Source organism: Rattus rattus, chromosome 2, assembly GCF_011064425.1.
Source record: "Rattus rattus isolate New Zealand chromosome 2, Rrattus_CSIRO_v1, whole genome shotgun sequence".
Lineage (NCBI taxonomy): Eukaryota > Metazoa > Chordata > Mammalia > Rodentia > Muridae > Rattus > Rattus rattus.
The window spans coordinates 6,767,192-6,837,427 of NC_046155.1; the positions used below are offsets into that span (position 1 = coordinate 6,767,192).

The following is a 70,236-nucleotide window of genomic DNA, read 5'->3' on the forward strand; positions in this document are numbered from 1 at the left end:
ATCAGGATATCTAATGTTTTGTCATTTCTCCTCTGCACAGGACTACTTAACAAACTGCAACCAATGGCATCAACCACCAATCTACCAACCTGTGCCTCCTGCATCAAGGCCATAACATTTATATATCTATAAATAAAACTATTATTCATCTGAAGTAATTGTCTTCTCAGAGGTTTACACCAAATTTGAAGAACGTATTCTACCTCTTTGGGTGGTCCCAGGAAATTTTCTTCTCTGTTGCTTTCTGTCTCATGTCTCCTGTCCTCTGCAACATTTTTGTCAGATAACCTCTTCGTTCTGCAATGTGGGTTGGTTTTCATTTTTCTCCAACCACAATGAGTGCCAGAAGTAAAAGTATCTTTTATTCACATGATATAATTGTCATCTTCAAGGCTTACTGCTTCCATCTGCTAATCTAGGCCTAGTCCTGGAGGTTTCCAGTCTCCATACAATCTAATCTAGGCCTAGAATGTTTTCAGCCTTGAGACTTGCTGCTGAGTAAACTTACTCCTTCTAGGTCTTTCTGAACTCTGGCTGACTGTTCAACTTAGTTGTTCTGGCCCAAACTCCTCTCTAAGCTCTCTATTTGGCTTCTCTCTACTTCTTGTATATTACTCTGCTTGGCCTCATACTAATTTTATAATCTGTTCTAATCTTCTGGTTCCTTCTCATTCCTTGACCCATTTGTCTTCACCTGTGTTTAGCTTGTTCACGTTCTGCAACCTTTCAACTGTCCTTACAACTTGACTCTTACACTTTGTCTCTTACAAACATCCTGATAAAACTGCCCTCTCCCTTTCTGCACTGAGATCTTTTCTCTTTGTTCTTGTGAGAACTGAGCATCTATTCTGTCAAATCTTTCTTTGACTCATTACTTTGTCTGCCACTCAATTCGATATCACTTTCAAGCATGAGTGCTTCCTTCTACATATTAACTTTACCCTCATTGTTTGGATTAAAGGTATGTATTAAAAGCGTCTCTGTATTCCATTAAAAGGGAATTAAAGGTATGGATTAAGACTGAGCCGCACCACAACTAGAAACAAGTTTTCCAGTAAGCAGTACAGTCTCAAAGTTGACAGTGTGATCAAATATCCTGCAACATCTTCAGACCCAGCAAGAACCTGGAAAGGGCCTCTGTCACCACTGAAACTTAAAGAAGGCCTTAGATTGTAGTGGATATATTGGAGAAGGCCTAAAGTTGCAGTTAGAAGTTTTAAAATAAATTGTGCCCAGTGAGGACCAAAGAAAGACCTAAGATCTTCACTAGATTTTGAGAAGACCTTTGACTTAAGTGAAAACCTAGAGAAGGACTTGGGCCCCAATGATTATCTGCAGAAAAATTTAGGCGAAATTCTCTAAACATAGTAAAAAACTGTTGATGACTTTGTAGAACCTGTGAGGACTTTGGGCTATTTGGGGGCAATAATGATTCTTGGGTACTGACTTATCCTACAGTGATTAAACTAGACGCCAGTGAGTACTTGCAGAAGGCCATGGACACCAGGAATAATCATGGCAAGTCTCAGGCTCAGAGAGAATCTGGAAAAGTCCTCAGTCATCAATGAGACTTTGGAGAAAGGCCTTAGATTGGCATTGAGTACCTGGAGAAGGCCTCAAGGCACAAAAGGGTTAGAATGTTTTGTGCTCTACAGAGGACCAAGGTAAGGCTGAAAGTCTTCACAAGACTGTTGTAAAGACCCTTGACTTAAATGAGAATCTGGAGAAGGCTATAAGTTCTGTTTAGAAAGGTTAGAAAGCTTTGTGCTCCAGTGAGACCCTGAGAAAGACCTCGGGTCCTAGGGATAATATACAAAAGGCCTAAGATCTCAGCAAGGACCTGAAGGTTTCCCTTCTGCCCAAATGGGAACCTGATGAAAGTTGTAAGAGACAGAACATAAGGAAGGCATTCAGAACTAATGAAGGCCTGATGGAGGCCTTAGAGAACCTGTGAGACTAGGGCAATTTTTTAGGCCCAGTGAGACCCTGGATAATGCTTTAGGATCCATTGAGAAATGAAGACCCAAGGAGAACATGGAGAAGGCCTTAGACATCAGTGACTACCTAGGAAGACTTTTGCCATGTGTGAACCTGCTGAAGGCCTTTCATACCAGGAAACATCTAGGAGAACCTCAAATCTGAGTGAACATGTAAAGAACTTAAAACCAAATGATAATCTGGGAAAGGCCTTATTGGGCTCCAGAGAGAGCCTAATAAGAATATATAGAAAATTTGATGAGAATATATAGAAAATCTGATGCCTACTGTAGTTCCTGGATAATGCTTTCATACCAAGGAAAAATTTTAGGTGCTGGACCATTGTGAGAATCTCTGGTAGGCCTAATGCCTTGTTGTGACTTGCAAAGGCCTTAGATCCAAGTCATAAGGCAGAGAAGGTCTTTAGTCACAGAGAGAACTTGTTGAGGCTTAAGTCCAGGTGAGAAACAGGCCTTAAGGTCCAAGAAAAACTTGGGTAAAAATTTAAGACCCAGAGAGAATATGGGCAATTCTTTAGAGTTCTTAAAAAACCTGGGAAGACTTTTGCCTATAATAATATCCCAAGAAACTCCTTACACACCACAAGAATCTGGAAACATCTTTATCTCCATTTATACCCTGGAAAGGGATTAGACTCAAGTGATAGCATGTGGTAGCCCTTGGATCCCAATGAGAACCTGAGGAATCCCTTAGTCTTCACTGAAACTTTGGGTAAGGCCTTAGGTCACTGTCAGAACCTTGAGAATCCATAAGTTCCAATGAGAATGTGGTAGTTTCTTGGCTCCAGATTCTGGGCTCCAGTAACTACCTAGGAAAGATGTAAACTCTGAGGAGACTTTGCAGAAGGTCTTAGATACCAGTCAGAGCCTAAAGAAGGTTCTTGGTCCCAGTGAGAATATTCAGAAAGTTTTAGGTCACAGTGAGAACTAGGAAAAATTCTTCAGATACATTGCAAACCCAGAGATGACTTTATAGAACCTGTAAGGTGTTGGGAATATTTTTAGGCCACAGTACATCCTTTGGTCATTTCTTAATATACAGAGAGAACATAGACAAGACTTTAAGACCCTGCAACAGACTCAGAAGCTCCTAGGCCCCAGTGACAACACAAAGAATGCCCTAGATACCAGAAACAATCCAGAAAACCTTAAGACCCATTGAGTATCTGGGAAAGTCTCAATGAGACTTTGAAGAAGGCCTTAGATTACAGTGAGTACCTGGAGTACCTTAAGTTCCAGTAAAACATATTAGAATGTTTTTGGCTCCAGTGAGAACCTGGGAAAGGCCTGAGTTCTCAAATAGACTTTGGGGAAGTCCTTTGAATACCATGAAATCATAGAGGAGGTTTTAAGTCCCATTGAGATCCTGCAGAAAGTTTTAGGCCACGGCAAGAATATGTGGAAGGTCTCCAGACTCTGTCAAAACCTATCAAAGACCTTATTGAATTTTTGAGAACTTGTACAAATTTTGGGCCTAGTGAGAGCTGGTTAATGCCTTAGACTCTCATGAGAATCTGGATAAGGATTTGAGACAGAGTCATAACATGGAGAAAGTCTTGGTCCTGAGTTAATACTGGATGGTTTTAGGTCCCAGTGACTTCCTGGAAAGGCATTAGGATACACTCATAACTTCTGAAAGCCATAGGCTCCTGTGAGTACATTGTAAAACTTTAAGACCCAATGAAAATATGTTAAAAGTCTGTTACCATTGAGTAGCTGAGGAATCCCATGAGCTCTAGTGGAAACCTGTAAAAAGAAATTTAGGCCACAGTGAGAACCTGTTCAAGGCCTAAGGTTTCAATGAATCTTTGGATAAGTCATTAGACCCAAATAAGAACCTGCAAACAGTCTTTAGTCCAATTGAGAAGCTACAGATTCAGTAAGAACCTGGAGAACTCCTTAGACTCTGGTAAGAACCTGGGCAAGGTTTTAAGACCCAGTAAGAACATGGAGAAGGCCGCAGAGACCCAGTGAGGACCTGACTAAAGGCCTTTACACAAACAAGCATCTGGGAAGGTCTTAAGATTTAATGATGTTAGAAGGCCTTTGCCCCAGTGATAACCATGAAAGACCTTAGACTTTAGTGAGAACCTTAGGAAGACCTTATTCCTCAATGTTTCAGACTTTGAATAAGGTATTAGATCTCAGTTTGAAACTGGGGAAAGACAAGTGAAAACCTACAGAAATGTTTAGGCTCCAGAGGGGAACCTTAGGAAATCCTAAGGCGTCTATGAAACTTTGGAGAAGGTTTGAGAATAGACCTCAGCCAAAGTGAGTACCAGTAGAATGTTTTAGACAACAATGAGAGCACACACAAGGCCTTCAGACTCAGTGAAAAAACTGTAACAGGCTTTATAAACCCAGTGAGAACTTGGAAATTTTTTTGTTCCCCAGTGAGTCCTTGGATAATGCCTTAGGCTTCACTGAGAACCTCAGCAAGGCTTTAAGACCCATTGAAAATATAGATAAGTCCTTAGTCCAAAATTTTAATGTGGGAGGGCCTTAGGTCAGGGTGAATACATCTAGCTGTAGTGTGACTGTGGGAAATTCTAAGGCCGCACTGACTGTGGAGTAGTGCTTAGATCTCATTGAGAAAATTGAGAAGGCCTTAATCCCCAATGAGAGTGTGGTAAAAGTTTTAGGCCAGAGTGAGAACACAGGGAGGCCTTCAGACCCAGAGAAACCCCCTCATATGTCTTATAGAACCTATATGAACTTAGGAAGTTTTAGACACCCTGAAACCCTGGGCAAGGATTTAACATCAGGGAGAACATGGGAAATGCCTTAGACCTCAGTGACAGCTTTGGAATTCCTTAGGCCCCAGTGAGTGCTATAGAAAACTTTAGATCCCTGTGAGAATTTTGTAAGGTCTTAGTCCCCCATGGCAACCTGGAGGAGGCCTTAGGCCCCAGTTATTACCTTGGAAAGGCCTTAGGTCCCACTAAGAATGTGCATAATGCCTCAGTCCACAATGAGAATTTGGGGATGCCTTAGATTGCAGTTACAACGTGCAGAAGACCTTAAACTCCAGGGACAACATGTAGGAGGTTTTGGATTATGGTGAGAACATGGGGGGAAGGCTTTTTCACACATACTGTAAACACGGCCAAGGCACAATAGAACCGGTAAGAATTTGTGAACAATTTTAGGTAGCTTGAGACACCAAGTAATTCCTTAGACTTCAGTGAGAATCTGGTCAGGGTTTTAAGAGCCCCTGAGAGCATGGAGAATGTCTTAGACACCAGTTCAACCTGGAAATGCTTAGGCCCCAGAGATAACTGAAACAATTGCCTTAGGTCACAATGAGACTTTGGAGAAGACCTTAGAAACTAGAGGAAGGCCATAAGCAAGAGTGGGAAGTTGGAGAATATTTTAGGCTCTAGTAAGAAACTGATAAGGTCTCAGACATCAGACATTGGAGAAGTGCTTAAACTCCAGTGAGAAACAATAGAAGATTTGAGGCCACAGCAAGAATGTGGGAAAGACCTCTGGACACAGCCATAAACTGATGAAGGCTTTATAGAACCTGTAAGAACATGGGAAAATTGTGATGGCCATAGGAACCTGACTATTACCTTAGGCTCCACTGAGAACCTAGTCAATGCTTTTTTTTTTTTTTTTTTTTTGGTTTTTTTTTTCGGAGCTGGGGACCGAACCCAGGGCCTTGCGCTTCCTAGGCAAGCGCCCTACCCCTGGGCTAAATCCCCAACCCCTAGTCAATGCTTTAAAAACATGTGAGAACATAGAGAATGCTGTGTGTGGCAGAACCTTCTCCTAATGAGTGAAGATTTTAGGGGACCAATCACTGGGTGAGGAGTAAGTGGGACTTCCAGGTCAGAGAGGGGAAGAGAGGAAGCAGGAAAAGGTGACTTGCTTTTGGACAGGGAGAGCTTGGAGAACAATATGTAGTAAACAAGAGGCCCCTGGTTTAGATAGCAGATCTGCCAGGATTCACTACCAGAGGATTTAACTTAAAATGGCTTACGGATTAGGATGATAGTTGGTACGCCTAGTGATTGAGTTACCTGTTGATTCTAAACTAAGTTTGTGTGGTGGTTTCCTTTACACAGCAACTCAGCTGAGTTCCAGAGAAAGGTTTGGTGGCAGGGCACCACAGCCAGTCACGGAAATTTGGATTTCAGAGCTCCAGGTCAGAGAGTCTCCACAGGATAAGAACAGGCTAGGCCTACCAGCCTGCCCGCTGGCAGTAGCTTGGTGGCATTTTTAATAGTTAACACAACAGCTGTAGATCACAGTGACAAAGTGAGAAAGCCTAAGGCCCCAGTGAGAACCTGAGGAAGACATAGATACCAGCAAGAATCTGGGAAGGCCTTAGGCCCCAATGACAACCTGGGAAGGCCTTAAACCCCAGTGATATACTGGAAAATACTTCAGTCCCCAGTGAGAACCTTGAGGAGGTCTTAGGCCTCTGAGAGAACCTGTAGAAGGTTTCAGGTTCCAGTGAAAACCTGGGGAAGGCCTAAGGGTTCAATGAGATTTTCAAAATTACTTAGATCTCAGAATCTAGAGAAAGCCTTTAGGCCTGAGAACCTGTGAATGGTTTTAGGACATAGTGAAAATATGCCAAAGGCTCCAGGCTCCAGGTTCCAGTGAGAACCTATGGAAGGATTAATGCTTCAACGACACATTTTGGAGACTTTAAAACACAATGAGAACCTGGAAAAGGCTCTAAGGTACAATTAAAACAAGGTGAAGGCCTTACACACCAGTGACAACCTAGGAAAGCCTTAGACCACAGTAAAAACCTACAAAAGGACTTCAACAAGTGTGAGCCTCTAGGAAGGCCTTAGGTTCCAGTAACAAGCTTTGAAGGCCTCAGTACCCAGTGATAACCCCACAAAGGCCTTAAATCACAGTGAGAAGCTGGAACAGATTTAAGACCTATTGAAAACATGGAAAAGACCTTTAGGCATATTTAGATCCTAAGAATGCCATAAACGTCACTGAGAATCTATCGGTTTTAGATCACAGTGAGAACTTAATGAAGGCCCCAGATCTCAATGAGAATCCAGGGAAGGCCTTATTCCACAGTGAAGAATTGGAGAACTTAAAAGCCCCAGTAGAAACCTGTAGAAGATAAGGGGCTACAGTGAGATCCTGGGGAAGTCCTAAGTCCTTAATGAAACTCTGGAGAAGGGCTTCCATCCCAGTAAGAATTTGAACATTGCTCCAGTAAGAATTGTAAAAACTGATAGGCCACAGTAAGTATAAAGAAAAGGCCTTCAGACTCAGTGAAACCTGTTGAAGGATTTAGAGACACTGAGAACTTGAGAAAATTTTAGTTCCCCAACCCCATGAGATTAAGGATAATGCATTAGACTCCAGTAAGAACCTGGGAAAGGCTTTAAGACCCAGTGAGACTGTCAATGAAATTAAACAGCCATGAGACCATGAGAAATCCTTAGGCCCCAGTGAGAACCTGTAGAATGTTTTAACACCAAAGAGAATTTATAGAATGCCTTAGGCCTCAATGTGTCTTTGGGGAAGACCTTAGAACCTCTGAGAGCCTGGAGAAGGCCTTAAGTCCTACTGAAAAACTTTCTACAGAGAAGGTTTTAGGTCATAGTGAGAACATGTGAAAGACCTTCAAAAGTAGTGAAACATATTCAGGGCCTTAGATTAGAGAACCTGTGAAAACTTGGGGAAAATGTTAGGTCTCAGAAAATCCCTGGCCTTAGCCTACAATGAGAACCTGGGCAAGACTTTAAGAAACAGTGAGAACAGTACAGCCTTAGACTCCCCACCCCAAATCCCACTAATAACCTGAGAAGCCTTAGGCTCTACTGAGAACCTGGAGAATATTTTAGGTCCAAGTGAGTACCAGGGGAAAGACTTAAGCAGCATTGAGAGTTAGGGAAGGTCTTAGAGTGCAATGAGAACCTGCAAAGGCCTTAAACCCCAGTCAGAATGTACAGAATGTTTAATGCTCCAGAGAACCTTAAGAAGGCTAAGGCTTCAGTGAGAGTTTGAAGGCCTGAAGAAGGCCTTAAGTTCCAACGAGAACTTATAGACTGTTTTAGTCAATAGTAAGAACATGGAGAAAAGTCTTTAGACCCAGAAGGGGTGAAAATCTGTTGAGGACCTTAGAGAACCTGTGAGAGCTTTGGAAATTTTTTAGGTCCAATGATATCCTGGGAATTACATTAAGCTGCAGTTAGAATTTAAATAAGGCCATAAGACCCAGTGAGAATATGGTAGTTGTAAGCCCCATTGAGAACATATAGAATCTTTTAAGCAGCAGTGAGAACATGGGAGAGACCATCGAACACATTGGAACCTCTCAAAGACTTTAAAGAACCTTCGAAAACTGCCAAAGGCCTTGGTAATCCTGTTGGAAATTGGGAAAATTTGGGCATCAGTTAAGTCATATGTAAAGAAAACCTAAGACTCCAGGGAAACCCTGGACAAGTCTATACCACCCAATGAGAATATGGGGAAGGCCTTAGACCACAGTGACAATGTGGGCAAGAATTAAAAACCTGGAAAGGAGTTATGCCCCAGTGATAACCAGCAGAAGTCTTTCTGCCCCCAGAAAGTATCGGAGAAGCTTTAGTAACCAGAGAGAACATGGGAAAGAAATTAGGCTTCATTGAGTCCATGAGGCTGAGAAGCACATAAAGAAATATTCAACATCCTTAGTCATCAGGGAAATGCAAATCAAAACAACCCTGAGATTCTATCTCATACCAGTCAGAATGGCTAAGATCAAAAACTCAGGTGACAGCAAATGCTGGCGAGGACATGGAGAAAGAGGAACACTCCTCCATTGTTGATGGGATTACAAGCTGGTACAACCACTCAGTCTGGCAGTTCCTCAGAAAATCGCACATAGTACTACCTGAGGACACAGCTATACTGCTCCTGGGCATATATCCAAATGATTTTCTAATATATAACAAGGATACATGCTCCACCATGTTCATAGCAGCCTTATTTATTATAGCCGGAAGCTGGAAAGAACCCAGATGTCCTTCAACAGAGGAATTAATACAGGAAATGTGGTACATTTTCACAATGGAGTATTACTCAGCTATTAAAAACAATGACTTCATGAAATTCTTCGGCAAATGGATGGAACTAGAAAACATCATCCTAAGTGAGGTAACCCAATCACAAAAGAACACACATATGTACTCACTGATAAATGGATATTAGCCCAAAAGCTCGGAATACCCAAGATACAATTTACAGACCACATGAAGCTCAAGAAGAAAAACAAAAGTGTGGATGCTTCAGTACTTCTTAGAAGGAAGAACAAAATACTCAGTGGAGGAAATATGGAGACAAGGTGACCAAAGGAAAGGCCATCCAGAGACTGCCACACATAGGGATCCATCCCACATGCAGTCACCAAACCCAGTCACTAATGGGGATGCCAAGAGGTGCATGCTGACAGGAGCCTGATATAGCTGTCTCCTGAGAGGCTTTCCCAGAGCCTGACAAATGGTTGGCTCAAAGCCAACCTTTGGACTGAGAACAGGGTCCCCAATGGAGGAGTTAAAGGGACTGAGGTAACTGAGGGGGATTTGCAACCCCATAGGAAGAATGACAATAACCAACCAGACACCCCAGAGCTCCCAGGGACTAAACCACCAACCAAAGAGTACACATGGAGCGACCCATGGCTCCAACCCAATATGTAGCAGATGATGGGCATTGTCAGGCATCAATGAGAGGAGAGGCCCTTGGTCCTGTGAAGGGGAATGCCAGGGTGGAGAAACAGAGGGAGTTTGTGAATGGGTGGGGGAACACCTTCATGGAGGCAGAAGGTGGGGTGATGGGGTTGGGGGTTTCCAGAGGGGAAGACAGGAAAGGGGAGAACATCTGAAATGTAAATAAAGAAAATACCCAATTAAAAAAAATAAAGTAAAAGAATTGTTACATCAAGAAACAGCTAGTTTCACAGAATTAGCCAGAACCGAAGGAGAAAGAAATAGAGAAGTCAGATATAATAGGCCAACTGTAAGGAGTCACACACAAATGAAATCTATATAGTCATTGTCCAGGGCTAAGGTTAGGAGAAATGGGAACAACCGTTTTTCACAAAGAGCTTCTATGGGCTACTGAAATGTCTCCATCCCAGCCTACTGCAGGCAGTCTCTTATTTCAGATGGCAGGTCCCCTGGAGGGATGTGACTCCGGGTCCCAGACACCATCCTTTTTAACAAGGAGCTGCCACAGGCTTCTGAGATGTCTCCATCCCGGCCTACTGCTGGTAGTCCTTGTCATGGTATGCTGTCTCCAGCAGAAGGACTTCCAGAATCTGTGAGAATGTGGGCCCAAGTGAAACATGGAATAATCCTTTAGGTGCTAGTGAGAACCTAGGCAAGTGAGAACATGGAAAAGGCCATAGGCCTCAGTAGAAAGTTGAGGGCCAAGTGAGAACATGGGGGAGGCCTTAATACCCAGTTATAAGAACTGTGTAGGTCCTTATAGACCTGTGTTGTCTAAGGACTTAGGAAAATCCATAAAGATCCTGGATAAGCTCTTACAGTACAATGAGAATCTGGGCATGCTTTAAATCTCAGTAAGAATTGAGGGAACACCTGAGATGCCAATAACTTGGGAAGGCTGTAGGCCCCAGTGATAACCTAGGGAAGGCGTTAGTTTCCAGGAATAACCTGGGGAAGGCATTAAGCCCCAGTTACAACCTGGTAAGGCTTAAGCCTCCAGTGAATTCCTGTAGTAGATTTTCTGTTCCAGGGGAAGCAGAAGGGTTCATTGAGGCTTTGGATAAGGCTTTTGATCAAAAACTGGAGAAAGCCTTAAGTTCTGATGACAGCCTATAGGGAGTTTTGACCCTAGTGAGAATCTGTAGAAGGTCTTGGGATAAAACTAGACTTCAGGGAAGTTCTCTTAAGATCATGGTAAAAACAGAACAAGGCCTTAAGCCCCAGTGAGAACCTGTGGAAAGTGTTAGGCTAGGCCTCAACGAGACTTGAAAAAGTCCTTAGATCCAATGAGAATTGGGAGAAGGTACTAGATCCCAGTAAAAACTTTTAGAATGTTTTAGGTACCAGTGAGACCCTGGGCATTACCTTTGTTCCCAGCAAGAAATTTGGGCAAAGCTTTAAGTCCCATTGAAACATGAGAAAGGACTTAGACCCCAGTGACAACCTAGGAAATTTAGACACAATTAGAACTAATAGAAGATAGAAGCCTTAGCCCTAAGTAAAACATTGAGGAAGGCATTAGAGTGTAGAGGGAACCTGAGGAAAGCCTTATGCCCAAGTAAGAACATGTAGAAAGTTTTGGTCACACTGAGGGCATAGGGGAAGACCTTCAGACATAGTATTGAAAGTTTTATGAAACCAGTGAGAACTCTGGGTAATGATTTATGCCTCTGTGAGAGCCTGGGGAAGGCTTTGAGACACATTGAGAATATGAGGAGGGACTTACAACCTGGGAAGGTCTTGGGCCTCACTGAGAACCTGTGGCCTTAGACACAACTGAGAATCTGTGAAAGCCTCAGACCCAGTTATAACCTGGGAAAGGCCTTAGGACCCAGTGAGAAGCAGAAAACTTTAGAGACCCAGTAAGAACTTGGAAAATGCCTTAGGCTCCATTCAGATCCTCAGGAATGCTTTAAGCTTCCTTGAGAATCTGCGCAAAGATTAAAGACCCAGTGAGAAAATGGGAAAGACATTATATTACAGTTAAAACCTGGAAAGACCTTAAACCCCTGTAGAAACTGTGGAAGGTTTAAGGCACCAATAAATACCTGGGTGAGAACTAAGGCCTCAGTGATACTTTAGAGAAGACCTTAAATCCTGTGAGAACCTGGGGAACGCCTTAAGGTCATAAGGAAGGTTTTCAGACCCAGTGATAACCTTTCAAAAGCTTTGAAGATCCCAAAAGACCTATGGAAAACATTTAGTCCACAGTGAGACAATAGGTAAAGCCTTTGTGTCCAGTGAGTATGTTGGAAAAGCATTAGTGAGGCCCATGTGACAACCTGTGAAGGCCTTCGGCCTCAGTGAACCCACAAAAGGCCTCAGACACCAATGCCCTATCCTGTACTGACACTCTGGGAGGGCCTTAGGCTCCACTGACAACCTATAGAAAGCCATAAGTCCCAGTGAGAACCTGGAGAAAGATTTAAGATAGATTAACAACACGAAAAAGAGCTTAGACCCTCTTAAGACCCTGAATTATTCCTTAAGTTAGAGTGAGAACCTGTAAAATGTTTTAGACCACAGTAAGAACATGAGGAAGGACTACAGATCCAATGAAAACCAGGTGAAGACCTTTAGACCTGGTGAGAAGATGGAAAATTCTGTAGTGTCCACAGAGAAACTTGGTAATGCCTTTGTCTCTAGTGAGAACCTGTTCAATCCTTGAAAACCAGAGAACGTGGGGGTGAACTTGGATAGCCTACAGCCTGGGAAGGCCTTGGGCCTCAGTGAGAGCCTGTAGAAGATTTTAGAACACAATAGAAAATGAAAAATTCTTCAGCTATAAGGGAAGCCTGTTGAAGTCCTTCCAGACCTTGTGATGACATGGGGCAAGTTTTAGGCCCTACTGAGACTCTTGGTAATGCATTGAGCTCCACAGGAAGCACTTGGGCAAGGCTTTAAGACATGGTCAGAACATGGGAAGGCCTTGGGCCTGAGTTACAGCCTAGAACAACCTTATACCACAGTGAGAACCTGTAGATGGTTTTAAGCCCCAAAGCAAAAGGGGAAGGCCTAAAGTCTCAATGAGACTTTAAAGAAGGCCTTAGATCCCAGTGAGAACCTGGAGAAGGCCTAAAGTCTCAATGAGACTTTATAGGCCTCAGATCCCAGTGAGAAGGCCTTAAGCCTCAGTGATACTCTTTAGATTTTAGGCTACAGTGAGAACATATGGAAGGCCTTAAGCTTCAGTGAGACCCTCTAGATTTTATTCCACCACAGTGAAAACATATGGAAGACCTTCAGAGTCAGTGTAAAATCTATCAACAGTCTTATAGAATCAATGAGAACTTGGGGAAAAATTAGACACCCCTCCCCCGCCCCTGTGAGAACCTAGGCAATACCTTAGTCTCCATTGAGATTCTGAGCTAAGTATTTGGAACCATTTAGAATACGGGGAAAAACTTATCCACAGTGACCACTTGGCAAGATCATAGGCCCTAACATAACCTGTCTTAGAAGTTAGTAAGAATCTAAAAATTCCTCAGGCCCCAGTAACAACCTGAGAAGGCCTTGGGCCCGAGTGAGAACCTGCAAAATGTTAAAACCCACTGACAACATGGGAAAGACCTTAGGCCCCATTGAAACCCTCAGGAATCCTTTAAGCTCCTATGAGAATCTGTAGAATATTTTAGGTCACCATGAGGACCTGGAAAATGCTTTATGCCTCAATGAAACTTTGAGGTAGGCCTTGGATTGTAGTAAGAACATGGGGAAGGCCTTAAGTTCCAGTGAGAATGTGCAGAAAGTTTTACTCTACTATGAAAACTTGAAGGAATTCAGGCCCATTGAAAACTTTTCAAAGGATTATTAAAACCTGTGAGATGTTGGAAACATTCTTGGGCACCAGTAAGACTCTGGGTAACAACTTAGGCTCCAGTGAAAATGTAAGCAAAGCCTTAAGATCCAATGAGAATCTGGGGAGGCCTTAGGTGCCAATGATAACCTTCAGAAAGCTTTAAACACTGGTGAGAATCTTAGAAAGAACTTTATTGAGGTTTGGTCTTTTGCTGTGTATTTTAATGCTAAGTATGGGCCTCCAAGACCCTGGCTGCTCCCAGGTTATTTTTGATTGCTAAATAAAAATACTGACAGCCAATAGCTGGGTAGAAGAGACATAGGCTGAGTTTAGTTTTCCTGGGCTTGGGTTTGGGACAAAGGTTAGAAGTCAAGAAAACATGACTCTGAGGGCTGCCCAATTGGCTAAGAGCAACACAGATGAAACATAGTAATACTTCAGGGTTATTGATAGGAAATAGATTTGAATAGCATAGAGGATAGATATTTGCCCAGCTCTTGTACTGATCAAGGCTTATTATAAATATAAAGGTATGTGTGTCTTTTATCCGGGAACTAAATGGTTAAAGGTGGGGTAGAAACCCCCAGGCTGGAATTAAATTTTCTACAAAAAAAAAAAAAAAAAACAAAAACAAAAAAAAAACCTTAGTCCCCTTGCATTCCTGAAGAATGGTTTAGGCCTCAGTGAGACCCTTGGCAAAGCTTTAAGACTCAATAAGAACGCAGGGAAGGTCTTAGACCTCAGTGAGAGCCTGTAGTATGTTTAGGGCTCCAGTGAGAACCTGGAGAAGGTCTTTTTTTTTTGGTTTTTTTTTTTTTTTTTTTTCCTCGAGCTGGGGACCGAACCCAGGGCCTTGCGCTTCCTAGGCAAGTGCTCTACCACTGAGCTAAATCCCCAACCCCCTGGAGAAGGTCTTAAGTTGCAGTCAGAACCTACAGGAGGTTTTATGATCCAATAATGATGTATGGCAGGTTTTAGGCCTCAATGATACTTTAGAGTAAGCCTTAGATCAAATGAGAATCTAGAGAAGGCCTCAAACCCCAGTGACAATCTGTAGATGGTTTTAGACTACAGGGAGACCATGTGGAAAGTTCTTCAGACCCACTAAAAACCTGTCAAGGCCTTATAGGTCTTCTGAGAAGTCAGAAAATATTTTGGACCTATTGAGACCCTGCGTAATGCCTTGGGCTCCAATTAGAATCTGAGCAAGACCTTAGGACATAGTGAGAAAATGGGGAAGGCTTTCAAGCCCAGTGACAACCTTGGAAGCCCTTAGACCCAGTGAGAACCTGTAGAAGATTTTAGGCACTGAAAAGAACATGGAGACGGCTTTATTCTTCAATAAGACTTTGGGGAAAGGCCTTAAATTGCAGTGAGAATTTTGGGAAGGCCTAAGGGGGTCAATGTAACTTCAGAGAAAGACTCAGATTCCAATAAGAACCCAGAAAATGTCTTAACCCCAGTGAAAACCTCTAAAAGGTTTTAGACCACAGTGAGAACATGAGGAAGCCTTTCCGACTTAGTGAAAATATGTTAAAGTCCTTATAGTACCTGTAAGAACTTGAGAAAATTTAGGCGCCAGAATGATCCTGAGTAATATATTAGACTCTTTTGTAAACCTGGACAAGGCTTTACAACCCGTTGAGAACCTAGAGAAAATCTTTGACAACAGGCAATCTGGGAAGGCCTTTGGCCACGTGATAACCAGCAGAAGACCCTTTACAACAGCGGCAATCCGAGAAGACCTCAGGCCCCATTGATAACTTGGATAAGCTTTAAGATCTAGTGAGACCATGGGAAGGGCCTTAGGTCCCACTGAGACTCTGAGCAATGCCTTAGGCTCTAATGAGAACCAGGGCAAAGACTTAAGAGCCAGTGAGAACATGGGAAAGCCCTGGGATAGCCTTATTCTTTAGTGAGAGCCTGTAGAAGGTTTTAAGCTCCAGAAAATTGTTAGGGAAGGCCTTAGACCTAAGGGAGACTTTGAGAATAGCTTTAGATACCTGTGAGAACCTAGAGAAGACCTTAAGTCCCAGTAAGAACCTATAGAAGATTTTATGCCACAGTGAGCGTATGAGGAAGGTCTTCAGACCCATTGTGTCTTAGTCAGTGTTCTGTTGCTTTGGAAAGACATCGTGACCATGTCAACTCGTATAATACAAAGCATGTTACTTTCAATTTCAGAGATTTAGCCCATTATCCTCACAGTGGGGAGCGTGGTGGCACACAAGTAGACATGGTGGTTGAGAGTTCTCTTAGCATCTGTGAGCCGAAGGAGGAGAGGACCACTGAGCCTAGCTTGGACTTTTGAAAATCTTCAAGCCTACCCTTAGTAACACATTCTCCAACACTGCACACCTCCACACCTATTCTAACAAGCCCGTACCCCTAATCCTTTCAATAGTGATACTCCATGGTGACTAAGCATTCAAGATGTATGAGCCTCTGGAGGCCGTTCTTACTCAAACACCATAAAGTGAAAACCCATTGAAAGCTTTAAAGACCCTGTAAGAACTAGAAACAGTAACTTTTATTCTTACTGCCTCCATCTGCTAACGTTGGCCTTGTCCTGGAAGTTTTTAGCCTCCATACAATCTAGTTTAGGCATAGAACGTTTTTCTCCCCTCTGAGACTTGCTGCTGAGTGAATGGCTGGTGAAGTGAGCTGTTCTGACTCTCCACACTAACTGATTCAATCTAGCCCCTTTATCCCAGCCTCTCCTGGGTTGCTCTGCTTGTCCTCATACTGACTTTAGCAATATGTTCTCGTCTTCTGGCTCCTTCTCATTCTCCTGCTCGCCTGTCTTCACCTGTACCTAGCTTGTTCTCTCTCTAAAACATGTGTCTGTACAACTGTCCCAGTGCAACTGCCTCCTTCCTTTCTTGTTCTCTGTGCTGCTCTCTCTTTAAATTGTGTCCCTTTTCTCTCTCGTGAGAATTGGGCAGATCCTATTCTGTCAAATCTTTCACTTTGTCTGCCACTCAACTAGATATCACTTTCAAATTGGATGCTTCCTTGTACAAACTAACTTTACCTTCATTGTCTGGTGTTAACGGTGCATACTAAGGGGGGGCGTGTATCCAGCCAGGGGCATTAAAGGCCTATGCTAAGGGCTGGGCCACAGGACAACTAGAAACAGGTTTTTTTCAGTAAATAACACAAATCTCTTGGTTCACAGTGTGGTCAAATACCCTGCAAAAAGAGAAAAATTTTAGGCAACAAGGGAACAAGTGAGACAATACCCTAGGTACCAGTGAGAACATGAACAAGGCTTTTAAAACCAGTGTGTAGGCTTAGATATTTTCCAAACCTACCTTTGTAAGGGTTCTTAAACACTTTAATCTCCCTTCTAGCCCACCACCTACCAGAGGTTATTAAGACACAGGGAAAGTGGACCTGTTTAGAAATAGTTCTTTTGGGCAATTCCAATCTTTGTTGTTAGGATATCAGCAGTTCAGACTACTAGCAAAGCGCCAAACACAAATCAGCAGCTTCGGTCCAGTCCACTCAGTGGACACCACACATGAATCAGCAATGGGAGTTCAATCCAGAAGAAACTGTGAGACTCCATCAACCAGAAAAAACTGGAAGGCTTTGCCAGTTAGTCTGAGTCTGTGGAAGCATCCTGAAGCTGCCAGAATATCATGAGAAGTTCTTTGGCGAGTTTACTCTCTACAAAGTCACAACAAGCAAAAATTGGCAAAACAATGCAAGGTGAGCCAATGCATGCACACTGTCAGCAAAGACTAGCGAAGCGGTGCACGGCAAACAAAAGCACGGAGCCTTATCCCCACATCTGTGGTCATATTTATATCCTTTCTTTCTAAACGTCACTCATCTTTTCATGTGTCTGCCTCAGCAAAACATTCTCACCTATGCCTGCTTTAGTGAAATATTCTTTCACCTGTTTCCCCCCCTGCAAAACCTCATTATGAGCCAAGTCTCCAAAGAAACCAGAAATTTTCAATTTACCAATGAGAACGTAGGGCAGATCTTAGGAACTAGTGACAGCCTGGGAAATCCTTAGGCCCCAATGAGAACCTGTTTAAAGTTTTAGAACCCAGTGAGACCCTGAAAAAGTCCTTAGGACTCAGTGAGACTTTGGGAAACTACTCGGGTCGCAGTAGGAACCTGGAGAAGCTCTTAAGCATCAGTGAGAACCTGGTTACAGAGTGAGGACATTTGAAAAGCCTAGAGACCCAGTGAAAATGGTCAAAGGCCTGGGAAAATTTGGGAAAATTTTTAGATATTAGTGAGACCCTGGTCACACAGTAGGCCTATTGAGATCCTGGGTAAGCCTTAGGCTTCAATGAGAATCTGGACAAGACTTTAAGACCCAGTGAGAACATGGGGAAGGCCTTACACCCCAGTGACAACCTGGGAAGATCTTAGGTCCAAGTGTGAATCTGTAGGTTTTAGGCCTCAGTGAGAACTTGAAAAAGACTTTATGCCTCATTGAGTACTTAAAACCCAGTGCAAACCTGGGAAAGGTCTTAGACTCTAGTGATAAACTAGAGAAAGCCCTAGACCCCAGAAAGTACCAGGAGAAGGCCTTCAGTCCCAGTGAAATTATGCAGAAGACCTTAGGTCCAGAGAGAAGTCTTAGGACTCAGTGAAGACCCGGTGAAAGTGTTAGGCCCCAGTGTGAATGTAGTATAGCCATTAGGCCATAGTGAAAATCTGGGGCTATCCTTAGACCACAGTAAGTACCAGCAGAAAGTCTTGGGTCCCAGTCAGAAACTGAGAAGACCTTAGGACCCACTGAGAATATGGGAACGATCTTAAGTACAATGATTCCTGGCATAAGATCTTAATCTTCTATGATACCTTGGATAATTCCTCAGTATCTATGAGATCCTGGAGAAATTTGCAGCCCCCATTATAAACCTTGAAGGGTTGGAGACACTAAGAAAGCCTGGGTCCCAGAAAGACACTGGGAAGACCTTAAGCCACAGAGAGGCCCCAAGGAAAACCTTGACCTCAGTGAGACTCTGGTAACATACTTGGACCCTAGAGAGATTCTGGAGATGTCTTATGAACCAGACAAACCCTTTAAAAGGCTTTCTGTTCCAGAAAGACCCTAGTGAATGCCTTAGGTCCCCAGAAAGACCACAGAAAGATCTTGAGTCCAGTGAGACCCTGAGAAATCCTTATTCTTGACTGAAACCCTGGGAAGCTCTTAAGCTCAAATCAAACCACAAGTAAGACCTTAGGTCCAAATAATATCATAAAGAAATCATAAAGCAAGTTTAGATCCTGGAGACAGCTGAGACAGCTTTAGAACCCACTGTGACTCCAAGAAAGACCTGGGATCCCAGTGAGAATCTGAGGAAGACTCAGGCCCCAGTCAGTCCCTGAAGAAACCCTCAAGGGTGAATGATAACCTAGAGAAGGCCTTAGAAAACTTAGTCTTAAACTAGTGAAAACTTTACAACCCAGTGAGAACCTGGGGAAAGCCTTAATAAGACCCAGTGAGAATCTGGGAAGGCATTAAGACTCAGTGAGGGCATTGCTTATTCTGATAGAGTTTCAGACCAGAGAGAACCTAGAAATGTCTTAGGCCCTAGGGGAAGGCCTTAGATCCAGTAAGGACCTGGAGAAGACTTCAGGCCTAATTAGAACCTGGCAAGCTGGAGAGATAGCTCAGCGGTTAAGAGCACTGACTGCAGCACTGACTGCTCTTCCAGAGGTCCTGAGTTCAAATCCCAGCAACTACATGGTGGTTCACAACCGTCTATAGTGAGATTTGATGCCCTCTTGTGGTGTGTACTCATGTATAACAAATAAATAAATCTTAAAAAAGAAAAGAAAAGAAAGGAGAAGAAAAGAAAAGAAAACAAAAGAGAACCTGGCAAAAGCATTAAGCCCCAGTGAGAACTTGGAGGAAAGCCTACTACCCCAGTATGATAAGGCCTTAGGCCTCAGTCAGAACCTGAGAACATCTGGGATAACCAAAGAGAATATGGAAAAGGCCTTAGAAGGATTGATACCTGTTGTAAGACCCTAGTCCTCAGTGATAGATAAATCCAAGGTCTCACAGAAGTACTCAGCCTTCATTATGACTCTTGTAGGACTGTGGGATCCTGGAAGAACTTAGGTAAGGCCTGTGCCCCAGTGAGACACTGGGAAGGCCTTTTGCCATAGAAACCTAAAGGAAACCTTTGGACTTAGTGGGACCCTGCTAAGACCCCATTTAAACCTTGGTGATATCTATTGGCCACAATGAGACCCTGAGGAAAACCTTTGACTACAGTAAGGCTTTAAGAAAAGCCATTGACTTTTAAGTAAGTTTCTGGGGAAATCTTAGGCCTCATGAGACCTGGCTAAGGCCTGGGCCCAGTGAGTTTCTGTGGGAGGTGTTAGGTTGAAACTGTGAAGATGTCCATTCAGTCACTGGAAAGAACTTAGGGCCTGGTAAGTCCATCTGTAGGTTTTAAGCCTATGTGAGACCCTTAGGAAAGTTTAGGCCCTTAAAAAAATACTTAGATCTGGGTGTAACGAGATGTTTCAGCTTGTAATGGTATCGCTACTAAGCCTAATGACCTGTGCCTGCCTCTAGGACTCATTTAGTGGAAAGAGGGACTCATGCCTTGTGGATTGTCATTTGACTTCCACATTTAAAAGGAAACAAACTAATCAATTAATTAAAATACAGATATAGGGCTGGAGAGATGGCTCAGCAGTTAAAAGCACCCGACTGCTCTTCCAGAGGTCCTGAGTTCAATTCCCAGCAACCACATGGTGGCTCACAGCCATCTGTAATGGGATCTGATGCCCTCTTCTGGTGTATCTGAAGACAGCTACAGTGTACTTATATATAATAAATGAATAAATCTTAAAAAAAAAATACAGATATAAAAGAAAAAGAACAGAGACTTCAGGCAAGTCCGCTTTCCTTAGGCCATGGGAACCTTAGACTATCAAGTCTAGTAAGACAATGGTGAAGGCTTCTAGCCCATGGATACTCTAGAGAAAGCCTTCTCCCCTGATGAGACACTTGTAAAGTGTTTGGATATTGCTGAGATCCTGGAAAATTCCCATGCTTCATTGAGGCCTCAGAAAAGGTTGGGAAGCTACAGAAGACCCCGAGAAATATGGGAACATCTCTAGGACAGTGTAGAAGGGCCTCAGACCTCAGAAACTCTTGGCAAATCCCTGAGCCCCACCAAGACCTGAGGAGAGCCTGGAACCATTTTAAAATTTAAGCAGGGTCTTCAATTGCGTATGATCCTGAGGAAGACTAGCCTTTCCTGAGACCCAAGGGAAGTCCTTAACCCCACTGACGTGCCAAGGCTTTAGGTCCTTCAGGGTTCTGGGGAAGTCTGTGAATCACAAGATGCTAATGAGAGTTTAGAGAGAGCCATGAACCTTGCTGAGTGCCTGGAGAAGGCATGGGCATCATTAAGAATCTGGGACCCTGGGCTGGAGAGATGGCTCAGTGGTTAAGAGCACCCGACTGCTCTTCCAGAGGTCATGAGTTCAATTCCCAGCAACCACATGGTGGCTCACAACCATCTGTAAAGAGATCCGATGCCCTCTTCTGGTGTATCTGAGGACAGCTACAGTGTACTTATATATAATAAATGAATAAATCTTAAAAAAAAAAATAATCTGGGACCCTGGGACAGAGAGTAAAACCCTCTAAAAACCTAGAGAACACAGAGCACTGTGCAGAGAGCCCTTCTTGAAGCAGCACACTACACTGAGATCTCTGTTCTCTATTCCTTTGAGACTTTGGGAGAAACTGTGGACCACACAACAACCAGATGGGAGGTCTTAGGGTTCACTGAGTCCCTGGTGCGATGGCTTGAGTGCACAGATTTGTGTGTTTAAACACTTGGTCTCCAGCATGTGGTGGTGTTCTGGGAGATTGTGAAACCTTTTATACATGGGGTCTAGATGACTGATACACAAGAGTGAGTGTTAGGGTTACAAGCCAACCAGCCCTGCTTCTGGTCTGACTCTGCTTCCTGGCCAGCACCTCTGCAAGCTCCTGCTGCCACAGACAGACCAACTACAGCCACCATGACTTCTGCTCCAGGATGGGTCATGAGCCGAAATAAAACCTCTCCTTCCCAAAGTTGCTTCTTTGGGATTTGTTCACAGGGATATGAAAGGCACTAACTCAGGCAGAAAGAGTTAAGTCCTTTTAAGATCTTGGGAAGTCATTGAGGCCCACCGAGGCCCTATGGAGGGCCCTAAGCTCCCTTGAGGCCTTGGGAATGCCATGACTTTGGATGAGAGCCAGGGAGGCAGTGTGAGCCCCGCTGAGTTCCCAAGCAGACTGGGTTTCACTAACATCTGGAGAAAACCTTAGTCCCTTTAGTACTCTGGGGGAAACTGTAAGAATTTGAGAGAGTGGTGATATGGCAGGACCATGATGCCTACTGAGACTCTGAGGAAGATTGTAAGCTCCAAAAATGCCTAGAGAAGGTCTTAACCCCACTGAGAAACTAGAGCTCTCTCTGGGTGCCCTTGCCTTTAAGGGTACTCAAAAACCGCAAAGACACTCTGGGGAAGGCATCTGTTCAGCTGAGTCTCTAGGGAGAGACAGAGCCACAATGAAACTCTCATGGGGGAGGGAAATGGGGGACGGTTGCTGTGAAGTCTCAAGGAAGGCCATAAGCCACAAGGAGACCTTGAAATAGACTGTGAGCCCTGCTGCTATCTTGGGGTGGGGCAAGCCTGTTGCAGCGTTGGTGTATCCATGAACTCCTTTAAGATACAAGCTATGTGTCATTCCTCATGAAAACTCTGCAGAGTCTTGAGCTCCCATGATGACCCTGTAGAGGGCTTAAAGCCCTGTGGGAAAGCTCAGGGTTGTCCCTGTGTGTTACTGAGACCTCTGAAAAAATTTAAATATCACAGGGAAAAACCATAAAGAAGACCTTAATCCTCTTTAAGGTTCCAAGGAGAGCCGGAAGTGGTGGTATATAGCTGAACTTGGGAGACTGAGGCAAAAAGACCAGCCTAGCTACACTACAAGGCTCCTTTCTCAAAAGAAAAAGCTCCTAGGGGAGTTGCAGCCCCAATGAGACCCTCAGTAAGGCCCTCTGGCTTCGCTATGGACCTGAGGAGACCTCTCCACACTGCCCTGGTCTTCCCACCCTGGTCCTACCTGAGCTCCTTACCTGCTCTCCTCTTGCATTCACGTATCTTCTGCTACAGTAGGTCCACTGTGGTGTCCCAGATACCCGGAGTGCGAGTGGCTGCAGCACTTTCTGGGGGACAGGAAGTAGGGAGCAAGGGGCTCACAGTTCAAGTCTGGTGGCTATAAAGCCCTGCATAGGGTAGAGTTCTCGCTCATGCAATGACACCAAGGGTTTTGCTGTCTGCTCGGGGAACAGGACAGTACCAAATCAGGAACAGAAAGAGTCAAGGAACCCCCAACCACTCCAAGTGGAGGCTGAGAAAGGTTTTGTGGCTGGATAGAGTATGTACTAAGAGATGGAGACAGCTGGCTCTGAGCTCTGAAGCAAGCACCTCTTATGGAGGGTTGCTGACCTTCAGGTGCATATCTTAGATACTACAGGAGAATACACCACGGGGCTTCAGCCCAGCTGACTCCTGAGTGGGCTATGGGTTTGTGGAAGGAGAGATAGAAGAGAAGGGACCTTTCTTCTTGAATTCTGCTTTCCTTCTACCTCTGAGGGTGAGCTGAGGTCTCAGCTGAGGTGAGGACACAGCTATCAGTGGGAACTGTGAAACAGTTCAAGGGACAAAGTTACTAGGTCCCCCAACAACTGCAGCCTCCTGGGGAATGGTGTGGAAAAATGCTCAGCCAAGGACAAAGAAGGCCTCACCCTCTCTGAGACAATGTCCCCTGCTGTGAACTGGTTCATCAGGCCATCCAGGAGCCCCTATTAAGACTCTAATTACCCTAAGGTTAAGTAGAGGTGTTGTCGTCCAATGAGCACTTTCTGCAGACCTAGCACCAGGCAAGTGTTTGGAAACTGCAGCTTCAGCCCCTCTGGCCATCTGCTGATCCACCCTTAATGGGACAAACAGCAAAGTCCAGGGGTCAGAGGGGGGGTGCTTTGGACTATAAAGCTAGTGGGGATTCAGTAACCCCCAGCCCTAAGTGACCAGCTACAGTCGGAAACCATCAGCAAGCAGGTATGTACTCTCCAGGGTGGGCCTGGCTTCCCCAGTCAAGACTCCAGGGATCTTAGGGAGGCTGTGGGCTCTTCTCTTACACGTACCTTTTGCTAGCCTCAACCCTGACTATCTTCCAGGTCACTGTTCCAACATGGCCCTGTGGATCCGCTTCCTGCCCCTGCTGGCCCTGCTCGTCCTCTGGGAGCCCCGCCCTGCCCAGGCTTTTGTCAAACAGCACCTTTGTGGTTCTCACCTGGTGGAAGCTCTCTACCTGGTGTGTGGGGAGCGTGGATTCTTCTACACACCCGTGTCCCGCCGTGAAGTGGAGGACCCACAAGGTAAGCTCTGCTCCTGAATTCTATCCCAAGTGCTAACTACCCTGTTTGTCTTTCACCCTTGTGTCCTACAAATTACAAATTACAAATTGTGTCCTAGGTGTGGAGGGTCTCAGGCTAACCAGTGGGGGGCACATCTCTGTGGGCAGCTAGACATATGTAAACATGGTAGTTGCCAGGAAGGAGTGAGAATCCTTCCTTAAGTCTCCTAGGTGGTGACACGTGGCTAGGCCCCAGGATAGGTACGTATTTGGGGACCCCATAGAGCACTGCACTGACTGAGGGATGGTAACAGGATGTGTATGTAGGTTTTGGAGGCCCATATGTCCATTCATGACTAGTGACTTGTCTCACAGCCATGCAACCCTCGCCTCCTGTGCTGACTGACTTAGCAGGGGATAAGGTGAGAGAAAGCCTGGGCTAATCAGGGGGTTGCTCAGCTCCTCCTAACTGGATTGTCCTATGTGTCTTTGCTTCTGTGCTGCTGATGCTCTGCCCTGGGCTGACATGACCTCCCTGGCAGTGGCACAACTGGAGCTGGGTGGAGGCCCGGGGGCAGGTGACCTTCAGACCTTGGCACTGGAGGTGGCCCGGCAGAAGCGCGGCATCGTGGATCAGTGCTGCACCAGCATCTGCTCTCTCTATCAACTGGAGAACTACTGCAACTAGGCCCACCACTACCCAGTCCACCCCTCTGCAATGAATAAAACCTTTGAATGAGCACTACAAGTTGTGTGTACGTGCGTGCATGTGCATATGTGGTGCGGGGGGGAACATGAGTGGGGCTGGCTGGAGTGGCCACAGCTTAATCTATCTGCCTGGTCACAATATCCCCTAAAGGGTCTGCCCAAGACTTCTTTGGCCTTCTCTGCATCCCCAGTTTTCTCCTGACTCCCTGGGCACCTCTCACTGGTGCCTGTTAGATCAAACCTGGAGCAAAGGCAGTTCCTTCCCCCAAGATAGCTAACACCTTTGGTTGTCTGGGAGGACCATGACCCCTACCCCTGATGCTTCTAGCCAGCTAGAGAAGAGTTAGAGGTCTTTGGAATGCATGGGTGATGGCATCTAGGAACTAATAATTCATTGCTCTATAGCCCTGGATCCTCAAGGGCCCCAGAGAACTTTTATAAGGAAGAAAACCAAAATATCCCAACCACAGCTCCCACCTAGCCTTCCTGAGTTCTTTTCCAGAGCTATTTTAGAGGAGTATCTGAATGGGAAGAAATTGGGCTTGGTACCTTGAGCTGGAAGGCCATGGAGTCATTCTTAAAGAGCTTATCCCAGCTCTGGGGGGACAGAGAACAGCCCCAACTGCTCTCAGACTATCCAAGTGACCTCTAGTGCTCTGACCAGGACAGGCATCCCACACGGGTGGAATAACATACTGAAGGATTCCCATAAGCACTGGGCAGGAGCCAGAACTCCGCTTCTCAGGAATGGCCAGTTGCAAGTTCTAAGCAAGGTAGCCATGAGAGAGGCCCAGGGCTGGGGTCTCCTATTACTTCTCAGTCCCTCCTCCCAGACAGGTAGGGCCTCTCATCAGATGTCTTGAACTTAACTGAAAAGCCACATAACATCTAGATCTTCGGGGAATCTCAACATAGAGTCCCTCTCTTTAGCACTGAGCCCAGATTGGGTGTCACCTGTCCGGCAAATGAGAGATTAGAGGGCTAGGGTGATCCTGGTCACCCCAAGGGTTGGCTGACCTGCCTGCCACTCAAGCCAAATCCATCTGTGTCTTCCTGAAAGCTCCACCCAGAGCCAGGGTGACAGACCTCTGAACTAGATATAGGCCTTCTTGCTAGTACTTAGTGGTTGGGAAGCCTCCTCCAGCAGTGCTAAGAACCCCTTCCTAGTCACCCCCTCTCCACAGGCCCACCTAAAGAAATGTCACCTATGAGTCCTGTCCCTGACAAAGGAAGACTAGAAGTGAGCATGAGGTTGGATGGATAGACATTAGACCCAAAAGAAGAAAGAAGGAGGGGCCTGGGACCTCCTACGGGAACACCCCAGAGGTCAGTTAGCACAGCCTGAGGTGTGGTACCATGCCGGGATGGAGCTACATGAGCCTCTTCGAGCACAAGCAGAAGCAGAGGCTGGAAATTGGGATGGTTGAAGTCCGTTGAGCCTCCAGAGAAAGCCACTGGCTGTGGCTGCCTAGGTCTTGGTTGGGTGAGCAGATAGGGCACACCACTGCTCAAGTGCCACAAACTCTCTGGAAGGCATATGAGTCATGGGTAAAGGGAACAAGAATCTTTGGGTCCTTGGGCCACCGTATTACTAAGGATAGCCAGTATACCTGTGCTGTAGTCTTGCCTGGATTGATGAGGCAATTCAGATCCACATATGTGGGAGAGACTCATATTAATACCACACATGAGGAGACTGAGGCCTGGAGCCAGGGCAGCCACTCTTCTGTTCTGCTCAGTACTATTCTCCCTCACAGTATAGGTTCCTCAGACACCTAATATGGTCTTCCAATGTAGCTGCTTCCAGTTTGGCTTCCACAGATTGTATTGTCTCCGGGTACAAGTGAGCTGGCACCTCAGGCTAGCCCCAGGGACTGTATTTGTTTTCTCGCATTATCAATAAATGTTCACTGTACTTGTGTTCTCCCAGGCTGAACAGGCCATGAGTGATATGAGAGGTGGGGTCAAGGATGCTGAGGTCCATTTTTACCCTTTGAGATCCTTATACCCTGCAAGGTTCTGAACCAAGGAGCAGAAGCACTGCAGAACCAGGTAGCTCTCAAGTCAACCTGCCCAGAAAAGTTGGCACTAAAGAGTATCAAGCACTACGTGGCTCTCTAGCCTAATGTAAATGAGGGAGACCCCTGAGGAGCCTTTCCACAAACTCAGATAGGGTGTCCCTCATGCTGGTAACTACTGTTTGGGATTTGTGAAATCTGGACAACATGGCCAGAAATGGCTAGTCGTGAAAGTGTCCAGCAGAGGGCACCAAAACCTTGCTTTTGCAGTACTCCAAGTCTGAACCGCCTACCATAAGTCCTTCTAGGGGCTGCATAGTGTCTCCCTTTGCTCCCCTGAAGTCACAGGAACAAAGAGGCTTCCCAAGAAGCTGGCTGCCCTGAATTCTGGAGAGCATGAGGTTTGGGTAAGAGAGACTGGATGTGCACCTTTGGGGTTTAGTTTCTTAGATACCCATGGCGGAAGATGAACAAATGTCCGGGTGTCTGCATTATTCCTAGAATGTCCCGGGTTAGAGTCATCTCCTACCTGTCTAGAATTACAGCCGCCCAGAGGAGAGTGTAAGGGGCAATCCATGCAGCACCTCACACTACGGCTAAGCAAACAGGCCAGGGGAGCCGACTGTCTGTTTCCAGCTGGGAGCTTTGTGGTTCCCAGAGCCCTAGTGGACACAGAGACCGGGAGCCGGAGGAGCCAGTAATCCCTCTCTTTGCTTGGAGTTTTCTTAGGCACATAGGCTGGAAGACAAAACTCTAGTTTTCACATGGAATAGGGGCTACAGGGACCCCAGGGTGCAGGATGCTTCATGCAGAGTCCATCTGGGACGGGGTCAGCCCTTTCCCATGTCTACCTTCCGCTCAGTGCTGAGAAGGGAAGGTCAGTTTTGCAAAGAATGCTGGGGGGTGGTGTGGCCAGGGGTAGGAGAGCTGAAGAACAGCCTGGATACCGTGTCTCTTTTCTCTTCCCCCATCCAACTATTGTTTCTGGCTGGGCCACAGAACAGCAAGGCGGATTCCTTCGAAAGTGAAGCTGTGGGGGTGGCCCTGTGTGGTCCAGTCATGCTGTGCTGGCGCCAAGTTACCCAGTGGCTTTGAGCCAGCCCCCTTGGAATCACTGGCTCACTGCCTGGCTCCCAGGTAGCTTGTTCCACCACCACCACCTTGGTACAAACACCTCACCGATAACACCCTTCTGCTGCAGGTAGTCAGAATTCCGTGTCTGATCTGCAGACCCCTGAGGCAGACCCTTGAATCTGGGCCTAGGCTGAGCTATAGGTTTACCAGCATGCTGCTCTCTCCAGGGGTGGGGGACAGGGGGGTAAGCCAGGGCTTCTCAGACTAAAAGTTGTCGTGGTGATGCATCACCCACTAGGTGCTCCGTCCATGTGCTCAAACTGACTAGATCCAGTTATCTGACCTCTGGGCTAAGGCCACTGACTCTGGTTGGCTGTGCCAGCCAAGTCCCAAAGGCTATGTATGGCTCCCACCTGTAGACTAATGATAGATTCTTTACCATTTTGCCAACAACAGAAGTATGTCTTAAAGCTGCCTGGAGGTCTACAGACCCTCATGTTTCCATGAGGCCTCCTCCCCTGCAGTCCTGCGAAGCCTTTAGAATCCTGCTGCTAGCAATGAGCCACATTCCACCAGGACCTCCCTCTGGCTCTCCCAGCCCATCTGTGTTTGTGGACAACAGAGAGGAGTCCCTCAGCCCTGCCAGCTTGTGGCTGTTCATGCTGAGGCCCTGGCACTCCCCCCTCTGCTCTTCAAAGGCTACCCTGGCTTAGAATTGAGTCCTGCTCCAGCTGGGTCTCCAGTCTTCTGTCCAATCCCTAAGACCCACTGTGACCTGGACTGCTGAGGACCCGGAAGACTCCTCCTAGCTTTTATGGGCAAGGTCTTGAGCATGGGTCAGCAACACCTGGTGACCCAGAAGCAGTCAGAATGGGCCTGAGGACCAGAGGTAAACTGAGGCACCCAAATCTTTGCCCTGGCAAATGCTTCCTGACATTCCCCCAGCCTGACATCTGGGGATGAAGAACAGCTGGCTAGGGAACCTGAAAAAGAGGACGTTCCCCAACCTGGACCCAAATATTGAAAAGGAGATGGGAGGGGCTGGTTGGGTGAGGAAAAAAGCTGACAGAGAACTAGCAAGGAAGGCTCCCTATATCCCAGCTCTAGCTGCACAGTCAGATTTTAAATATGAGTGGGAGGCTTCCTGAAGCAGTGTTCATACTCTATAGTTGGCCTCCTCATACGGCCAGACACTGCTGTGATTGGACTCATCTTGAGTTCTTCTCTAAGACCTGGCATATGGGCTGGTCATGGCACAAGCAAGAGGTGGCTATAGCTACAAATTATACAAAAGATGTGTATTGACCTCAGCCTTCTTGGGTTGGTGGGTCTAAAGAATGAAAGCTAGTCAGTGAGGTGGTGGAGGCTAATGTCTTGGATATGAGAGTCTCTGGCTTTCATCTTTTGGAGATAGCCCTGGCTCTCATGTGGGTGTTGTAGAGAAGAGAAAACGGGCACACTTCCTGTATATGCTCCCAACATAGCCATGAGTATACAAGAGGGACAGGATCCCCCAGAGATGGAGGACTGAGGCATCCACTCATCAGTGGAGAAAAGTTGAATCAGGGAGAAAGGGTTTAGTCAAGAGTAAACTCTTGGGAGAGACCAGCTACACCATGCTGCAGATGAGGATTCCTCTGGTCCTGAGGTTCATTGTGTATCTTGGGACAAGAAGGTCTTTGCCATTCTTTGAAGTCCTAGCTCAATACTCAAGGCATCCCTAGCCAGAGTTTCACCCCAAATCCTAGAGTTCCCTCTAGAATGAAGTTTTGTTTGAACAGGTAGAAGAGCCTTTATGGACAGGTGCCCCACAACTGTAGGTTCTGGACTGTTCCAAATCCATTTCCACATGGTTCCAGAAATAATCTGTGTGATCAGAAGGAAAAATGGAGGTTCAAGGTAAACTGATTGCCCAATGTAATGAGCAGAATAGGTATTTGAACCTAGGCAGTCATCAACCCCCTGTACAAACTCTATTCCCATGTGATGCCCAGTGGGTAGAAGTTTATAGAATAGACCCCTTATCTCCAAGCATTAGTTTTCCTTGGTTCTCAGATGTGGAGTTGTAGCTTTTAAGAAGGTTGACTCAGCCTTGCCAATCAGCCAAGGGGAGGAAATCAATGTGCAAAGGTTAGGAACAAGTTATGTGAGGTAGGATGAGAAGGATTTTTGTTTTTTCCTGTGTTATGGGTTGAATCAGAACCTCATATTGGCAAGATTTTCTACCACTGAACTACCTCCTCAGCCCTAACACCTTCCCCTTCTCTCCATTCCCAAGGCTTGATAAAGCACCCTGTAGTTATGATTGTGGGGAAAGAGGCACGTTCTGAAGAGTCAATGCAATTTCTTAAATGACCACCAGATGTCAAGCTCGAGCCGGGTTTGCAAATTCCCTTTCGGGTGCAGGATGGTGGGGAAGCCAACGGGTATTAAGAACAGTGTTTAATCCACTCTTGTTCATCCCAGGGACCCCCACCTCTTATCTAGAATCCAAGAATTATACCTAGAAAGAGTCCATAATAAATTTATTTTAATATAAATATGACAAAGTTTTCTTAGAACTAGATGGATAGTTCAAGGTGTTTGGGGTACAGGGGTCTTAGGACAGGAAGATATGCAAAGGGAAGACTGCCTGATAAGATAGGGGAGGGGGAGCCTCAGTCTCAAGTACAAGAATACAGAACTCACTTATACCATGATGCTATAGAAGGTCTCCTCTCTGTAGGAGAAAGAATTACAGCATCGCCTCTTACCACTTTCCCTCCCTGAGTAATCCCAGATCCCTGCAGTAAGAACTTTAAATTGTATATTGTAATTAAAGATATACTTACCAGATGTCAGCATGAGGCCACTTTAGCAGTCCAGGAAGGAACACTGGATTCTGGGAATTTCTAGAGGTACTTCAGCTTTGTTTTTCATAAATGAGAGTCCAGGCAGATTCCCCTGAATTAGATGACTCTCCTCTCTCCAATCCTCAAGTGAGTAGATTTTTTTTTTGTAGTGTCTTTATAGTTACATCTTAATATTTGTTCATTTGTTTTTTGTTTGTTCGTTTAATGGTCCCTTCCTCCTTCCTCCTGTGTCCCCTAGACTGTGTCCATAGATCATCCATGAAATATAATTTTGAAGGGTCATGCCCTTTAAAATTTAATTCACTGATACCTTGTGCTCCATTCTTGCCTCAGTGGCACCTTTTAGTTGCTCCTCCATGGGCACTCATTGCCTGCATTCTTCCCTTCCTTAAACATTGAATATTCTAAATAAAATAAAATAAAAATAGCTCTGGACCTACTCCAAGGGGAGTTCAAGGGGACAGAGTTTTGATTCATTTAGGAAGAGTAGAGTTCTTCTTCTCTGGCTGTGACCTCTGGGATGTAGCCAATTTTTCCTTATGGCCCCTTATCCTTCTATCTGCTCAGAGGGACCTCCTCTTGTGGAGCTTCCATGGAATTTCTTCATGGGTTTAGAGAAAGCCTTAACTTCCCTCATGCCAACCTCTGGCTTTATTAAATCCCAGCCAAATGTTCTCAGAAGGCCTTAGTGATAGCAGCTTGCAACATCCAGTGATGTTGCAATGGACAATAGAGGGCAGCACTTGTCACATACTTCTAGTCACAGGGCCCAAAGTAGATCTAGAATCTTCACAAGAAAAAGACTGCCTCACTCTGATAAGCGTGAAATGCCTTTTGCTAAGTATCCCATATATGATTTGGAGTCATCCACAAGCATAGTGAAAAATCTTACTTGCCCTTCTCCCATGGAATAGGATATCTGTATCATGCTGAGCTACCTCCATCAGATATGAATTGCCATAAAGTTTATCTTCCCCTACAGAAAGTCTCATTCTCCCTAAACATTCCTATCTCTACTACTAAGTAAGTGACTTCAGGTGGAACTTGGACAACAAATGGAGAGGGAATGATTAAGTCTTAGCTTGGACTGATAAGCTGAATAAGATAAAAGATTAGCTGGAATGCAAAAGTGCAAAAGGTAGAGACTTGTGGGTTTTTGTGGAGTGATTTATTTATTTATTTATTTATTTGTTTATTTATTTATTGAGCCTTTGCTGCAAAAGTGCAAAAGGTAGAGATTCGTGGTTTTCTGTGGAGTGATTTATTTATTTATTTATTTATTTATTTATTGAGCCTTTGCTGCAAAAGTGCAAAAGGTAGAGACTCGTGGGTTTCTGTGGAGTGATTTATTTATTTATTTATTTATTTATTTATTTATTTATTTATTGAGCCTTTGCTGCAAAAGTGCAAAAGGTAGAGACTCGTGGGTTTCTGTGGAGTGATTTATTTATTTATTTATTTATTTATTTATTTATTTATTGAGCCTTTGCTGCAAAAGTGCAAAAGGTAGAGACTCGTGGGTTTCTGTGGAGTGATTTATTTATTTATTTATTTATTTATTTATTTATTTATTTATTTATTTATTTATTGAGCCTTTGCTGCAAAAGTGCAAAAGGTAGAGACTCGTGGGTTTCTGTGGAGTGATTGATTGATTGATTGAACCTTTGCTCTACTCTCTGTTCTCCCTCAAAGCCAGGAACAAAGGTTTCAGAGTTTAAATGAGACTTCAGGCAATACTTATATCTGAGCCCCATCTAAGCTGCTGTCTGTGCCTTAAAGGGCGTTTGAGTCTGTGCCTTAAATGGCGTTTGAGTCCCGTGCCTTAAATGGCGTTTGAGTCCCGTGCCTTAAAGGGCGTTTGAGTCCCGTGCCTTAAAGGGCGTTTGAGTCCGTGCCTTAAACGGCACTGCAGCTAGGCTAAAACGGGGTGAGAACCCACCCAGTCAATATCCCCAAAAGGGTGAACAAGTGTCACTATACATGCCATCTGCACCAGTATGCTTAGTGCTTGGCATCACTCATAAATGGTAGGGAGGCAGGTCAGATGACTGATGACAGAGGATTCTAAATCGAGTATCCATGAAACATGAGACAACAAGATGGCGCTGCGCCACAAGGATACACCACACCCAGAAGGCCTTAGAACGAAATTTTAATATTTATTTTGAATCCCGGTCCTAATTTGCATAAGCCACGCCCCTTTTTACCTGTGCCACGCCCACAGACATTCCAGGGTGTCAAGTGACTGTCAGGTGTCAATCTAGTGAGGCCCCACCCCCTCCCCACCCCTGCACATAGTCCCTACCCCCTAGCTAACAGGAAGTGCTTCTAACTTAATTCAAAGCCACATAGACGCCTTCCTGTCTGTCAGGCACCAAAGCCCCACCCTCTAATGCCCCCATACCCTAGTGTGGGAAAGCGCCATAGTCAGCTGCCCCAGAAGTCTTTGCAGTACTTTGCTGGCATATCATTTCCCAAATTTGGAGGGGGCTGGAAATGGGCGTGGAGGGGACGAGGTAAGGGATAAAACCTCGTAGTGTCATTTGAGCAGGTGCCTTGCTTGGTGGTAGAGAGCAGAAGCCACTTCTAGGGGCTCTGTTATCATGCAAGCTCTAAACCCTCTCACTGTCTCTTCAGACTCAGCCTCGTCCCCTCCCAGCCCCGCCGCAACTTCGTCGCCCCGGCTGGAGGGTCTGGGCTCCACAACCAGAGCACCCCCTGCTTTGGAGGAGGCTGCTAATATTGGCCCAGCCAGCGGATCATCGTCCAGGCAATTTCGGAAGAGAATCTTGGGCACCAGTGACTCCCCGGTCCTCTTTATCCACCGTCCGGGAACTTCGGGAACTACGCAACGACTAGAGTACAGGTAACTAACTGATCTTCCCTTGTTCATGCCTTTTGTGTTTGAATGAAAGTGCAGTTTAAATATTCTGGTATGGGTAGGTGGGCTGGGGACTTGGGAGAGTTAGGATCCTTCCATTAGTCTCTGAAAAGGGGAAGGTTGCCGCTAAACTGCACGGTCCCGCTAAACTGCACGGTCCCGCTAAACTGCACGGTCTAAGAGTGACTTAAACTTCTGAGGGGACAGAAAGGTCAACTGTGACTTACAAGGCTGCACAAAGCTACAAGGAAAGTACGTTTTCCTTCACTAATCTACCATGCAAAGGGGATGGGCAGCTCTCTTTCTCTTCCCAGCAGGAGTACACAGCTGTTTTTGCAAATGTGAAAAGTTTTTTCTGTGTGAAATTTTTCCCTTGGTGCATGCCTCACCTCCCTCCCCCCACCGTCCCGCTCCCGGCTACACTGTGCGGAGGGGACAGAGATTCTGAAGCAGTGTGTGGTGTGAGATATATATAATCTTAAAAGCAAAGCTTCCTATTGTTTTTATATCCTGTACCTCCTAACTACCACCAGGATACTGGAGGGCGGGTAGGACCCTGAAAGGATGATGTGCCTTGCTATTCCCTAGCAGGGTTTAAAGTACAAAAGCTGCTTTTCTCCTGGCTGTGCCTATCTTTAAGCACCCTCCCTCCAGGTTCCTTGTCCATAGGCAGGGATTTGGAGCAGCAGCAGTAGCACTCTCAGGTGAACATTCATTTGTGCACAAAGCTTTTCTTCCCTGCATCTGGCATTCCAGACTCCTTAATCCACCCAGAGTAGTGTTTATGGGGAGAAGCCCTGCCACCCCTTCCAGAGGTTGCCTTCCGAAAGCAGCAGAGCCATGTGTCCTTTGGCTTTTGCTCCCATCCAAGGTGCAAGTGTGAGGAAAGGAATGGGAGACATTCACAGTTTTAGCTGTGACCCTTAAAAAAAAAAAAAGCCTTTTGTGTGCAGCAGCAGCAGCCTTACTCAAGCCTCCCTCCACCCCCCTCCAACAGGGCAGGAGCCAGTTTGTCCTTCCCAAAGGAGGGTCTCCTGCCTCTCCCTGAACAGTTGTCAAACTTGGCAAAGTGACTTTTGACCAACTGCTTCTTCCCTTCTATTGAGAAGGGGGTGGGGAGAGTAAGCAGCTGAAGAGACCGGGCAGGGGGGAGTGCTCCAACCATGACAAGGTGACCTTTGGGCTTCCCCATCCAGCAGCAAGGGGAGGGGAGGGGGCCAGACTCAGCTGGAGACTTGTTTTTGAGATATCTCAAGGATTTTTGCTTCTCCTCCTCAGGGGCCGAATAGTTACCACTGAGCTCACTGTGCACAGGGAGGAGGAGGAGGAGGAAGAGGAAGAGGAGGACGACTACGACGACTGCAGACCCCTGACTCAGGGTCCTGCATCTCCTCGGGCTAAACTTCTTGCCCAGCCAGACCCGCAGAAGCCTAAGTCAAGGCCTGTACCAAGGCCTGAGCCAAGGCCTCTGCCACCGAGGCCTGAGCCGAGGCCTGTGCCACAGGAGCCTGAGCCACAGGAGCCTGAGCCACAGGAGCCTGAGCCACAGGAGCCTGAGCCACAGGAGCCTGAGCCACAGGAGCCTGAGCCACCGAAGCCTGAGCCGAGGCCTGTGCCACAGGAGCCTGAGCCACCGAAGCCTGAGCCGAGGCCTGTACCACCAAAGCCTGAGCCAAGGCCTGTACCACCAAAGCCTGAGCCGAGGCCTGTGCCACCGAAGCTTGAGCCAAGGCCTGTGCCACCGAAGCCTGAGCCAAGGCCTGTGCCACCGAGGCCTGAGCCAAGGCCTGTGCCACCGAGGCCTGAGCCAAGGCCTGTGCCACCGAGGCCTGAGCCAAGGCCTGTGCCACCGAGGCCTGAGCGGAGGCCTCTGCCACTAAGGCCTGAGCTAAGGCCTCTGCAGCCAAGGCCTCTGCCACCGAGGCCTGAGCTAAGGCCTCTGCAGCCAAGGCCTCTGCAGCTAAGGCCTCTGCCACCGAGGCCTGAGGCGAGGCCTCTGCCACCAACGCCTGAGGCAAGGCCTCTGCCACCAAACACCTGAGCCTGAGCCTGAGCTGAAGCCTGAGGCAAAACCAGAGAAGAAACAGGCTAGAGCCTCCCGAGAATCCAGTCCCGTGCCCAAGTGCTGTGGCCTGTGGCCCAGGAGATCCCCACGCTCCCAGAACTGAATGAAACCTCCGAAACCTCCCACCAGCCCCAGTCCTTCCTCAGAGGTGAGTGCCCTTCAGGCATACAACAGAGCAGAGGTAACTCTAGCACAGACACATCAGGGCTCTGCAAATACAGGACTCAGCCAAGTGCCCTGTAGCCAAGGAACCAGCCAAGGCTGGGAAGTCTAGTCAGTCACAGTATCTAGAAGTCAGGTGGGCTCCAGGTGCCTCTCCTTGGGAACAAGGGGCGTAGGCCAAGCAGACACAGGCGGGCAGCAGCAGTCTCTGGAAAATGTAGGTCCTTGCTATGCTCCCAGGAGTCTAGGGGCAAAGGTAGCAAGTGCTGTGGGGAGGTCAGACAGCTCCAGAGGGAAAGGCAAGGTTCCAGATGAAGAAAGAATCTGAGGAAAGAGAAAATGAAAACAAACTGTTAGCTAAAAAGAATCGGGAGGCCGAGAAAGCTGGGTTCGAGGGGCCCTGTTCCCCCTTCCCCTGGCTATGGAGTAACAGCTGTGGCGCCCCTGCACCAGTGGCTTGACCTCTCTGTGTCTATCCCCATTTGTCATAGTGTGTGACAGTCTCAAGCTTCCTGGCTGAACTGTGAACAGCAAATGACATAATGACCAAAGAGACATTCTGAGACCCGTGAAGGGCCTTAGGAGAGAGCTTGTGTCCTAATTCTATTGTGTTCTGAAGGCCATGGGTTTCCTGTGTGTGAATGGGGAAGGGAAGCAGCTAGAAAGGGCGTGGGACCAGAAGCACTGTGGACTCTGCCGAGGAAGCTCTGCTGTTTGGTGGCCCTGCAGTTCACTGGTCAGGTACTGGGTGGGGATCTGGGAGGCAGAGGCTGTGTCTGGTGGAATACTGGAGATTTGGGGGGCAGCATGTAGGTCTGTGTCCTTGTGCCTAAGCCTCAAGGGGCACAAGCCTCCCAGTACGTGAACTCCCACCCCGCTTCCAGACTATTATATGCCAAAAAGAAGCCAAGAATCTCCTTTTAAACATTGGTTCAGACACTAAATCAATAACAGTGGTATGGCCTCAGTCTATCCCTACCTAGGACACCGGCCTTCCCTGCTGCCCCCTCTCCAGTGCCCCCACAGCAACTCTTACTTACTTTTGGTGTGGGTTGTGTTGATCGGTTTGATGGTGTGATCTTCATGTTGCTGGTTCAGTTAGTGACTTCCCAGGCTTGCAGATTGAGACAGAGCATTGCTTGGGTCTTCCCGGTGTGGAGTCCCTATGTCCAAGTCCGCAGCCCAGTTGAGTGCGTCCTCTGCAGCAGGCATCCAGCACACTAGGGACCCTTGGAGAGAAGTTGCGCATGTAAAATGCTTGCCTTGTTCCCCGGGGGAGAGGGAGAGCAGTTAGCTCTGTGGCTACAGGAAAAGTCACAGGGGGGACAAGGAAGACCCACTGCCTGGAGGGAGAGAAGGGAGAGAGGCAGAGACCCTGGCTAAGGGTGCCAGCCAGGCTTAGTGGGTAAGTCTGAATCTTAAAGGGTATTTAGTTTCTTCAGAATTTGAGCTTTTAAGCCCAGAAAGGGGACCTAGGCTGCCAGGATGGTGGGCAGGGCAGGGCAGGGGAGAGCAGGGACCGGGATCAGCATGGGGCTAAAGTCTAGTGGGCCCAGCCCTGCCTAGAAGAAACAATAGACCTCATGACATGCAAGGTAGGTCCCTTTCTACCTGGGGGGGGGGGAGCAAAAATAAGGGAAAGGAGAGGGCCTTAGATAAAGAATCTTGTGTCCGCTGAACCTGGCTGGGGATTAGGCTGTGTGCTTTTGAGCCCTAGGTTGACCCGGAACTGTACCAGCCTCTTTCCCTGCCCCTTGAGCCACACTTTGACTAAATAAGGTCAGGTGAAGGCTCTGTGGGCAGCCACATAGAGGAAGAAGAACACATGCATACCCTGTCCCCCACCCTACCCCGCCTGCATGCCCTGGTGGCTCTTCAGTGGGCACCTCAAGGTGACCTCAGCATTTTCCTACCTGGCAAAGTCCAGGAGTGCATCTCCAGGGTGTGGTTCTGCAGCTTCTCCAAAATACCTCTGCAGGGCAGAAAGCAGAGATTAGGCTCTGAAACAGGCCAATGGTGTGATTGCTGCCCTCTCAGATGCCCCTTAGGAAACTGCTCTGGCCTCACAAGGACTCAGGGGTGTTCACAGACACCTTTTCAATGTCCCTTACTCCCAACAAATTCTCAAGTGTTCCCGGAAAGAGGAACATCACCATACCCCAGTCTTCCTAGCTGGAAGCGTCCTCAAATCCATAGGCACACACTCAGAGAGGCCAGAAAAGCCAGGGATAGAGGCTGGTGGATGGGGGAAGGGGGGGCGGCATGGGTGTGTGGGGGGGGAGACAGGCCAGATGTTCTTGGAATGGGACACGGGGGTGATTGATGCGGACTGGAATTTGAAAGGGGAACATTCCCCACGTGCTTCATGCTCCGGGTGGAAAATGGGTGGGGTGGGGGCTCTCTCAGTCCTGCCAAGATAATATGGAGATGCCTCGCCCTGTCTAGGTCCCCACACCTGTCCACTGACTTTAACTCCTGCCTTCCCAGAGTGTCAGCCTTTGAGAGTCCTCCCTGCATACCATCCTCTACGGGTGATTACAGCGACAAGCCCTGCTTACAGCCATGGCCCCAGGGTTTTCCTCATTCTCCGGCTCTCCAGCTGCTCCCCTATCTAACACCCCACCCCCAACCCCCAGGTCCTGCTAGAATCATGGCCCTTCACCTCCAGCATTGCCCAACTTTGAGGGGGTGGCCTTGTTCCCAGCAACAGTACGGTGAGCCTGTGTGTGATGTGTGGGTTTAATATTTGCCTTTAAGGAGCTGGACTTTCCCCAGCCAGGATTGGGAGGCTAGTGGCAAAAATTTTTCTGAGAAAACGAAATGAGGGTCCTAGCATTCGGCCACAGCCACCACTGTGCCGTTTTGAGACGCTCCTTCCCCCCACTTTCTCCTCTACTCCCCCATTTTCTATCCACTTTCCACACTGCCCAAACAAAACTGTTTCCTACGTTGTTGATCGTTAGGGAGCGTACAAAGCCGGATAGGCGTGTGCCGAGCGCAGGGGCGGTCAGGGGTAGCCACTGGGGGTGCCCCGGGACCCCAAACTGAGCCAGGGACGAGTCTGCCCCCGGCGGCCGCCCGGCCCCGACTTCGCCTAGGCTCGCGGCGCCTGAGCGCGTGGGGCGCAGGGGCGGTGGGGAGCCGAGCGGGGCGCCGGAGCCCGATGAGCCTCGGGGAGCAGCGCACTGCTCCCCGACGTTCCCCCTCCCCCTCAGAAGCCGGTCCGGCTCATCCTCTGCCACTCAAACCCTCTGGTTGTCCAGAAGGGGAAAAAAAGAAAACCAAAAAAAAAAAAAAACAACGGAAAATACAGCTGGCTCAGGCGCGCGCTCCGTGGAGTCGGTGCTCCCAGTCTGCGTCGCCTGTGCCCCTTTCCCGCGCCCGCGTCCCCCCGTGAGGGCGCCCCTGCTCTGTGTGAGTTCCTTGGCACCGCGGATCCTGGCGCCCCGTCCTTCCCAGCCCGGGAGCTCAGTTTGTCAAATTCAGCTCTACTTCTCTGTGGTTCCCCTAAAGCCGGAGCAACTTGCTGGCTTCTCTGCACCTCAGGCATTAGTTTCACTGGAATCCTTGAAATTTAAGCATTGCTTTCCGGGGGGCCTCCAAAATCATTCAGCCTTGTTATGTTCACAGGGAAAGGTTTTGTTGTTGTTGTTTGGTTGGCTGTTTTGTTTTGATACTTGATTTCCAAATATTTTTAAAGGTGGGAATTGCGCCTCTGCTGACTCCTCAAAATTAGGTTATTTGGCTCGGGCCCCTAAGTTTGCTTCTGGCTCCTATCCGTTTTATATGCAAGCTCCTATAGAGATAAAAACACCACCCTCAGTTCCCTAAAATTTAAAGTAAGCCGGGATCCTTAATCCTTTTTGACAAAATTTAAGGATGAGTGGACATTTTGACAGCATTTAGACACTGTCCCCAGGGGATGAGGTAGCGGGGTGTTTTCCCCCGTGTCCCTATCATTTTGTATCTGCAATAATGTTTCTGCTGACTCTTTCCCCACCACCCGTCCTGTAGTTTTTATTAACGTGGAACATAATACACTAGATTCTGTGGTCTATTACCCCAACCCCGAATTTTACAAGTCGAATCCCACCCAGACCTCTTTAAACAATTTTCCTGGAATTCTCAAAGTCCCAACCTTTTTTTCTATGTCCTCCCCTAAACGTAGGCACCTCAAGTAGCCTACACTCATTTCTCGGATTCCAGAAAAATCAAGGGAGTGCATTCAGCAGTCACACCTAAAATTCACTCAACAAGACCCCCTGCCCCACACACCCCCCAAAAAAATCCAGGCATACACACTGGTCACTGGGCTTTGGGGTTTCCTAGAGCTCATGCAAGCTTTCTGGCCACCTTAGGGTTCTTTAAAATATAAATGCTCTCACTAAAGCCCCCAACACAGACTGAGCAATGATCTAAGCATATGTGATCCTCATATGTGGTGGAGGGTTTTCCATGCTCTCCCAAGTCATATATGACTGTACCATGTCTCTCTAGGTCACAGAAGGCACAAAATTAACTCTTGGCCATGCCTTTTTCTTTCTACTAGAATGCTGAATGTCCCCAATCCTTGAACACTGAGCTCTTCCCCACCCCCCGCACCAAATATTAAGAGTCCCTGGGTCCCTTTAATTTAACAAGTTTTTTTTAAAAAGTTTTTAACTCTAACACCAATTGCAAAATCCAGTACCATCCTGTATCCTTCTCATCCCCCGTGTTGGCTCATACTTATGTCCTCAAACATTAGGCAATATTTTTCCAGGCCCCCAAAACACACTTAGTGTTAGCCTTGGGTCACAGAAAGGTTCTGGTTTCTCCCACTGTAATACCAGCTATACACCCACTCAGCCCCTACATTTCAATCCCCCCCAACCCCTGTCATCCCGCACAATCTCTGCAGATTACAAATTTGGGGGATTGGGTCTGAGGCCCTACACTTTAGGAACTCATAATTTCTATTCCTTGTAAGGGAGGGATTGGCTCTGAAGCGCTCCAAGGAGTGAGAAACTTTAGATTCAGAAATTATTTTTCTGGGGCCCCCAAATTCAAGTACTCCAAAACAAATTGAGATTTTTTTTCTTCCAAAGAGTTGGGTTTTTATTAAACTTTAATGAACTTTATTGAATTTATGACTTCTCCCGGAATCTCCCAATATTTGGGTAATGTTTTATGGTCCCCAAAGCACACTGGAAAAAAAAACCTCCCAGATCCCCCCAAATCCTAGGTTTTAAATATCTGTGTCTCACAAATTTCCTAGCTACTAATTCTGTTCCCTGTAATTTAGATTTCAACATCCATTGGGTAATTTTTATTGATCCCCAAAACAGGGAGTATGTTTCTCTAAGAACAAACATTGTCCAAGAAAACATACCCCCCTTGTTTAACAAAAAGATCAATAGGAATCTGTTTAAGAAATTAAAATATTAAAAGGCATTGATTTTTCTGTCCTTCTCAAATGGACTGCTTGTACACCTAATTCCCCCACATTTAGACAGCATTTCCCCACTCTCTCTCTAGAGGACTTCTCTGAAGCCACAGAAATTAGAGGTGACTTTTCCCGGGTGCTGTAGGGCCCACTGGCTTCAGGGTGAACCTCAGCCTCCACTCCCACCCCCAAAAGAATTGACCTTAATTCCCTAAAACCCATCTGTTGTTTTTTTCATCTCCCATTTTTAGGCAATTAAAATTAGCTCCCCCCAAATTTCATGTTGGGAATTTTCTTAAACTCAACAGCAACAGCAAACTACCTAACTTCTATAAATTAGCCTAAGATTTTGTGGGTTCCCCAAGCTTGCTGACTAAGACCTTAGGTTCCCCACGTTAGGCTTGGATCAAGATGTCCCCCCTTTTTGCATAGAATAATTTTCCTCATTTCCCAACTTGGATTCTAATTTTTCTGGGATCTCAAATTTAGTCGTTTGCCACAGTTTTCCCATTTATGGAGTCTCATTCAAGTCCTCCTACTTTGGGCCACTCATTCCCAGGGCCGCAAATCAGACAAGGGTCTGATTTGGGATCCCCGAAATTTGATCATTGTTTCCGCTGGCCACTTTCGGCAGCTTCCCGTCCTGCGCATAACATTGATATCGGCCTCTTCACTTCTCCTACGGTGTCCCAGCGGCAGCTCAGATTTTGGAAAAGTGTGTGTGCCCCAAACACGCACCGGACACTGCGCGGCGGCCAGGACGTGGGCAGTGCTGCTCCCGTGTCCAGGAAAACCACTGGGCATTGCCCCCAGTTTCCCCCAAATTTGGGCATTGTCCCCGGGTCTTCCAACGGACTGGGCGTTGCCCCGGGACACTGGGGACTGCCTTTGGGGTCTCGCTCACCTTCAGCAACGTCCACTTCAGCAGCTCCCACTTCGGCAGCTCTCCCGCCCTTCTCCGATCCTCCTGCGCCAGCGGACCCGACCTTCGGCCTTGCGGTGAGCTCCCGGTGGCGCGCTCCCTTGTGCTCCAGCTCTTCCGTTGCGGGGCACCGGCTACCTCGCAGTTTGTCTTCAGGGCTGCTGCGGGGTAGCGGGGGAGCGGGCTGCTGGCTTCTCCCTCGGCGGCCGCGCTCCTTTGGGCCGGGCGCTCCGAAACACGCGCCACTTTGTATGCACTCTGCAAACAACGCGGTGCTAGGGAAAGCGCCTGAGCGGCCAGGAAGCGGGAAGGGCAGAGCGCTCCGGCGGCTTGGATCCTCCAGCCCTACAGGTCGAGGGCTTGGGGAAGCAAGCGTAGAGCGGGCGCGGTGATTGATGGTCGGGCGGAGAGGTTAGCCCCGGGTGCACCGGTTTCCGCCAGTAGTAGCCCTTTAGAGGCCTAGAGGTGCGGAGGTCGGGAGAGGGAAACAGGGTGCACGGGTTTAAGAGTGATTTTGACTTGGTAAAACTCTCAATGGCTTCTTATATCTGAAACCACCCGGAGATAGCTTCCTAACAACCCCAAATTATCCTGTTGGCCCCTGGGGCCGAACCTGCAACTAAGCAAATTCAAAGTGCTAAGGACAGGGAACTGTTATCTGGACCTTCTGGGTGGGTCCCAAAGGCGCGCCGCTGAGAAGCAATTTAGTGAGCTCTGGCTGGTTTGAGCTACGATTCCCGCCCTGCTTCTTTTTCTGCGGAAGGGCGCAGACATTGCCCGGGGCTCTACGCAGGGCCCAGATCTGTCATGGCCAAGCCAGCCTTCCCTTCATGGTACACCTGGTGGCCCCCCAAAGGCTGCTAGGAGATCCCGCGCAAAGCACGAGGCTAGGGGTGTTTAGGATCTGGCTGCTATTCGAGGTGCCTTGCAACCCGCCCTGCTTGCTCAGACAGGTGGAGGCTGTGCGCTCTGCAGGAGCCGATCCAGGGGACTGTCCCCTGGTTGGCAGGTAGGTCCTTGTGAGGACCCTCGATCCAGCTACCTGCCCGCGCCTTAACTCTGCCTGCTGGGATGCGCCTACCTTGTAATCCTCTAACTGGGCACAGGTCCCCTCACTACCACTGAGGCCTAGGGTGCCACGCACGTTGGTTCGCACCACGCGCCCATGTTGCACAAGCACAGGGCACCCCGGAAACATGACATGTGGCCTCGATTTTTTTTGGGATGGACACCCAGGATTTAGTGGGCCTGCTGGGGCGCACAGCCCCTCCCCATCTTTGCTACCAGGCACCCCATTCCCCCCTCCCCCAACGGCAACCCCCGTGCCCAGGGCCCCGGACCCAAATTCCCCCCGTGGCTCGAGTTGCGGGGGCGGTCCCGGGGCGGGGCAAGGGCCCTGCGGACGCCCATTGGCGCGGGCGTAAGGCCAGCGGGGCCCGAGCGGGCGCCGAGCCGCGGGGTGGCGCGGCTATAAGAACCGGGCGTTGGCGCCCGGAGTTCGCCTGCTCTCCGGCGGAGCTGCGTGAGGCCAGGCCGGCCCCCGGCCCCCCCCTTCCGGCCGCCCCCGCCTCCTGGCCCACGCCCGCCCGCGCTCGGCCCGCCAGCGCCTCCATCCGGGCTGGCGGCCCCGCGTCGACGCCGTCCGCCACCTCGCTGCTAACTCCCGTGCAGGGCGCCGTCGGCGGGGCCGCGCTCCGTCGGGCCTGCGGATCTCCCTACCGCCTCCTCCTCTATCTACCTCAACACCCCATTCCTGCTTCGCCAGAGGAGGCGGTCCCCACCGCAGGCAGTCCGGCTTGCAGGTCGCCGGCGTTGTCATCCCCCGCGCTCCCCCTCCCAGCCCTCCCCGGCGCGCAGCCCGGCCGCTCCTCTCTTTTCGCTGCAGTCCCGAGCAGCCGCGGCGCCGCCACGCCTGACCCCCCCACAAGAAGCCCGGGCTTACGACGGCTGAGGGCTCCGTCGGCCCTAACCGAGCTGGGTGCCCGTGGCCGGGGTGACGCCTCCATTCCTCCCCCCTCAACACCGTCCTCGATCCTTCGAAGTTGCATCCTTTCCTCTGCTTAGAGTGCGCCCCCCCTCGCGCACTCGCTTACCCGCCACCTTTCCTAGGCTCCCCTCCTGCCCCCTCCCCGTTCCTCCTCGCCTCAGACTCCCTCCCCCTCACGTCCGCCCTCTGCCTTCGCCTACCCAAGTGGATTAATTATACGCTTTCTGTTTCTCTCCGTGCTGTCCTCTCCCGCTGTGAGCCTACCCGCCTCTCGCTGTCCTCTCTCCCTCTCTCCCTCTCTGTGGTCCCCCCCCTTTCACGTTCACTCTGTCTCTCTCACTATCTCTGCCCCCCAACTATCCTTGATACAACAGCTGACCTCATTTCCCGATACCTTTCCCCCCCCGAAAATACAATATCTGGCCCGCCCCAGCCCTAAGATACCCTAAAGAAGCAGAAGAGACGCCCCCCTCCCCACCAAAAAAAGCCATCTCCCCGTTCTGTCCCGTCGCACATTCGGCCTCTGCGACTTGGACAGAGCGGCGCTGGCAGAGGAGTGCCCGGCAGAAGGGCCTTCGCCCGCTGTTCGGTTTGCATACCCGCAGCAGGGAGATGGGCGGCAGCGTCGCCGGCTTCCAGGTAAGGGCTCTCAGGGGCCCTGGGGTAGGGGGTGCGCAGGGCCCGGCCTGGGCACCGCGGGACTGGTGCGGTGGGTGGGGGGCTGGGGGCTCGTTCCCTAAGCAAACTCTGGTTCCCCCCCTTGCGCCATGGAGTGGGGGAAGGGGAGGGGGTATGGGTCTGTTGGGGAGGGGGTGTATAAGTTGAACTCACAGGAGACTTCCTGGTGCTTTGCTGTGTATTGGGGAAGGGGGAAATGAACTGCTTAGAATGTATGATTCGTATTGTGCAGATCCCGTACCCCCTCCCGCAGGGTGCTGGGTGATGAGGAGGGGGGCAGAGTCTCTGAAGCCCACCCTGGTATGTTGACTTTGTGCCAATAGGACAAGAAAGAAAACTGGGTGGGCGGGGCCAGAAGCCCCCCAAAATTGGCAAAAGTCAGGCGAGACCCCACAGTTAACTGTTTCTCCCCACCCACACCCCCCCCAACTCTGTCCCCAACATTCCCAGCCAGGAATGTTGGGGGGGGGCGGTTTCGAGCTCAAAAGGGCAGAAGTGTTACAGTTTTGAGAGTAACTGCCCCTGCCTTTTACTGGGTGGAACTTTCCATAGGATGATGTGGGAAGGACCCCCCTCCCGCCCCCATTGGTCTGTGCAGGAAGGGCTGGGGGTGCACGATGAGGCCCCCCTCCCACTGGTGGTGCTTTGCTAAGGAATGGTCCAAGGCTAGCTCTTGGGGGTGCAGGAGAAAAGGGACTGGCTGGAAGGAGGGAGGGGGCGGGTGCAAAGGGGGCGAGGGGAGTGGTCAGCAAGGAGGGGGGGTGGGGGTAGGGTGGAGCCGGGACTGGGAGGAGCCGACTCAGACATAAAAAGCGGAGGCACTGACCAGTTCGCAAACTGGACATTAGCTTCTCCTGTGAGAACCTTCCAGCCTTTTCCTGTCTTCATCCTCTTCCAGCCCCAGCGGCCTCCTTATCCAACTTCAGGTAACCAGGGCCATGGAGCCAGGACCCTGCTGCCATCCCCCCTCCGGCCTGCCCAGTGGGGTGGTCAGGGCACCGGGTAGCCTGGGGCCTCTGCCCTTGCAGCCGGGCCTGCTACCTCTTCCAAGCCTTCGCCCTCCCTCGGCCTCTGTCCTGTGTTCCCACTAGCCCCAGGCTTCCTCACCTGCCCCGCCTTCTACTTTTCCTTCCCCTTTGCCTCCCCACTCCCCACAAATTCAGCCCTTCCCTGGGCCTTCACCTATCCGCTACCTCCTGGTCAGTCCCCTGCTTGCTTCTCCTGGACACCTGGGCTGGACCAGCCAGTGTGATCTGGCTTTGGGAAGGGACTTCGAAGTCAGCTCCGCCTGCCTGCCTGCCTCCCCGGCACCCCCTCACCCCTAAGGATTAATTGCTGTAGCTATATAGCCTGCTGATCACAAGTGGTTGGTGGCCCAGAGGGCATTGGGTGGGCCGTTCTGGGTCTTGTTGAGGAGGTGGGCAAAGATAACTTTAGTTACCCGAGGGAGCGCGAACAAATTTGTTTCTTGATTATTCCGCACTGGTCTCTCACTTGTTTCTTTGCAGCAAGAAATCCCCTGGGCCTGTGGAGCAGAGGCTGGGACTGGGCCTTGGGGGCTCTACTTACTGCAGGGTCAAGAGTGGCTTACTGTGGGGCATCGTGGCCTCCCACCACTAAAAAAAAGCTGGCTAACCATTGTTCTGTAGAGCCACACAGCCTGTGGAGGGGGTGTGTCCCTCCAAAATGGGGTGTCTAGCCTCCCAGGAACTCAAACTGCTTCCTCTAGTACCCTGGGTAAATTTAGCTTTTATCAGAAAGACGGTCCTATGGGCCATAGAGGTACTCTCTAGGGTCCCTGACCATGGATGGTAAGAGTTGAGATCTGGATAGGACTTTAGGTTCCTTTTGAAGCTCTGAGGTGCCCAGGAAAATCTATACTTGGAGGACTGGGTGACCCTGGAGAGCAAGGCTCACAGGAGCGCTGGCAATCCCATTGCGCTAACCATTGGATTCTTGACCTGGGCCCTGCTCATCACGACCTGGGAGGCGGGGTGGACGGGTGGGGCTGGCTCTGTTGCTTAGGGAAGGGTGGCCAGCTGGGGGGCGGGGAGGTTGGCGACTGGTCCCTTTGGATGCACATGCTCCACGGTGGGTGGGGTGGAGCTGTCTGCCATCTTGGCCAGTACTTGGGAGGCCAGAGTAGGAGTGGCAGTGGTGATGTGCCCTTGTGCTGGCCCCACCCCCATGATGTCATAGCACGGAAACCAGGTCCAGTGTCCAGCACTGGCCCCTGCTGCTGTGGGTGTGGTTAAACTGCAATTGCGCCCATGGATGGGTGGTCCTCGAGGGTTTCATACAGTTCAAAGCCACCACAGGGTGCCTTCGTGGGCTCCATTGAGTTTCTGCACGCCCAGAGCCGGTTTTTTTTTTTTTTTTACCTCAGCAATTCAAACTCTCCTGTTTTTGCAGGTTAAATAAATAATGAGACGGACGCCGTCTTTCAAATTCCAATTACATTTTTAATTAAGAGATGATAGGTGTCTTTGGTGGCGGGGAGAAGCCAGACTCTTGGGGTTAGGGGTGTGGCTTGGGGCCTGTAGCTCAAAACCTGTGTTTCTTTCACCAGGTACCAATGGGGATCCCAGTGGGGAAGTCGATGTTGGTGCTTCTCATCTCTTTGGCCTTCGCCTTGTGCTGCATCGCTGCTTACCGCCCCAGCGAGACTCTGTGCGGAGGGGAGCTTGTTGACACGCTTCAGTTTGTCTGTTCGGACCGCGGCTTCTACTTCAGTAAGTAACTCCCGAGAGACGGGGGAGGCGGGAGCAAGCGGGGTGGGGGGGAGGTGGTAACAGCACAGTGGTCTGGTTAAAGCTACCACCCCACCCCCCCTTGGGCAAGGCGGTAATCTCACACTCACAAGTCTGATAGCTTTAAAAGTTTTTTTCAAAGTTAATAAAAGCAAAACCTAATGTGGTTCCCAGGTCCTAGCCAGGTTGAGAGTGTACACGTAGTCTGGGGCTCCGAGGAGGGAGAGCTGGACCTTGGCCTACACCATGGGGTGCTTACCTGCTTTTCAGTGTTCATGCTTCTCTTGATTTCCCAGTTGGGGGAGGGGCTGGACCTGGGCTCACTGCTCACAGAAGGCAGTGATGGGGGGGGACACACGGGTGGGGCATGCCTGGGAGGGGCAGGGGCACCAGAATGGATGACTGTCCTTGCTGGCCTGAGCCACTCTATCTTCCTCGCCTGGTCCTGGACACGCAGCCTCCTCCTCTTCACTTCTGCCTACCTGCCTGTGAACTGCTCTGAGTGCTCAAACCTCTGGAAACTACTTCTGCTCCTGGGTACTGCAGGACCAGTCCTTGCTCAGGGAGCCACTCCTGCACGGAGGGGCTTCACAGATAGGAGGGCCCCAAGCCCAGCCTCGGACCGTGGGGGAGAGGGGGAAGACGGGAGAAGAGAAGGGAGTGGTTTTTGGGTGCCTCACTCCTCCCCTCCCGTCTTGTTCTCTCCTGCCCTATCTTCCCTTCCTGTCACAGTTCAGCGATGGGGGTTGAGGGTGGGCCCCTCAGGCTCAAGGTGACATCAGGCTGGGGGGCCCCAAGTCCAGGGACCACACCTGTGTCCACCATGCCCCCTCGAGGGGCTCACCCCCCCTCCCAGTTTTTCAAACCACTCCAGTGTGGCCTCTGGTCTTCATGGAGTCTGTGGGACAGAGAGACTGTGCTGTGTTAGCTGCCAGGCAGGAGGCACCAGATGCCAGGGGCTGGTCCTGTAGCACGCACCTTCATTTTTCCTTTCTGGGCATCTTGGCCTGTCTGGCTCACTGCCACCACATCCTTGCAGGGTAACCTAGGGTCCAGCCAGGGCCTAGTAGAAGTTCAGGGGTAGTTCCTTTCTTCTTCAGCCTTCCCAAGGGGGAGGGTTTGGGGAGGCCACCCCAGTGTGTGCTGACCCCAGTGAACACTAACTGAAGCTGTCTGTCCTGTGGAACTTTCAGGCAGGCCTTCAAGCCGTGCCAACCGTCGCAGCCGTGGCATCGTGGAAGAGTGCTGCTTCCGCAGCTGCGACTTGGCCCTCCTGGAGACATACTGTGCCACCCCCGCCAAGTCCGAGAGGGACGTGTCTACCTCTCAGGCCGTACTTCCGGTAGGTAACAGGGTGGGGTCGAAGGAATTGTGGGGTGAGACAAAGAAATCACTTGCTCCTTGATTTGGGGTGCCATGAAGTCCACCCACGTTTTACTGTTGGCCTCTGCACATTAACATAGATGTTTCTGTAGGACTCTAGTCGGGGTGGGGGTATATTGACACCTGGATGGGAGCTCAGGCTAACTCGATACCCCGAAACCTGCTGACTAGCACCTCCTCTCCAGGACGACTTCCCCAGATACCCCGTGGGCAAGTTCTTCAAATTCGACACCTGGAGACAGTCCGCGGGACGCCTGCGCAGAGGCCTGCCTGCCCTCCTGCGTGCCCGCCGGGGTCGCATGCTTGCCAAAGAGCTCGAAGCGTTCAGAGAGGCCAAGCGCCACCGTCCCCTGATCGTGTTACCACCCAAAGACCCCGCCCACGGGGGAGCCTCTTCGGAGATGTCCAGCAACCATCAGTGAACCAAATTATGTGGTAATTCTGCAATGTAGTACCATCAGTCTGTGACCTCCTCTTGAGCAGGGACAATTCCATCATGTCCCACACTAAGGTCTCTCTGCTCCACTTCCCTTCCCGGGTTTCTCCCCACCCACCCCCATGCCCCGCCTCCCCACATCAGGCTGCTCCCCTTGCCCCACACCATCGGGCAAGGGGATCCCAGCAACTCTTCAAAACCAAATTTGATTGGCTCTAAACAACCCAATTGGCACCCTCCAAATTATATATGAACATTAAAAAAAAAAAACTTTAAAGCATATAGTCCCTTTACAACAAATTGGCTTAAGAAACTCCATAACTGATAATCTAAAAATTAAATAACCAAAGAAATTAATTGGCTAAAAACATACTAAAAATTAATTGGCTTAAAAACAATTGGCAAAAATCAAATAATTTGGCCCGCCCCCCCCCTTCATCTTCTTCCCATTTAGATCTTTAGTCAAATTGGCTCAGACTTGGATCTCAGAACCCAAGAAGAAAGGAAGGGGACCCAAAATTTTGCAGGTAGCATGTCATTGCTTCAGTGCTCTCTCCTTGTCACTAGGCGCTTTTAGCGTAATCTGGCTGTGAACAACAATAGCCGCCCAAACTCTTTCTTCACTGGTCATTCCATCACAAATGTCACCCATGTCACCCATGTCACCAAGGGGCTGGGTGAAGGAACCCAAGGAGAGGAACAGAACATGAAAACTGAAAATAGAACTTAATTGGCACAAGCCCCCAGTCCCAAAAATCTCACTTTTCATACCTACTCTAAAAAGCACATGATTATACCCATACGTACATGCACACACACATGCACACAGGCATGCATACACACACACACACACACACACACACACACACACACACACACTATTAGATGAGAACATTGAAATGGCTGAGCAACTTCGATTCGAACCACATTGCCCAAACCAAGGCCCATCTTAAATTCTCTGAACAGTTTGCATGGTTTGAGCTCCCCTCTGAATCCATCTAGTTTCTGCTGCCAGTGTAGAGTAAGTTTGGCCAGATAAGGAGATGGCACTGCCAAGTGATACATGCTACCCGAGTAGCCTGACCCCTAGGTGTGCTCCTGGGATGAAAGATCTGGGGGACAACCCCTACCCCAAGCACACCTATGGGCCATCTCTGTCAGTCTCCTGGGGAGCCCCCACTTTTTAGGGGCTCCCCAGGAGACTCACACTGATGTGGGGAGTGTGGGAAGTCTGGCGGTTGGAGGGGTGGGTGGGGGTCAGTGGGGGCTGGGTGGGGAAACTATGGGTAGGAAGTGGTCCCAGAGAGGTTTTAGGTGGAACAATCAGGAGGAGGCACAGGTCAACTTGCAGAATTACTGAAGAATCAGGACCCCAAATTTTATGTCAATTGATCTATTCCCCTCTTTTTATGTCTGGGGCAGGTTTTTTCCTTTTTTTTTTTTTATCCCTCCTTAGCTTTTTATGCGCTCATAATCCATTGTACCCATTCCCTATGTAACGGGAGCAGTGATCAAGTAATGAATGCATCAAGCCATCAATACCAGCGAGAGCCAGTAACACCGGCTAGAGCCATCAACACCGGCTTCCACCATGTCCTGCTCCCAACCATTTATCAACCTTTTTTTTTTTTTTTTAATCTGTCTCTATCGCTTGGCCTGAGTTGGGAGTGGAGTCTCTGTGGGGTGCTGGCCACGCACCCACAGAGAAATAAAAGGAATTGAGAAGGCCGCTACCTGGCCTGACTTCTGGGGACAGTGGCTGGTCCCCAGAAGTTCTGAGGAGTGGAGGGGGCGTGGGGCAGTGTCCCCTCAGGTGTTAGGAAGGTGCTCGGAGGCCACAAAGATGGGGCCCCCAGCTGGCCCTGCCAGTTGGGGGGGAAGGGGATGTAGATGTAAGACTAGAGAGGTTCCATCAGGCGGGAGCAAGTGGCTGCCTTCTGAGCACTTGGGGGAGGTCCTCCCTGTGTCCCTCAGTGTCATCTTGCCCACTCCTCAGCACCCCATCTTACCCTCAGGAGGTCTGGAGCTCTACAGACCTCCTGGGGGCAAGGTGGGGTGAGGCCTGGAGCTGGGGAAGCTAGGAGGCTTTAAAGCCTTCAGAGCCAGGAGAACTGTGTACATGGGGTTGTCTGGGCCCTGGGGCCCGAGGGTCTGGTGAGCCGTAGCAGCCACTCCACGGTGCCTAGGACTGCGGCGGGGAACAGGGCGGCTGGAGGTTTACCTCACCCCCACTTCTGCTTCCAGTGCAGTCCCCCTGCCCAACAGTCCTACTAGTAATCTAGAGGCCTGAGGCTTCTGGGCCCAGGTGACAGGACTGGCACCACCCTGGGGGCGGTGTGTGTCAGCCAGCCATGGCACAGAGGGTCCTCAGCAAGTGCCTAAAGAATGGGCCATTTGGAACATTGGACAGAAACTCAAAGAGTAAATTGTTATAATTGGAGAATGTGAATTGGCCTGGTTCCCAAAATATCTCGAGGCACCCTAAATTACCTGCCCATTTGACTGGACATCCACCCAGTGTTAATATGCCTCGTGGGATGGGTGTTTTCAGGGGCATTTGCTGACTATCCTCTGTGTCCCCAGATTTGCAGTTCTCCCCATCATAGGTCACCCTGATGCAGGCACCTCCCTGGCCTCCCATGCCTAGTGTGGCCCTCCATCTTGTTTTGTCTCTTCCCTACTGTCTTCGGTGGGATCCCCTCTTGGGTCCCCCAATTTGTCATCCTGTGAAGACTTCCCACGCGTCGAATGCCATATGTCACCTGTGCCACTGCCCATGTCATCCAGCAGTGGCCCCGGGTGTTTGCCCCAACTCAGTCCTTTTAACATGCATTTTCTGGCAAAATCCAAAGCTTGGGTTTTGTTTTTAACCTGTTAACGCTTGCAAACCTAATAAAGCATTCAAAATACTATTTATTGAGTTCTTTGCTCTTTCACTTGGGGGAGGGGGCAAAGGAAAGGAAGGGTGGCAGGGAGGGAAGGAGGGAGGGAGGGAAAAAGTAAAGGGTGCCTGATGCCTGGGGGGAACATGGGGAGCAGCAGATGAAAAGAAAAGCCTTTGAAGCATGAGAAGAAGTGGGGTTCAATAAGGCACTCTGAGGAACTCAGAGAGCAGAGGACCACATTTGCCCTCAGAGATGGGGCTAAAGGGATCCCACGATGTTTTCGAATGAGCTGTGTACCATGAATACCTACCCCAGGGAACATTGTCCTTAGCCTTGGGGGTTGGGGAGCAGGATAGGTGAAGAGTCGTGGTTGGTGATGGACATGGGGACTCAGGGTGAAAAACACCTAGGATTACCCTGCGCACACACAGTCGCCCCCATTGTTCCCTCTATCAAAGCTATGCTGGAGCCTGTCCCCAGTAATTACTAGATAGTCCTGTCCAGTGGTAATGGTCTTTGGGATTCCTGACCCTGGGAGTAAAGTGAAGCCAACCCCTAGATGCTTGAAACCTGGCCTGGATATCTTCCTTCTGCACCTTTATAGTCCTTAGTACCCCCACTTTTCCTAGTGCAGATGGGCATGTACCCTTCCCCCATGTGGGAGGAGCCCAGGCTGGGGCAGCTGCTGAGGCCCTGTGCCTAGGACCCTGCTCCTTTTCCCCAGTTAATGCTACACACTAGCATTTCTTTTTATTGTGTTTAGCTACTTTTTAAAATAAAAGAGTCTCACACTCTACCCCAGGCAAGCTTGAACGGCAAATGGATGTATGTCCATGCTGGCCTGGAACTCACAGCAGTCTCAGTCCTGCCTCAGCCACCTGGGTGTTGAAATTACAGGTGCAAGCCAACACACGGGTTAGCATTAGCTTTCAGTTTTGTTTGCACTCCAGGGTCTCTGCTGAGTGTGCTAAAGGGGGTCTTCAGGGCAGTCTTCAAATCCAAGGGCTGCTTTTAAACTCAGGGTACACAGTGGTCATGGGGGACTGCTTGAAGAGGAAGACTGGATAGCAGTAAGGTGAAAATGAAGGGCACTGGCCAGCCTCTGGCTTGACAGAGTTGAGGTTAAGACAAGGCCTGGATCTGGGCAGACCACCTTCCCACCCAGTGAGTCTTTCTTATCAGATGCTTCAGTGTCTTCTATGTGGGTGGAAGAAGGCCCAGAGCTGCCCACTCCTTTGAGGACAATTCAGTGTGTTCTCATCTGTCCCATCATCTCCTGAGAGCCCACTATAGGTCTGTCCACCCCCTGTCAGCTCCTCAGTTGACTAGGACCCTAAGGAGCAGGCCTTGGGATATCCAGGCTCCAGATTCTTACCCCTTTTCCCAAGCTGGTTCCTTCCTGACTTGCTAACCAACATCACCTGAACATGGAGTCCTTGGCACCTCCTGATATATCCACTTGTCCCTGATGAACCTCTAGAGCTCCGGGGTGCTCTCCTCAATCCACTGCCTTTACTCTCACAGCAGCGGACACCTGCCTTCTCCAGGGCCTCCTCTGACCCCAGGACTGGGGTCGGAATAAACCACTTTGCCTAGTCTTTTTTGGTTAGTTCTCATCTCTCAAAAACCCCCTTTGGGTTTCCTTAACACCCCCAACCCCAACCTGGGTGCTCCGGGACTCTTTTTTCTCCCCTTTTCCTGCTTGGCAAATTCTGCTTGCCAAAGTTCTTCCCTCCACAGACCCAGTTATCTGTCTAGTAATCTGCCTGCCTCTCTGCCCACTTTTATGACTCTCATTCATCCATCCTTTTGTTTACTCATCTTCCAACCCAGTCATCCATGCATCTATTCTCCCCCTCATCTATTCCATACATATATCCACATATCTACCCAAACATCCACCCATCTGCCTACTTATACATTTAATCATCCATCCATCCATCCATCCATCCATCCATCCATCATCTCTTTACCCACTGATCCATTTATCCATCCACCTACCCATTGATCTGCTGTTTCACCCACTGATGCACACTTACCCAACCACCCATCTGTCTACTCATCCACCCATTCATCACCCTACCCACCCTGTATTCATACATACACTCACTATCCCTTCTCATTTACCCACTCACCACCCATGCACCCACTTGCCCACCCATCTATTCCCCCATCCACTAATCCACACATTCATCTACCTATAAGTCTATAGATTTATAGATTCATCTACCTATAAATCTATCCACCTACCCCCATAGCATCCGTATATCCACTATATACCCATCCATTTACTCATCAAGCTGCCAACCTATCTGCCCATTCATTTGCAACCCACCTACCCATCTATCTACCTACTCATTCATGCACCCACCCATTCACCAATTCCTCTACCTGTCCAGTCAGCCACACTGGACACACATCTACTTATCCACACATCCCATACTAACCTACCAACCTATTCATCCACCTAACTTCTCATCTACTTATCCATATATCTACCCACCAACCTGTCATTCTACCCACCCATACTCTAATTCACTCATCTACCTATTCACCCACCTATTCACCCATTCATCCACCTACCCATCTACCAATTCATCCACATCCATTCTTTTATCCATCCATCCACCCACCCACCCATCTATCCATCTACCCACTGCTCAACCATCCATCCACCCATCCACCATGACTTGTTCATTTATCTACTTACTGACTCATTAAGCCACATATTTATCCATCTGCCTACCTGCTCACCCACCCATCTACCAACCATCTGTCTATGTATCCATCACCTACCCACTATCCATCCATCCATCCCTTACCCCATCCACTCATGTGGGTGGGCACCTATAATGTTCAGGATGCCTCAGCAGGGGCTGTGTGAGTGTGATGGAAGTTCTGAATGGGCCACACCAACAAGATGGCATGCAGACTGTAGCAAATGCAGAGAACAAGTAAAGGATGGGATGCACATGCCCAGGCCTAGAGCATTAGAGCATACCCCTCGGAATGGGGTAGGGGTGCAGCAGCAGGAGGGACAAATGTAAGTGATGAGGTCAGAGCTGGAACAAAGTCAGGTCACATGGGCCACATAAGCTATTGCCATTCACTCAACCAACACTTATGGACATTTCTTCACTGGGATGAATGATGTCCTCTGGAAAGACGTATCTATCTTTTGACACTGGGACCTATGAGTATGACCTTATTTAAAGAAAGGAAAGGTCTGGGGTTGGGGATTTAGCTCAGTGGTACAGCGCTTGCCTAGCAAGTGCAAGGCCCTGGGTTCAGTCCCCAGTTCTGAAAAAAAAGAAAAAAAAGAAAAAAGAAAGGAAAGGTCTTTGAGATTATGGAATGACTTTGCAATGATATTATTTTGAATTTAGGGTAGGTCTAACTCAAATGACAGTTGTCCTCAGAAGACATGAGACAGAGAAGGTTGTAAGGAATAAGGTTATATACAAAGACAGAGGCAGGAACTGGAGTGATGCAGTCACAAGCCAGAGGATGCCTCGAGGTCCTTGGAAGCTGGAAGAAATAGGAAGGACCACCATCTGGAGTCTTGGGAGGGAGCATGGCCTTGGCACACTTTGATATTAGGCTCCTGGTCTCTAACGAAACGTGTTACTGTTATAGAAGCTCCCAGTTTGTGGTTGTTTAGGAAAGGGATTGCACTACAATGCCCGGGTCTGTATAGGGAAGGTCCTATAGCAAGTAACCTCAAGAATAGCTTCTATTTAGTGGTCTGACTCTGCCAGGCCACACCTCCATTGTCCTACCTGCCCCACTTACCTCCCTGCAGCAGCGCCCAAGTGGTACTTAAAACACCAGACACCATCCCACTTCTGTTTGGAACGTGCCAGATGCTTCCAGATAAGCCAACCAACTCATGGTGACCAGAAGCCACCCTGACACACCCAGTCAACCACTGAAATCTCTTAACAATTGTCCTAGCCACATGAGCCTGATAGCTGGGAACTTTCGACCTTCTTCAAGAGCTGCCCTGTCTACACCACTTCCCCTGAGAGACCTGCTCTAAGTATCCTTCTGTGATACTGGGTCATCCTTCACAATGCCTATCCTGAGTACCCGGTACACAGTGACATTTCGCGTGCATATGTTTCACAAAGGCTCTAAAAATAAAAAGAGCAGGCTTCAAAATGGTGTCACCTATGCTCATTTGTCTCCCCAGGACATCATAAAGACCTTCCTACCCATTATCCCCATGCCCACAACCTACAAGACAGACCCTCTGCCACATGCACCCTGAGTCATATTCTTCATGAGACCATAGTGGTGAGTCCAGACCTTGCCATTCTCCACTTAGAATCCTCTGTGGTTCACGTGGAGTCTTGGGTGAAGCTCAGAGCCTGGCTATGATTTGGGTTCTTCGGGATATGACATCATCCCCATATCTCAGTTGTATCATACCAATTCCTTCATCCCCTGTGTTCTCTTACTCAGTGTCCCCACACCCAGTCTTGTAAGGTGGCTGCCCTCTCTCCCAGACCCTTTGATATCTGTCATCGCCCTGGTGGCCTTGGCATGCCTTCTGCTATCCTGGGCAGTTCTTTTCTGAACCCCCAAATGGCTGATCTTCTTTAGATAGCAGTTGGGCCCCTTTCCCTGTTCCCCAGAAGTGCAGTGACCACAACGCAAAATGTCTGCTGTCAGATTCTCCCAGAATTTGTCTGGATTTCTTTGTAGCCTTCACTGAAGAGCTGGCCAGAGAAATGATGCTTCTGGGGACCCCAGGGTAACCACTATGGAGACCCAGGTTTATCCAGTCCCATCTTCTTCAGGGGTAAGCCCTAGTCTTCCCAGTCCTCTTACTCTGGGACTGGGGCCCTGGACCAGGGCATCAAACTCATCTTTAAACACTGTTTCCACCTGCCTTGGTGTCCTGACCCCCAGGGTCTTCAGGTCTCCCCAGTCACTGAGGCCTGGCTCCCAGCTGGAGCTCTTGCCGAGATAGACAGGTTGGGGTCAGGGGTAGTGCCATACTGACAGTACCCCCCAAGCCTGGCCTTTCTACCTGCTCTGCTAAGCCCTGCCCCTGCCCAGCCCCCTTCTGGCTGCTGGGCCGAGGCCTGAGGCCTCATTAGCGCAGCCTGCAGCCTCTCCCGCTCCCAGCCCCAGCCAACCCAGGCCTCTGCCGGCCAGAAACCAAAGAGAAAATGCCTGTTTATGCCAGTTATGCCGAAAGCAAAACAGTTTGTGGTTTGTGACCCAAATTTTTTGCCTTTTTTTTTTTTTTCAGAACATAACAAAGCCCAAGACAACTCCCTCCCTGCCCCCACCCTCCCCCCAGGCAGACAGAACTGATCTGTTTACACTGGCTGCTATGCACCCCCACTGGCCTAGGCTCTGGCCATGCCCTCATCCTGGGTATTGGGCGCCCCCAGAAAGAGGTTGTAGGCCTGGCAAAGTGGCAAGGAAGTGAAGGAGGCAGAGGTGGCTCAGTCTCCCCTGGGGCAACAGAAGGACATCTGGAGTATATGAGTATTGGGGCTCAGTCAGACTGGATGCATCCTGGACAGAGCAGGCACAGAGAAAAGCACTGTCTGGTTGATCCCCAGGTCTGCCATGAAGTGCCAAGAGCCTACCTCCGTTTTATGAGACTAGACCTAGACCAATGGCCCCTAGACCACCTGTCCACTGGCTTCCTTCCTGCATCTCGTCATCCCTCAAGGTCCATAGTGCCCTGGAGCCCATAGAGAAGGGATGTCCTCTGTCACTGCGGCCTGGGCCACAGGGTCAACAGATGTACAGCCAGGTGTTTTCTGGTGGCCATTGTGAAAGTATGAACTACCCCTGACGAGCTGGCCAGGATTGGTTCTTTGAACACTGTGGAAGTCCTGTGGTCAGGGCTCTGGCCATGGAGACCGGACAGGGTCCCTGCTTGCTCTAGCTCTTTTGGGAGACCGGAAGCTTAAGCAAGCTTTTCCTTTGAGCCTTACCACAGCCCCCAGGCTCTCTCATTTCTCCTGGAAAATCCTAATCTTCACTTATTTTCATTTTCCTGTGTCTGTACTGGTCTGGGTCATAGAAAAAGGGGCTCTTCTGAGTCAAGGGGGCCCTAAACTCACCAACTCACTAGAGGGGCCAGAAGGATGGCACCTGGACCTGGAAAAGACCTCCCTCTCCCATGAGAAAATTTCTACCCTTGTATCTGAAGAAAGCAGAGCAGGCGGATCTGTACATGGGGGATGGAAGAGTGTCTTTGTAGAAGGGACAATCAGAAGCTCAAAGTACCCCAGGGTTGAGTCCTGGCTCTGAATCTCAGTTCAACCTGCCAAGGGCTCTGGGTGGCAACAGATAGTTTTTAGGGAGCTACCAAGGCACCAGATTAAGTTTAAGAAAGATGGTGTACGTGTAGGGTTTATTGGAGCTGGGGAAAGTTTGTGGGGTAATGATAGTTGGAGCAGAAGGGGAAGGATTGGGTGGGGAACAGGGGTGGTGCTCCAATTGGGAGGAGCACAGTATGAGGAGCACCAACACCATTGCACTAACCAGGGTGGGGTGCTCTTCCCACCCCTTCCAGCCTCGTAGTGAGCAGGCCTGGGTTCATCTGCTGGTGAAGTTGAGGGGTGAGTAAAGAGCACTGCCTCCTGCCCTGGAGACCATTGGGGGCTGCCCTTGGCCAGGCTAGCAGGCTCCTCTTGCTGGCCTAGAGGATTGCTTTTGGGAAGGTCTGGGCAGTACCTCTACTTCCCCCTCCCTTGCCTGCCATCCCTGGCCTCCCCTCGATCAGGACCAGATGTGCCTTGGAGCAGGAATTCTAGCTATTTGGTTAGCCAGCCGCTTGCCGGACTTTCTGATAAGGCAAATTGGTTCTCTACAGAGTTGGGCGTGCAAGATGAGGAGGAGGAGAGAGAACAATATGCCCACCCTCTCATCTTCCTATGCCAATGACACCCCCAGACAGGTTCCTGGCCCAGCTCCAGAAGCTTCTTTCTGACACATACTGGGGTGATAAAAGGTATGCTAGTGCCCAGAAGATGGGGGTGGGCTAAAGCTCATGGAACCTCCCTACAAAGCCTGGTAAGAGGGAAAGACATGCAGAGCAGAGCCCCTACAGTGGTGTGGAGGCTGCTGCCATGGTTGAACTGGTCCTTCAATGATTTCGCAACCCCAGATCTAACATAGCACAGGGATCCTCCATGACACCCGGAACTGAGAACTCACTGCTTCCCATTTGTGGGACCCACCTACCTTCCTGCTTTCGTTTTTCCTTCCCTAGTTAAAATTCCTATCAGAACTCGGAGGAGTACCCTAGAACCATGAGGATGGACAGAATTCCATTCTTGTCAGAATTTCATTCAGGTCTTCAAGACGATCACAGAAAACGAGACACAATTCATCTTCATAAGCCTAATGGACAGCCAGGCTGAGAAGACAGCCAGGCTTACACAGAAGATGGCTATCATAAAACCTCGATACCAAAGCCTTGTCCTGTCCTCCCCCAAGGTCCTCTTTGAACCTCTCTCAGGCAGAAGCTCTGTGACTCTCCTGTTGGAACTGTACTTTGGGTCCCTGAATTCCACAAAAGTGTATTGTTTCTATTCTGTCAATGACATTATCTTGCTAGGACAGTTTCGAATCTCAAATTGATCTTCCAGGCCTTGGCTTATATCTTCCAGCAGCACTGAACTTTCGATGTCTAGAATAGTACATACTGGAGAGAAGAAACTCAATGTGGGCTGCATAAACGGGGTGGGGTGGGGTGGGGTATAGGGATGTATGAATGTATGGATGAACAGACAGAAGAATGTGTGGGTAGTGGATGGATAGTAGGATAGGTGAGTGGACACATGTGTGATCACGTCGATGGGCTGATGGATGAAAAGATGCAAGGATGGAGTGAGGAAAGTTGGGTGGAGGATCTGTGTATAGATGAGTGGATGGATTAGCTGATTGGTAGGCTCATAAATAGATGGAAGGATAGACAAATGGATGGATGGACATATGCATCAATACGTAGATGACTGGCAGATATGTAGATGCATGAATGTGTGACTAGACTGATGGCTTGAGGAATAGGTGGGTGAATAGGTAGACACATGATGCGTAGGTGGTTAGATGGATGACTAGAGGATAGGTGGATGATGGAGAGAGATGCGAATTGTGAAAGGTTGGATCGATGGATAGATACGTTCATGCATGTGTGACTGGGTGACAGGTTTAGAAAGGTGAATGGATAGATGTGTGAATATATGGATGTATGAAAGGATAGCTGGAGAGAGAAATGACTGAGAAGGCTGATAGGTGTGTCAATTGCACACCAACAAGCATCTACATGAGATGGTCTTAGTGGAGAATGAACAAAAAGAGAAAGACATTGTAATTTGTGGAGTGCCTATTCCCATAGTGTGTATGCTCATTCCAGTGTACTATATCCTCCTTCTATAGTCTGTCCAAGGGGAGGAGTGGCAATATATTTATTAATTACATTTTATTATTTTTTATTTATTATAATATAATAGTGTATGTTGTATGTTATATGATATATGTCATAATATATAATGCATGATATATAATATATCATATATCTTACCTATATGATATACAATATATAATATACTATATAATTTATTATTAAGTATATTATATAGCTTGCTATTTATAAATATAATATATATCTATAATATAATTTATTATTTCTATCTTGTTATTTATTTATTATATCTTATATCTTATTATTAATTAAAACATAAGGTAAATATCTAGCTTTTTCTGGAGGGCCTAGACAAATCTGGACATGTCAGCCAACCAAGCTTCTACCCAAGAGTTATAAAATCTTCCAGAGAAAGTGTGATAGTTTTATGGGCAGGTTTCTAAACTCTAAGACCATTGCTATGCCATACAAAGCACAGAAGATGGCTATCACAAAACCTTGATACCAAAGCCAATCATGGTAACACAGGAAAGGAAAACCCACAGTTTAAAGTCACATGTGAAGAAAGATACAAAAATCACCCATCAAGGAATTAGCAAACTGAGTCTGGCACTATGCTGAGTTAAAGTAATAATACGATCTGACCAAGTAGCATCAGTTTCCAGGAAGGCAAGGGTGACTCATCAGTGAAAAATCACCATGTACATAGGCCAAGAGAAGACCACATGTACGACATTGAGATGCCCCAGAAACATATTTAATAAAGTCCAAAATGCATTTTCAGTATTCCCAGTTAATAACACTTGCTTATGAGGCTAGGGCTCACCTGGCTCTGTGGCACACACCTTCCATCCCGGCACTCGTGAAGCAGAGGCAGGCAGATCTCTGAGTTCTGTAGGCCAGCTTGGTCTACAGAGCGAATTCCAGGCAAGCCAGGACAACACAGAGAAACCCTGTCTCAAAAACACCACCACCAAACAAACAAGCCCCAAAGAGGCTAGGGCTCAAAATAACTTCCCTGAACCTAAGAGGAGACCTTTGTTCCTGAGTCTCCTGGCAGCCCCTCACCCATTGCCTGTGTCTCAGTCACTCTTCTGTCATTGTGATAAAACACCATGACCAGAAGCAACGGATGGAAGAAAGTTTATTTTGGCTTATGGTTCCAGAAGGTAAGAGTCCATCACAAAGAAGCATGGCAGCAACCAGCAGACATGATGGCCATAGAGGGGAAGCTGAGAGCACACGTCCTCAGCTATGAGAGTGAAGCCCAGACAGCAAACTGGAAGTAGCATCAGGCTTTTAATCTCACGTATTCATCAGCAAGACTGTCCCACCTAACCTCCTCAAACAGTGCCAGTGGCTGGGGATTGAGTATTCAAATGCCTATGGGGCAAGTGACTATGGGGGGACATTTCTCACTTGAACCACTACACACCTGAGTTTCTTGTATCCTGTCACACGATCACCCATGTCTCCTTACATTACATCACTTCGTCACATGGGCTACCTGGTCTTCCCTCTCACCACCCACCATGTTCCTCAAGGTCACTCACTCCCAAGCACCTTTTAAAATGAATTTTAATAATTTACGTGTCTGAGTGTTGGCCTGCATGTATGTCTGTACCACTTGTGTACCACCAGGGAGACTAGAACAGGGCATCAAATCCCCTATAACTGGAGTTACAGACAGCTATGAGCTATGGGAATCAAATCAAGGTCCTCTAGAAAAATCAGCCAATGTTCTTAAGCTCCGAGCCATCGATCCACCCTGACCTCCAAATTTCTTACAGCCAAATTTAATGGTTGTTTCTTCACCAGACTTGCCAGCTCAGCTGCACTATGGCTACTAAAGTCTCATCCATCCTGAAATTATCTGGGTTCTATATCCAGCATGAACTGCCAAAGTCTTAATACAGCATCACTCATGTAGAGAGGAACTAACTATTAACCCTGAGCCGTAGGCAAAAAAAAAAAAAAAAAAAAAAAAAAAAAGACCTGGGTTCTCCAGATAATGAGTCAAAGCAGGTAGATTCTGAGAGGAAAGCTAAGGTGTGATGTGGATGTCAAAATCAGAATAGCGAGTCTTTCTGATTGGAGAACGCTCCTACAGTGATAGAAATTCATGAGAGTGAGAAAAGAATCCTAAAAAGTGGTCACTAAATGGATACTAGTTACTTTCGTTGTTGCTGTCACCAGATACCCGATAAGAAGCCACTTAGGGGAAGGACGGCTTGTTTGGGCTTAGATTTAAGGGAGAGTAGCCAACCGATCACAGTTGGGGCGGCCACAACTAGCAAGTGCAGTCCACAGCGGCCTCCATGGAAGCTTGCTCGCATCTGGAGGGGTCAAGAATCAGAGAGAAGATCGGAAGCAATCCAGGAGGCTGCTTGGATACCTGCCATTGGATATGCATCACCCTATCTAGCTAGCACCTCTGGATCCAGGTACAGGAGGGAGGGACCGTCGGGGGTTTAGAAGATCTAGTGAAGAGAGGAGAAGGCTATCTGGGAGGAAAGGGTTCAGAGTCCTGTGTTCTTCTACCTTACAAGAAAGGCAGGGGCCCACTGGAGGGCCTGTGGCCTAAGCATTGGGATGGAAGAAACAGTGACCCTCAGGGCCTACACATGTTCAAGCTCTCCTCTCTGCTGCTGTGCCCTCCCTCTATGGACCCTTCTGTATGCACCATCCAAGTCAGATCTGAGTACATAGAGGGCTCCTACAGTTCCATGACATCATGCCTGGAGTCAGGCCTTCTGGGCTTCCTTCCATGTAAAAGATGAATGGGAATATTGGCTGCTCTAGAGCAAAGGTGCCTCTGGCCCAGATAAGGAGGAAGGAAGGGGCAGTTGTGTTGAGCATGGCCCAGGAGCAGGTGACCACTCCTACCCTTCTGTCCTGTGGAAAAAAGGAGCCAAACTAGAAGCCCAAGAGGGCATAAGCGACTTACTCCTAATATGTCTTGCTCATGGGTGTTCCTCAGAGCTACTGTAGGGTTCGACATCTAATTCATGTAATGTCCCGTGGCACACTTGAGAAGAAACATCAGGCAGGCTCCGTCACAATGAAGAGCCATGTGTTTGCTTTTGCCACACTCCACTTGTCCTTAGCAGAGGGGCAGGTTTTGTTTATTAATAGGAGTCAAAAGAAGTCCAGAAAGTCTAGTCTTCACTGCTGCTGGATTTGAACAAGGGGCCTGAGGAGAGGTGTGCTGGGTAGACTGAAAAAGAACACCTCTAGCTCGGAAGAGGAGGACAAGAACATCTTCAAAGAAGATAGAATAAAGTGTTCAGTGGGGGTTCTACAGCCAAAAAAAAAAAAAAAAAAAAAAATCATATGTCGATGCAGGAGATCTGGAGAACTCATTAGATAATAGAGAGTGGACCAGAGTGTGGGGAGCAGGGCAGGCCCACGGTGGTGGTAGTGGTGAGGCTGAGCCACACTCCCACTAAGGCCCTCCATCAAGGGCAGTGTGGTTGGGGGTGAAGCAAAGGAGTTAGCCTAGAGACCTCTGGGAACACAGGGTCTGCTTTGAGAAATAACCCCCGGGCACTGGCTAGCGGACAGCTAGCTGAGGAATGTCTTTGATGGTCATGAAATCTCAATCCTGGAAGATGTTTTTTTAAATATTCAGTAGGTACAGCTTTACTTCAATGAAAGATCTTTTGCGGTTCCTACGTAATTTCTAGGATTGTAAAGTTCTGAGGCCAGAATGTTTGAGAAATAAGGTCAAGGGGTGCAGGGTTCAGGAATTCTCAGGTCTGCCTATCATTTGTTTAAAGGAGAGTGTTTTCTAAATCTTCATGTGTTGTCTAGTTTCTATGTGCCTCAGTTTCCCCTTGTGCCAAAAAGAGACTTCATGACGTGAGCCTCACACAGGATGTGCCATGTAAACAATCTTTGTCTTTTCCTTATGAAGGGATGCTGGTAGTTTCAGAATCAAATATATAGGCAATTATTTAACAAGATAAGGACTCATTAGACCCAGGCTAGAAAGATGGTTCAGTGGTTAAGAGCACTGAGAGTGGGGTTGGGGATTTAGCTCAGTGGTAGAGCGCTTGCCTAGGAAGCGCAAGGCCCTGGGTTCGATCCCCAGCTCCCAAAAAAAAGAACCAAAAAAAAAAAAAAAAAAAAAAAGTGCTCTTACAGAGGACCTGAATTTTGTTTCTAGAACCTACATGGCAGCTCACACGTAGTTCCACTTCCAGGGGATCCAATATCTTCTTATGACTTCTGTGGGCACAAGCACACATGTGATGCCCGTACATGCAGGCAAAACACGCACATAAAAATAAATATTAAAAATATTAAACCCTCATTGGGCCTATAGAATTGTGCAGAGGGCTGGGCTGGGGCTCTACTCTAGTGGAGTCACCCAGCATGCTGGAAGCCCTAGGTTCAATGCCTACTACGGTATAAACAGTGTGGTAGTGCCCACCTGCTATCTCAACACACATATCATGGAGGTGGGAGCATCAGAAGGTCAAGTTCAAGGTCAAGGTCTGCTGGGTCTACAGTGTCAAACAGTCACCATCTTGAACATCCCCTGGGCTCCACCCATCCCCATCCCTGCCCTGGATCCTGAGAGTCACTGAAGTTTTTGACCGTAGGGTGATTTTGCCCTCTGTAGAATAAGTTTCAGCATGGTGGGGTCTTTCCAGCCCAGCTTCTTGTCCCCATGTGTCTTAGTCCCATGACCGACAACTAACTTCTTTTTAGCATGAAACAGCAGCCCTTGGCATGGACCAACTCTAGCTGTTTACTCCTTACCCGCGGAGGGACTGCTAGGAAATTATGAGCAAAGCTGCTATAAGCATTTGGATGCAGGTTCTGTGGTAGTGAGCCATCTCAAGATGATTTGAAAGATCGTTTTTCTTAACTCCTGGGAAGAACTTCTTCTGAAGTGGGGGACCATGCACATGTGCATTCTACTCACACAGACAGAGGCCAAGGGTCGATGTCTAGCGTCTTCTTCAGATTAACTTTTGAGGTAGTCTCTGGGATTACATGACGGAGCATGCTCATCCTTCTCTGTAGGGTCAGGCCCCAGAACCCAGGCTCAGTGCATTTCCCTCAAAGGGATGGGAGCCCACCCTGGGACTGTGTTTTTCTTCCCTTCAAACCAGAGTTGCTTGAGACCTCTCTGCTAGGCTGGGCACCCAATTCTGGCTCCTCCAAGTTTCCTTCAGAGCCTCTTTGCCTCCCTCGGCCGGTCCCCAGGGCTCAATATCAGCACTGCTTAGGCCACTGAGACAGCCCTCTCCACCAGAGGATAAGCAGAGTAGATAGCTATTTCTCTCCTGCTTTCCAGTCAGCAGTGAGTCTATGGGCAAGAGGGGAGACTGCTGGGGAGGGGCAGGCCCCAGAACCTAGCTCAATACCATCCCCCACTCTTTTATCTACTGGTCTTTCTGTGCACTGCTTCATGGCCCCATTACAGAGCTTCTGGTCGTAGTCCACTCAGAGCAACTGGCCCCAAGAGAGAGAGAGAGAGAGAGAGAGAGAGAGAGAGAGAGAGAGAGAGAGAGAGAGAGAGAATGTGTGTGTGTGTGTGTGTCCGTGTGAGTGTGTGTGTGTGTGTGTGAGAGAGAGCATATGTGTGAGCCTATGTGTGTGTGAGAGCATGTGTGTGTGAGCTTGGGTTCGTGTGTGTGTGTGTGTGTGTGTATGTTAGCATGCTTGCGCCTTGGTGAGCCACTTTTCCTGGCCTCACCTGGCCAGTCAGGAAGCCCAGGGATCCCCAGGGTCCTGTCTGGACATGTACTCAGTGTCTGGGACAGCCCCTCAGCCATCTGAGTGCTTGGCACAGCACCACCATCCAGACAGTGGGTGTCCTAGAGACCCCAGCCATCCCCTCACATTTAGAGAAAAACAGCTGCTTCCTGTTTGTATCCAGATCTCAGTTGTTTTCCTCCGCTGAGGGGCTAAGCAACTGTGAATTGGTTGTCCAGACTCTGCATGGCCCGCTGCTCTGAGGAGAAACTTAATCACTTTGTTTTCTTGGTTTAGGTTTTGCTTTTTAATAAAAAAATTGACCCTGCTCTGCTCCAGCCCTGGGGCCTGCAACGTTCCTTGCATAATAGGTGTCAATTTAAATGCTCTGCACTAGCTGGCAAAGCTGGGCCATGGGCTCCCCGGGGAGGGTGGTGGGCCTCCGGGACTGGACTTGCCCAGACTAGAGCATTTGGGAGGCAAGGAACAGGCCAAAAGGAGCTCCTCATCCCTATCCTTGGCAGCAGAACCCTAGCGTAGCCCTGACCTCTCCCAGCCATGGGTCAGTGCTAAGGAAAAGAACTCTCAGTGTCCTGTCAGGTCTGGGCCCCACAGGGAAGAAGGTCAGGGAAAGATGGTAGATGACCTCTGGGGCCTCCAACTAACCCTGCAGGAGTCTCCTCCCACCATCTTCTCCCCTTTTCTCCTCCCATACTTGCTCAAGGAAGATAAGGTACACACAGCCCAGGCTGTCTCTAATTCTCTTTTCTCAGAGGTGTAGGAAAGGCTGGGTCCGATGGTACTGGCTCTCTTTACAGGGCTCCAAAGTGTGCTCCAGAGTCTATTATGCACCCCACAGAGCACCCCAGATTTCTTTTCCTTGTGGTTGATGTATCTGCCAAGTTGTACGGCCAAAAGCAAGGGATGGTAATGAGTACCCCTCCTACGTGCCAGCATTTTGAGGGCTCAGAAATTCACTCTCAGGGCACACACTCATGGTCTTAACACTGGTATTCAGAATCACCTCAGGAGTGAATGGTAGGGAAACCAGAGGCAGGAAGCGAAGGTAATGGTGGGGTGGTAGCCAGTGGTGCTGGGGAACTGAGCAGTAGAGAGATGTGTGGGGTGATACACCCTAAGAGGGCAGGAGGGAGCCAGAGAGGGCAACAGACAGGAGCACAGGCCTTGAAGGTTATGGGGCAGGTAATTAAGAAGGAAAGTGGAGGACTGGGGATTTAGCTCAGTGGTAGAGCACTTGCCTAGCAAGCGCAAGGCCCTGGGTTCGGTCCCCAGCTCTGAAAAATAGAAAAAAAAGAAAAAAGAAGGAAAGTGGAATGAATGACTCCTAGAGAGGGGAAGGAAGAAGCCTGAGGTGTCAGGAAGGCAAGGTCTTTCCGCATAAGAAATGACAGAGGCCACCTTCATCTGCTATTCTCATTCTAATCCAAATTGTGGAAGAGGCCTCTGATCATGGGAGTCACCTTCCAAGATGGTCCCAGGGAGCTTGACCTCTGGCTTTCTGCCCCTCTCTGCTATCCTGATACTATAACTAGGGATCCTGGCACTTTAAAATGGAGGTAGGGGTCTCCAAACAACCATGCAAAATAGAGATGTACCATCCTGTCTATCTTGTTTCTTCCTGTGTCTGGGCTCACAGGCCCTGTATGGAGGTCTTCACAAAATGAACTGAGGTCTCCCCCCAGCCCCCACATAGCCTGACACCTCGTGAGACATGGTCCCATTTCAGCAGAGCTTTTCTGACTCAGGGGTAGAAGGGAGCCTCCAGCCAGGTTTCTATAGCACCGGTGACTGGGCTACTCCAGGCTCTGGAAAGTTGGTGGGCTAATCTGGCACTAATCCTAGCAACGGACTGGACCTCACGCTGTGAGAGGGCCAGAGGAGACACCAAAGTAAGATCCTCTTGTCTGGGGCTGGCTTCCCACAGCTGGTTGTTTCTTGCATCTTCTCACTGGGTTAAATTAGCCCTGGAAGCAAGATTTGCCTTTGACCCTTCGTGGGCCACTTAGGAGCTACTGAAGACCTCACGATGGCTCTCACCTAGAGGTTGCCAGGGATCAAAGGAGATTAGCAGGTGAGGGAGGCTGTGTGCAGTATGACTCCCTGTTGTGAGATGTCAGGAGCCTGGTGACCTTTGAGTCAGGCTCAGGGATCCTGGCCATTCACTACAGGGTTCTAAACTGGGGCAGGGCAGCAGAAGAGGGTTTTCTGGGCCACTGGAGCCCTGAAGAAGGGATGCAAGGCCAGTTCTGTGCAGTTTTCCATGTGCTTCTCCAGAACCCTCCTGCAGGTGGGCAACAGTGTGACCAGACTCCAATACTGATGGCTGGAGCTCTGGGTTTTGGTCTGGGGCTGCTAGTTCTCCCTCAGCCTACGGAGACTAAGAAAGCAATTCCATGGAACAGCTTCAGTTCCCTGCTTGTGACATGACAGCACACAGTTGTAATTGTCTCATCCTATGGTGAGATAGTGAGAATCATCACCATGCCTAGCCATGGAGGAGACGTGAGGAAGGAACGCCACGGAGGTAGCAAGCTATCAGCCAATTGCCTTCAAACAGCCAGAGACAAGCTGGGCAATAGCAGGAGGGCAGCAGGGCTCTCTTGGATTCCTTTACACTGGTTCTCTCATGTTCTTCTCCAAGGAGGCTCCTACTCCATAGCATTCCTGCCCTGGGTTCTGTATGTGAGAGTGTATCACATGTCCTGGGAGCCTAGAGACCAGAAGAGCTTCTGGAGTGATCCCTGAACTTCCAGCAGATAGAATCTCTGGTTCTGGGAGTAACACAGCTTCCCTCCAAAGAACCTGGCTTCCTTGGTTCCCCCATGTTGTCCCCAAGGGTGACACACCTAGGGGCAGAAGCTGGAAACCAGCCCTAACCTGAGTTTCAACAGGAGGTCAAGAGCTTAGACACAGACAGCAGGAAGGACTGGATCCAGAGCCTCCATCTTCCTTTCCAGTGTCAACCGGGCACAGTGGCATGGGAGACAGAGGATGGGTTGAGGAGGGCAACAAGGGAGAGCAAGGTAGGAGCTGAGGCAGGATGGTTATAAGGAAGAGGATAAAGGGATCCAGTATAGAACTTGATGAAAAGGCAAACTAAGGAACCATGGCCCTTCTTTGATGAGGGGTGAGGGAGGCAAAGCATCACCGTGCATTCTCCTTTCTCCCCAGAAGGCACCCTGGAGCAGGTGGCCCCAGCAGTCCCAACCCCAGGGGAGGCATCGTCTCACCTGAAGGCCTCCAACAAGTGCCAGAGGCCTTGATCTTTTTCTGCTTTCCTGCTCCCACCTCCAGCTCCCTGCGCCCCATTCTTAGGGCCCCAGAACCTCAGTAGAAGAGGAGGGAGCTTGGGTGGAGCAGGGTGGAGGTGCGGCAAGACCAAGCCAGGCCCATTGTTTAGAAAAGGAGGAACTGACTTCAGCTCCGGGAGCAGGGCCTCCCACCCCTGCCAGGCTTCCTGCGCCCTGGCTGGCCAGAGTGGGCTTTGTCCACCTTATTTGGGGATTAAGAGTCGCACTACTATGTGGCCTGGGACTCAAGGCATGAAATGACAGACTCTAAAGTATGTGTAGAGGGGTATCTTTATAGCCATTCTCTGTGCACAGAGCTTAACTAAAGAAAGTACCATTAGAGGATCCATTTAACACTCTGTCTAGCTGTCTAAATATCTCCAGCCAGCCACTGTTCACTTACTTCTATCTCTCCATCTACCCACTCATTCATACATCTACCCACCCACCTATTATCGTTATCTGTTCATCTATATATCAGCCCATCCTTCCATCCATCCACCCATCCACCCACCCATACATACATACATACATACATACATACATACATACATCTATAAATCAGTCCATCCATCTGTCCACATCCATATGCTCACTGCCTATCACATCCACTCACAAGTCCGTGTTTGTCTATTCCTCTGCCTGTAATTTATCAGCCATTTACCTCCCCAAGACTCCATCCATCCAT

The 70,236-nt window shown here is 48.8% G+C and overlaps 2 protein-coding genes, 1 long non-coding RNA gene and 1 pseudogene across 5 annotated transcripts in view; 3 read left to right on the plus strand and 1 right to left on the minus strand.

Moving 5' to 3' along the window:
- LOC116890840 overlaps nt 1–154 on the plus strand; it is a 4,553-nt gene extending 4,399 nt beyond the window's left edge. The window contains exon 2 of the long non-coding RNA XR_004386786.1: nt 41–154. This is a non-coding gene — a long non-coding RNA (uncharacterized LOC116890840). The remainder of the gene's footprint in view (nt 1–40) is intronic.
- A 23,409-nt stretch (nt 155–23,563) lies between these two features.
- On the plus strand, nt 23,564–24,652 carry LOC116890842 (insulin-2). Its single transcript, XM_032891371.1, has 3 exons — nt 23,564–23,606; nt 23,726–23,926; nt 24,447–24,652. The coding sequence occupies exons 2-3, from the start codon at nt 23,740–23,742 to the stop codon at nt 24,590–24,592; spliced, it is 333 nt and encodes a 110-aa protein (XP_032747262.1). The 5' UTR covers nt 23,564–23,606; nt 23,726–23,739; the 3' UTR covers nt 24,593–24,652.
- An 11,289-nt stretch (nt 24,653–35,941) lies between these two features.
- On the minus strand, nt 35,942–43,178 carry LOC116890848 (annotated as a pseudogene).
- Nucleotides 43,179–43,511: 333 nt separating this feature from the next.
- Igf2 (insulin like growth factor 2) lies at nt 43,512–52,157 on the plus strand. 3 transcript variants are annotated; one of them, XM_032891368.1, is made up of 4 exons: nt 43,512–44,637; nt 47,246–47,408; nt 48,620–48,768; nt 48,995–52,157. In XM_032891368.1, the coding sequence occupies exons 1-4, from the start codon at nt 44,611–44,613 to the stop codon at nt 49,229–49,231; spliced, it is 576 nt and encodes a 191-aa protein (XP_032747259.1). In that variant the 5' UTR covers nt 43,512–44,610; the 3' UTR covers nt 49,232–52,157. The 3 variants fall into 3 exon arrangements, with proteins under 3 accessions (XP_032747259.1, XP_032747261.1, XP_032747260.1); XM_032891370.1 differs by having other exon boundaries at nt 44,018–44,637; nt 48,981–52,157; XM_032891369.1 differs by lacking the exon at nt 43,512–44,637 and adding an exon at nt 45,509–45,602.
- The last annotated feature ends 18,079 nt before the right edge of the window (nt 52,158–70,236 follow it).

Bases quoted from the DNA above. Each gene is read 5' to 3' on its own strand.
- LOC116890842 (XM_032891371.1), top strand. From the start codon at position 23,740: ATGGCCCTGTGGATCCGCTTCCTGCCCCTGCTGGCCCTGCTCGTCCTC. The intron at 23,927-24,446 runs GTAAGCTCTGCT...CCTCCCTGGCAG, and splicing joins TGAAGTGGAGGACCCACAAG to TGGCACAACTGGAGCTGGGT.
- Igf2 (XM_032891368.1), top strand. From the start codon at position 44,611: ATGGGCGGCAGCGTCGCCGGCTTCCAG. The intron at 44,638-47,245 runs GTAAGGGCTCTC...TTCTTTCACCAG, and splicing joins GCAGCGTCGCCGGCTTCCAG to GTACCAATGGGGATCCCAGT. The intron at 47,409-48,619 runs GTAAGTAACTCC...TGGAACTTTCAG, and splicing joins GGACCGCGGCTTCTACTTCA to GCAGGCCTTCAAGCCGTGCC.